Source organism: Lemur catta, chromosome 1 (assembly GCF_020740605.2).
Source record: "Lemur catta isolate mLemCat1 chromosome 1, mLemCat1.pri, whole genome shotgun sequence".
NCBI lineage: Eukaryota > Metazoa > Chordata > Mammalia > Primates > Lemuridae > Lemur > Lemur catta.
In genome coordinates this window covers 40180691-40252779 of record NC_059128.1, presented here as the reverse complement: position 1 = coordinate 40252779, position 72089 = coordinate 40180691, and the positions used below count along the sequence as shown (strand labels likewise).

The following is a 72089-nucleotide window of genomic DNA, read 5'->3' as shown; positions in this document are numbered from 1 at the left end:
ATTTGCATACCGACTTCTTTTGGTGACTTCTTATCAAAAAGTGCTTTTCCTTTTCTCACATACCACTCACTCAACACGACACTTCTGACACCAGATGTGTGTGGGACTTTTCCCATACACCAAGTAATTCTCCAGCAGACACCAGCAGGGTATCCTATGACTTGATTCAATTCTGAAACCATCCACCTGGAGACAGCCTCAGATCCCACAGGTTAAGGCCTCAGTCCCACAAGACTGCTCCCTATTTCAGATGCCCGTCGCAAGTCCCAGGTTGTGACTTCCAACCAAACAGCTATAAATTAGGGTACGCTTGACCCCTTCCTTGAGTTTGATTAATTTGCTAGAGTGGCTCACAGAACTCAAGCAAACACTTTGCTTACATTTACCCACTTATTTTGAAGGATGTTACCAAGGGCACAGATGAACGCCAGATGGAGGAGGTGCCTAGGGGAGGTGTAGGGGGAAGGAGCTGGGAGCTTCTCTGCTCTCTCTGGGTGCACTGCCCTCCAGGTATCCCCATGTGTTCTGCTATCTGGAGGCTGTCAGAACCCAGTCCTTTTGGGTTTTTATAGAGGCTTCATTGCTTAGGCATAATTGATTATATCATCGGCCACTGGGGGTCAACTCAACCTTCAGCCCCTCTCCCCTTCCCTGAGGTTGGAGGGTGGGGCTGAACCATCCCAACCCTCTAATCCTGCCTTGGTCTTTATTCTGCACCTTCCAATGGGCTGTCAGCCCCCAGTCATCTCATCAGCATACAAAAGACATTCTCATCACTCCGGAGATTCCAAGGGGTTTAGGAGCTCTGTGCCAGGAAACAGAGGAAGACAGGAAACAGAAGAAACAGATATTTCACAATATCACAGTAGCTTACCTGCAACTTGTATAAAATGCCTCTACTACTTCCAAAAACTTTTTCAAAGTGAATGTTTCTTATAATAGAATACTTTTAAGTCAAATGTAAACAGAATTTCTTCTGCTTAGCACATAAGTGCCTAAAAACAATTATTGAATGAATAAATAGAAGAACTTAAATTAGTTTCATACTGGCAATATAGCACTGTCAGTGTTCTGCGTACTGTGAGAAGATAAACACACATGCACACACAAATATTTATTTTTTCCCTTTTCATGTCCACATTATGCCTGCGAGCTATTTACTTTACCCATTTTTACAAATGAGTAAACAAGGTCAAGTAACTTATCCTAAGTCACACAGCTGGTAAGTGGAGGAGCAGGGATAGAAATCCATGTGGATTTGACCACAAAGCCTGAGCTATTTCCATTCTGCCACACTGTCTCCCAGAAATTAACCTGAGCTCTTTCTCCTAACTCTGTGTCCTTGCTAACAGGTTAGCACAACTAGTGGGAATCGACTGGCACTGCCCAGCTGTGATGTGGAACCACACCAGGGCAGAAGTGCTTCCCGTCTTCTATCTCACACCTGCCCCTCTAGTCCTGGGCCCACATTGGCAGGCCTGGAAGGTCCAATTCCAGAGGGCCCAGTACTCAATGGCCAGGCCTGCTCTGTGCTCTCTGCTCCCTGCTTCTGCATGAGAGCACCACATCGCCTAAAATAGCCACTGTGGAGACATGTTCTGAGAAGTGAGGACTGGTCATCTGGGTGGTTATTGGCTAGGTTGATGCTTAAACTATGATAATCATGGAAAGAAACTTAATCCTAAATCTATAGCACTAAGGGGCTCAAACAAATTCACTTACTCATTTATTGATTTCTTTATTCAATGACTGTCTACTGAGTACCTATTCAATGCAAGAAACTGTGCGAGGTGCTCAGGAGAATAGAGATGTATGGAAGCTAAGGAGTGGGAATGGTGGCCCAGGGGAGGGAGGACACTGGGGCATGGAAGTCAGTTGTCTTCCAGTAAAGAACCAGTTGAGCTGTGTGAAGGAGAGGAGGTAGGAGAGGCCTCAAAGACCCTTCATACCTGAGCTGTACCCATGCAGGGCAGGGGTGGTGGCCCTGCCACTTGGAGTAAGGGTAGAAGAGACTCCAAATAGCCCAGAGGCAGGGCAGTGAAGGAGAAGGAACTGCATCCCAGTTTGCCACCATCTTGCCATATGACATTGAATATGTCTGCTCACCCATCTGGTCTTGGGATCTGTGTTCTCAGTGATAATCTACAGTCCTTGTCCTTTCTGTCTGCCAGAAAGCATGGATCTGGGCCTTACTTCTGGACCTGCTGGCTCCTGGCCCAGCCTTTGTGCCTACTCCCCCAGGGCTGTGCCGAGCACGTGGACATGGCTGAATGTTTGCTCTCATGCACAGCAGCCAATGGGGAACAATACACCAGGGCTTGCTCATTCCTTTTCAAGTCATGTCCAGTGAAAAAGCACATGTTCAGAAAAGTTCAAAGTAGTTTCATGGCATACCCGGGAGTGCTTGGGAATGGCTCAAAGAGCTGGGGACTGCTTACCATGTCTGGCTGCCAGCTGCCAGCTGCTAGCTGCCAAGCCTAGGGTTGCACATCTGAGTTGGGTTTCCTGAGCTCGGCTCTAAGCCCATGGGCAGAAGACTGTCTGTGTGCCTAAGAGGAACTGCAGACAAACAATGGATCAGTGTCACAGTGGTTGGCAGGAGGGAGCATGGCCAGCCTCCAAGGCGAGTGCCAACAAGCTGGCACAAATGAGCCTGACCCATAAGCAAGAAAATCTTTGAAAATCTGAGGATTCAGGGATCAGGAAAGGGAACCTTGAATCTTGTCCCAGTTGCAACTTCAATTCAACTCAACAAATAAATTTTGAACCCCTACTACATGTTAGACCTCTTATGGGCACATGGAACACATCAGTAAACAAAACAGACCAAGATTCCTGCCCTTTCAAAGTTGACACTCTATAGGAAGAATAAACAATAAATGACGATCATAATAAATAAAGACATTTTACGGTATAATCAGAAGACAAGTACTTTGGAAACCAAGAAAGAGTCAGGTTAAAAACTATTCAGTAAGGGCATCAGAGTGTGGGGAGAAGTCAGTAGGTTGCAACATTATCCTTTATTCACTTTATTTACTTTTCTTCTGTAACCAATGGATACCCCTAAACAGAACCATTCAGGAAGCTTAAGTACTTAAGTGAGAATAGGAATTTGGGATGGGGCAGGGTACAATGGGCAAACTTATGCAGGACGTGACCAGAACGTTTGAGAAATGTCAAAGAACCAGACCATGGTAGAGGCTTATCTCCAGAAATCTCCCAAATGCCTTACTCAGGCTGAGTCCATCGCTGTCTGCAAAGTGTGGCCCTTATCCACTCACCAAGCTCACCTCTGGAAACCTGGGGGAGTGGAGGGTATGTGTGTGTGTGTGTGTGCGTGTGTGTGTGTGTACGAGAGGTTGAGTGGGGGGAGGTAAACACAATTACTGTGTCAATCAGGGCTGTGGAGACATACTGTCACATTTTCTTCACTCCACTAACTTTTCTGAGTTAGAGAAACCATCTGCAAAGAGTTATCTGTCTTGTGGCCTGCAGGGAACCAAACACGGAACCATCTGAGAAAAGGAAACAAAGGTTTTTAAACTGACAATTGCTAAGGCTGGTATTAAGGACTGAATGTTAGTGTTCCACCAAAATTCATATGTTGAAACACTACCCCTCAATGTGATGGTATTTGGAGGTAGCACCTTTGGGATGTGAGTAAGCTTAGATGAGATTGTGAGGGTGAGGCCCCCATGATGGGATTAGTGTCCTTATAAGAAGGGGAAGAGAGACTAGAGCCCACTTTCTCCCTACCATGTAAGGACACAACAAGAGTACGGCCCCTGCAAGCCTAAGAGGGCCTTTACCAGGAACGGAATCTGCCAGCCTTGATCTTGGACGTCCCAGCATCCGGAACCATGAGGTGTAAATGTCTGTTGTTTGAGCCACTCAGTCTATGGCATTTTGTTACAGCAGCTTGAGCTAAGACAGCTGGTATTGCAAATAAATAGGTAAACATAAACCCCAAATTTGAAAAAGGACCCTCAATTCTAACAGCAAATACGCACTCCAAATCTTAGCTGTGTTGCCTCTGGGGATAACGGTGAGGCCAGGGGGTGGGTGGGCCCTTACTGAATAGATCTTAATGCACAGGAAGCCAGTGTTCGAGGGCCCCAGCCCAGCCTGTCCCTGTGCACCAAGTGTCCCTTCCATGGTTCTGCCTCCTGCATCACTGAACGCAGGTGAACGCAGGTGAATGCAGGTGGTGATGCTGATGCCAGCATGCAGGCTGTGAGGAAGACTGGGCTGCCCCTGAAGAAAAGACAGTTAGGGGTGAAGACTAGGAGGGCATAGAAGTCCCACAGTGGTGAGTGGAGGTAAGAACCAGAGAAATATATTTTGCCACTGTTAATCTGATGATGCCTGAGGAAAACATCAGTGATCAAATGTGGGAAGTGTTAAAAGAAAGGGGTCAAGAGCAGATATTTCCCAAACCGAAAGAAAGAGTAGAAACAACCCATAAGGCAAAGCAGAAGAGTCTCCTCGTGTTGGTCAGCTGCACGCACAAGAGGATGCTCTGGCCTGGAGCAATGGGGCCTGTGCATGTGCGTGTGAGCAGCGAGAGTGACAAAGGGCTGGGCTGCCAGGGAGCAAGAAATCAGGAGTTCAGCAAAGCCAGAGGCCTTTCCGCCACGGCTCTGCTTCCTGAGAAAGGGAAGTCAGCAGGAAACAGGTGGAGGCGAGAATGCTTCTAACCCGAACCAGACCCAGTCTTGCCCTGTAAAGAGCCGGGGGCCCCCTCCTAAACCTGACTGTAGCAACGAGGCAAGGAATTTAAGCAATGGGAAGGATGGAATCATCAACCAGGCCTTGGGGCTTGTCTGATTGAGTGGTTTGTTCTAAACACCTGTTTGACTTTATTTTGATTAATAAAAAAAGAGCAAATTCCTAGTCATGAGTGTCCAGGGACTCAAACAGCAAGTCCTATTCTCTGTCTCAGGGATTCTAAATGGCATGTCATCATTCTGAGGAGGACAAAACAATGGGTTAGGTTTGGGCCCCCGCTGCCTCAGCAGGGGTGGGAGAACCCTGGCTAGAGTGGCAGGCAGCTGTTTATGTTATACACGGTGGTGTGTGTTTGCTGTGGCACAGAGCAGAGAACACAGGCAGTGGAGTCTACTCAACCTGGCTGCAAATCGCGATGCTGCCATTTTCTTGTGTTTTTCACACCGATTATTGTCTTCTTGTTGGAAATATTTCAAATAATACTGAAGAGTATAAAGTTAAAAATGAAAGTCCCCTAAGTTCTTCCTGCACATCTGTTCCCAAGGGGGAAACACTGTTAAGATTTGATGTCTATCAACCCTTTTCCATGGCATTACCAATAGTCACGGCTCCAGCTGTCAATACGGACTATGTAGATGCATATAGTTTTGAGCTCTCTATACACAAATGGAATTTACTATACATACTGCCCGAAACTCTCTTTTGCTTGCTACAGTGATAATTACACCCATGTCCACACATGTAGATATTGTCCTTTAAAAGCTACATTGTGTTCCATCTTGAGTATAGCTCAGAACATACTTCATAAACTCTCTACTAATGGCTATTTTCAGTATTTCCATATTTTCTTTTTGCTATTAAACACCATGCTGCAAAAAACCTTATATATCTATATATGTGCATACTTGTTGACTATTTCTGCAAGATACATTCCTGGAAGTGGAATTGCTGTGTTGATAAGTATGAACACTTATAGGGATGATTATATTGCCAAATTTCTCTAAAAGAAAGTTGGACCAACTCATATTCCCACCAATAAAGAATGAATAGCTTTTCCCAACACCTTCATTGGTATTTTTGTTGCCATTATTTATAGTATGTGGTGGATGCTTAGCTCAGCACTTAACATGCTTGTTAGACACAAGCACTCAGTGCGTTCTCTTTGCTGTTGTCACAGGAACTTCCTGTAACACCAGCTCACCAGAGCATAGCTTCGGATCCACAGCAACCCAGAACATTCTGCCTCAATGGTGACCATTATGTGCAATCAAAGCCCAAAGCCACATTTGTTCACATGACAGCTGCCATTGCATAATTCCACACCATAATTTTATGCCAGGGAAAGTGTGGGCAATATATTTTTCTTCCTTATCTACTTTCAAGCCTGATAACTATCATGGAAATTTTTTTATTTTCTGGCTTGGCTCCAGGTGTGGTCAACATTGCCAAGATTCTTTACTAGACTTAGCACTCATAGTTATTTTTTTTCTTGGCCAAGATTGAGGGCAAATGATCAGAGGCAAGAGTTTGCTAACTCAGATCTCTCTCTCATCCGTCAAGGACGGGGTAAGGATTGAAAGAAAGGGTGAATGTCTCTCCACCCCCGTCCCCAGTGATTAAAAGGAGGCTAAAGGGACCCCTCTCACCTCCAAAAGATAAAGTGGAGCCCAATGCACCTCCCCCATCTCCTCTTTAACTTATCTGTGATGTATTGGGTTTACAACTGAAATTTAATTTTTTGAAAATGTTCCAATGCTTTACTTTTTTGTTTTTTTAATGATTGGTGGCAAACAGAACAGAAGCCTGGCTCCAGCTTCACTCTCTGATTCAGCTCTAGCCCTATCTTAGGCCGGAGATATTGGAAGCTTCCACCCCCAGGCCTGTGGACTCTGGACATGTCTTCAGTCTCTACAGTAACTGGCCGTCACCCTCCCCTCCAGCCTTGCCATGCTGCCCTCGGGTTTTCCCGTGTGGAACCCTGCTGGCCTGCTCAGGGGTGTCTGGGGACCTCCCTTCCTGCCCAGAGCCCCACTTCTTTGTGCAGCCTTGCCCTTCCCTCCCAGCTGTCACTGGTGGCATATTTAAGTCCCACCATGGCAGTCAAGGGTAACACTGACCCTCCTCTTCGGGTCCTAGTCTGTGTCTCCCTCAGCAATGTGGGTCTGCTGCCCCCACCCCCATCCCCACCCCACCTCTCTAGCCTGACTGATGGTTAGAGACTTGTGTCCGCCTTCTTTCAGACATGACAACTAAGTGTTTTTACTAGGAAATGGAGGGAACCACAAAGGCAGAGACATGAATGAGCTTCCAGAGTACTCATTGCAGATCCTGACTTTAATCCAGCCCAAATTTGGCTGGCATAGCTTAAATGGTATTTATAGCTAGTCTCTGGATTCCTTCCCCCACCTCAGCCTTGACTCAAACGCAAGAAGCACAAATTCAGGGAGGGCCTGATAGTATATGCATGTCAAGAAATCTGGGGTGCTATGGTGGGTCACCAATAATCGCATTAAGAGTCCCAAGTTGATGTGAAGGTTTTTTATGGGTTGGTTGGTTGGTTTGTTTTCAAACATTCAAGACCCTTTTGTGGAACAGACCATTTAATTTGTTAAATCTGTGAAGTCAAAATTGTCTTTTTTTTTTCCTTAGATCTTTGTGTTCTGCTTATGGTGATGGACAGGGAGATGTCAGTGACAACCCCACATTTTATGGCTTGTGTAGTGTGACAAAAGGCGGCACCATTCCCTGAGGAAAGGAACTGAAAGAGGACAGGTGTGAGGAGGAAAAGTGAAGAGCTTTCTTTCGGACGTGTAGAGTTTGAGGTGACGGCAGGATATCCCTGTGGGAGAAGAGGTCCAGGTTGGTGGTAAAATATACAAAGTTTAATAAAATAGGTGTTACAGGTACTATGGGAGGAAATCTTAGACACCATGTGTGCGCAGTGTACAGAGAGGGGATTTTCATCTTTTATAATAACATTACCTTATAATGGTATGATGCTTTCCAGTTTATCAAGTCCTTTCAGACCTATTATGTAATTTGAGCACCATGACACCTCACTGAGAATTACTATCCATATTTTACAATTGAGAAAACTGATGCTCCAGTCCTCAAGTTTGCAAGAACATGACTGCGTACCCTTCACTCTGCACATCACCCATTCTTTCTTTCCTCTAATTCACTGTCATATCCAAATGGGTGCAAAAATTAAACCTATATAGGAATAAATGTATTACAATGCTGTTTAACAAAGTCCTATCCAAAGAATGCCCGGGTTACAAAATAGTGTGTTTGCCTTTGTGTGTGAAAGTGATGAGGTCTCTTAATGTTGGGTGGCTGCTCTGTGCTAGGAAGACTTTTCCCCCAGGGACAGCATTATACCACACAGAGACAGTATGGGGCAGACACTGCTTAGGCTTATTTCTCCCAAATTTTTCCAACAGTTTGCATTATTTTTTTCTACTGTCTGAGTTTCACAAGCTCTGAAATTCCTCGTTCTCACCCTGTGCTGTATTTTCTGGTCCAGCCAAACCCAAGAAATGTCATATGATCATGTAAAAGCTTTGCATGAGTATAAGGATGTGGGGTGGGGGTGTGTGTCTTTATTTGTTAAAAAATCTTTGCCAATCTGCAAGAACCTGAAGTCTCAAGTGATACTGACTCCAAAAAATATTTTTTGTAAGGAGGAGTTTCTATTTATAATGTCTCACAAGGAAGAAAAGAAGTATAGAAACCAATAAGAAACCAGTCTCTTCCCCTTGTCTAGAAGCAAAGAAATCATGACCACAGCTGATGTGCTACATCCTCTGGTCGATAATCTCCTCTGTAACCCCTTATCTTAGAAGTCAGGATGCTGCTGCTTAGACAGGTGAACTGACTTACCTATGGTCACAGAACTTGTTAACAACAGTGTTCTAGTAGTTTCACGACTCATGAGTCAGCCCACCTTGTCACATGAGCTACTAGACAGAAGCAGAATATTATGTGGCAACTTGGAGGTTGTTTTGCCATTATACTGTCTTCAGAGAAGCCTCATTTACATTGTCCATATGTGTTAGAATCTATATAGTTTTGTTACTGTTTCCTTTAAGACATCTAGAGGCGATATCATAACATCCCTCCTGGGACTCATGTTTGTATTTAACTTTCCTTAAACCCAGGAAAGGCCTTCTATCTAAGCAACTGGCAATATTCCTTTTCACTCTTCAGGTAAAGGAAAACTGTCTTTTGGAATTTAACCTAAGAGCTGGTAAAGTACATGTTAATGTAAAATATCTGTATTAGTCAGGGTTCTCCAAGGAAGCAGAACCAATGGTAGATATAGATAGATACATAGATACATAGATATGTAGATATACAGATACATAGATAAGAGGAGATTTATTAGGAGAATTGGCTCATGTGACTACTGAGGCTGAGAAGTCCACAGTAGGCCACCTGTAAGCTGGAGAACCAGGAACCCTGCAGTGTGGCTAAGTCTGGAGGCCGTAGCACCAGGAAAGCTGATGGTGTAACTCTCAGTCTGAGGCTGGGGGCCTGAGAACCTAGGGGACTGCTGGTGCAAGTTCCAGAGTCCAAAAGCCAAAGAACCTGGAGTTCTGATGTCCAAGGGCAGGACAAGAAAGGCATGCCAGCTCTAGGAGAGGGCAAGTACGCCTTTCCTCTGCCTTTGTGTTCTATCCCGGCCCCCAGCTGATGAGACGGTGCCTGCCCACATTGCGTGAGGGCGGATCTTCCCCACTCAGCCACTAATTCAAATGCCAGTCTCCTTCAGAAACATCCTCACAGACACACTCAGAAGTAATGCTTTACCAGCTATTTGGGTATCCTTCGATCCAGTCAAATGCACACTTAAAATTAACTATCACAGTACCTAGGTTGTATTTTTCCTATGTAATTGTTATATCCATAACCATTCATAATTTAGTCAGTGTTTTTAAAGTTGACTAGAAAACAAGTTGTACATTTTTCTATCTATGTCTTTGTCTACGTCTACATCTGAGTCTATATCCACATCCATTTCTGCCTGTATAGTATGTGCAATGGTCTCTAGAAGAATATTCTGACATGTTAACAGCTACTGTTGGTTACGTGTGGGATCATGGGTAATTTTATTGTTTTCTTTTTAGAGCTGTGTTTCAGAAGGAGTTTCCTATATTTCATACTTTTTCTACAATGTGATAGTATTAGCAATATAATAAAAAAGATTTTTAAAAATCTATTTTCCAATCTGTCAGTCCAGTATATGACATAAATTTCAGGCCCACCTGAGAGATTGTGGGAGCAATGGTAATCATGTGCTCAATAACCTTGTTTAGCTAAGGAAGTGAGTAAAAACTAGCAAATGCGATTAAAAACAGGTGTAAAATGATGCAGCATTGACCTAGTTACCTGTGTTCTGAAGCAGTGAGATGAAGAGGAAGTTGCTGGGAGGCTTTCTGAGGGGCGTCAGTTCTCAGTGGTAGGCTGATGCGACGGCAGGAGGAGAAAGAGGCTGTAAGGGGGTTCGTGGTGAGACCCGGCGCAATGTGGACGCAGGACAGCAAACTGGCTAGCTTTGTGGAGTAGCGGCTGAGTCGAGAATATGTCACTGAACATATGTATACATGTTTATTCCTGAGAAAGGCATCCACATGGATGTTGGGTCACAAATACAAGTATTACAGATTACTGTCCTGTGATTTCTGTGGTTGCACACGGTTGACAAAGGCTGCCATTAATTTGGAGTCCTAATGGACTAATGGGGTATTGCTTGCCTGAAAAAGGTGTATTTACTTTCTTTTCTCTGTATGAAAAACTCACTAGTGAAAATTGCCTATGAAAACGGACATCAAATCTGATGACAGAGGACACTGCTTTCCTGGGACCTGCTGTGAGACTCATTTCACCAGGGGCACCACGTGGTGGCCAATGTATGAGGTGGAGGAAGCTGGGGATATTGCCAAGTTCTTGTGCTTTTATCAAAGTTCTCATATTCATAACAGAACATCAGGTGCCAGGGACGTTGCCAACGTTCTCATGATATTTGATCAAGAAGGAACTGGATTCTCTCACCCCTACCAAGCACCAAAATTCCATTGACCTTGCCCAAATCAGCATAGGAAAGTTCTACCTTACTTTGGAAATGTATGGAGAAGTGTATTATTGAGCACTGGTTCCAGACTTCCCTCTAGATTCCACTGTTTCTCATGGAACTTAAGAACTACCCTTTAGTATGTGAGTTCTAAACAAAACAAAACAACAGAGAACAACATCAACAACACGTAGGTGCTATACCAACAACACTGCAAAGTAGTTGTAAGATAGGTACAAAATACTTAGCGGAGTCAGCATAAACCAATTTAGTCAGAGTCTGCATGTATGGAGAAAAAACCCCAAAATTACTGGAAATCTACATGAAAATATTTATAAAATTGATCTGATGGTGGTGAACTACAAGAGACTGGTTAAATGTCAATATTTTCACAGAAAAGTCTATTTAAAATACATAAAATATATGTTTAATATATTCATATCTATTAAGTGTTAATATGTTATATATCTCACAGATAAACATAACGCTTCAATGGGCATAATCAGAACAAACAGAAAAAAAGAATTATAAAAACTGTATGTGTTCACTGAAAATGTAACTTGTACCTTCTTATACTTCTGCAGCCATAATTAACAAAAAATATGAATAAATAGTGACTCCCCAAATTAAAATATGTCTGTGCTCACTTTGGAAAAACACCACGTGTATTTTCATAAACCTTTTATTGCACTTAACAAATACTTATTCTGAAAGATTGCTTCCAGCTTCCAATATGATAAAGTAAGATTTTTATCTAATAGCCAGACTCTCTGACAGATAACAACTATAATGTCTGAACAAAATACCAAAAGAAAAAAGAAAAAGGCTGTTTGAGGGCTGGGCTCTATGAAAAGCAGAAAGCAAAAGGCGTCAGAACAGAGTCAGAATGTGGACTGCCAAAGAAAGACCAGAGCCAATTGTCCCCTCAGGGCAGTCATGGTGTGGGCAGGAGGGGTTAAAACTTAATGGAAAGCCTGTGTCTCTCTGGTGAGAAGATTTAGGGGAAAGGACCTAGGACAGCTAGGATCACTGGAGAGTGATGTGGGAACCCCAGAAAGGAGAAAACCAGAGAAGAGAAGGTCAAATTCTGTGTATAAACTGCCCAAGACTCCGGCTGACTGTTGAATCACACTAGTTAGGCGAGTTTTGCATTTTGAGTCTAACCAAGTTAATTGCCTTCTGAAGAAAAAATGACACTCTTTGGAGGAAGATCAAAGAATTGAGAATCTCCACAACATAATACTGATATGTCAAAGACATAATCCAAAATTACTTGACTTAGCAAGAGCCAGGAAAACATGACCCATTCCTAAGGGAAAGGACAATCAATAGGCGTCAGCTCTAAGACAACGCAGACATTGGAACTGTCAGAAAAGAACATTAAAGCATCTGTTATAACTGTGCTCAATCAGGTAAAAGAAAATAGGCTTTATTTATTTATTTTCCTCTCACATAGTTACTTTTTTTGTGGTGAAAGTACCTAAAATCTATTCTCTTATTAAACTTGCAGTATGTAGTACAAGGAGATTAACTAGAGTCCTCATGCTGCACGTTAGCTCTCTAGGCTTATTTATCCTACATGACCAAAACTTTCTACCCTTTGACCTCCATCTTCCCATCGCCTGACCCCACCCCTCCCCCACCGACTGTCCCTGGTAGCCACCTATCTATTCTGCTTCTATGAGCTTAAGCTTTTTTTTATTTTTAAAAGTCCACATATAAGTGAGATCATGCAGCATTTTTCTTTCTCTGTTTCACTTATTTCACTTTGCGTATATAGAAAAAACAATCCCAAAGCAATCTTGAGAAAGAAAAACAAAGTTGGAGGTATCACACTTTCTGATTTATATTTCAAATAATAGTAATGAAAACAGTATGATAACACTCTTTGGAGAATGATAAAAGAATTGAGAATCTCAACAACATAGTATTGATATGTTGAAAATATACTCACCAGAGTATAAAAATGGACATATAGACCAATGATACAGAATGGAGGGCACAGAAATAACCCTACACATATACATGGTCAGCTGGTCTTTGGCTAGGCTACCAAGGAAACACAAAGGGGAAAGAATAATTTCTTTGACAAAAGGTGTTGTAAAAGCTGGATATCCATATTCTAAAGAATGAAATTGGACTCCTATCTTATACCATACCGAAAAATCAACTCAAAATGATTTAAAGACCTAAACATAAGACCTGAAAGCCCTGAAACCATAAAACTCCTAGAAGGAAGCATAGGGGAAAAGCTCCTTGGTATTGGCCTTGGCAAGGATTTTTTTTTGATATCTCACCAAAAGCACAGGTAACAAAAGTAAAAATAAACAAGTGGGACTCCATCAGACTAAATATGCTTTTAATAAATGAAAAATGTGCAAAACGTGCATAACCCAGGAGGTGCAATGATGGTGTGTCAGGCGTGTTACTGCCATCTGTCATGGGTGTCTGAGTGAGAAAGAGATGGGAACTACTGTGACAGACAGTAGGGAAATGCTGACTGTTCTTTTCATTGATTGGTTGTTTTGTTTTTAGGAGGAGATCATAACATTCAGGACTGTGATTTGTTAAAAATTATTAAAAGATCTATAGACAATTGACAATAGTATTGTTATTACATAAAGCACCACAAAGTTGATGAGAAACACAGCAAAATATCAAAGGACAAATGGACAGAAGACATGGACATAAAATTCCTAAAAGAATATTGTGGTAGGTAAATAAATGTATGCAAAAGGCCAGTCTTACTATTATTCAAGGAAATACAAGCTGAAATAGTGATGTCACGTCTTGCTAATTAAATTGGCAAAACTTTGATGATAATATTCAGTTCTAACTGAGAGGTTAGGAAAATTGTTTATTCACATGTTATATACAAAGCTATATAAAACAGTTCAAATGCTTTGGAAAGTACTTAATGATATATGCCAAGAGTTATAAAAGTATTCATATCATTAAGCCTAGTAACATCAATTTTTGATTTTAGGAAATAATCTTTTTTTTTTTTTTTTTTTTTTAGGAAATAATCTTAAACATTAAAGAGCCACATGAGTGAAGTTGTTCATCACCAAGTAACATAATGGCAAAAAAAATTTTTTAAAGTAATGCTGAGAAAAACATCTAATAATAGAGAAATTGTTAGGTAAATTTGGGTACGCTTATGGGATGAAAAATCATGCAGTTATTAAAATCTTATGGCCATGGAGAGACTATAGAGCAAAACTGATATGGAGTGAACTAAGCCATTAAAAACAGTATATGTATATTATAATAACAACTTTCTAAAAATACATTTGAAAAGTAAACCAAAATAAGATAGTAATTGTATAATGGAGATGGGGTAATGAGTGATTTTTCACCTGTAGTTTTGAATCATTGTGTTTAAAAGTATAATTTTTAAAGCAGTTTAGGCAAGGGTTTATAAGGCCTGGGATCAGAGCAGGAGTAATGAGAAAAGCATGGATTGGAAGGAGAAGAGCAAATGGATGGCGTTTGGCACTTTGATTACCTGTGGGCTGCAAGAGAGGAAGGTGTCAAAGACAGGATTCACAAAACATAGAGTTAAAGAATGGGATTCAAGTCCCAGGTTCATTGCTCAGACAAGTGCCGTAGCTGGGCACATTGGTGGTCTCTAATGGACCATGTTTCCCTTTCACTTGAACCTGGTCTACACTCATGATTTGCTTCAAGCAATAGAATGCAGTGGGTGGGATACTGTGCTAGTTCTGGACTTAAGCCCTGAGAAAGCATTTGCTCTTTGAGGAGCGCTGAGCTGCCATGCAAGAAATCCAATTGCCATGCTGGACAGCCCATATGGGGAGGGAGAGGCCCTGCAACTACATGGACAGAGAGACTCAGCTATCCCAGCATCCCAGCTGAGCCCAGCCTTTTAGCTGTCCCCCACCAGGTGCCAGACAGGGGACAGAGCTATCTAAGACATTCTAGCCCCAGTCACCACCTGAGGCAGCGTCATGAGAAATCCCAAGTGAGGCCGGCACAGGGACTATCCATCTGAGCCCCAGTCCTCCCACACAATCATCTGAAATAATAAATTGGTTGTTTGATGTGGGGTTTTTAAAAATGCAGCACTAGATGACTGAAACCCCAAGTTAATTAAGGAACTGACCCTATCCTCAACTTCCTCACCTGCAAAACCAAGTAATAATTATATTGTCTTGATAATAGAATCACCATGATGGTCAAATAAGACAATGTGTTCAACGTTTCTGAAAATTTTCCACCAAAGCATCTCTGGTGGCAGAGGAGAGTGAATAGCGTACGCTGGGGCTCTGGGGGATGTGGCTTAAAGCATCCTGCTAAATATATGCTATTTCTTGGAAGGTTTTTGTTTAACATTATAGCCAGTTTTGCATTCTCTATAAAGTGTCCCTGTTGTTATTTTTTAATGTATTTTCTCCAGTTAAATGCATCCTGGTTATCCTGTGCCTTCACATCCTCCTACAGCATTGTGGGGAAGCCTCAGGGGTATGAAAACCCAGTCTGAAAGATGTAGGTGCATGTAATCTATAAATGTGCAACAAAGGGGAATCATTGGTAAGAGGAGCCAGACAAGGAGTGGTCAAGAGAGGCAGAGGAGATCCAGAAAATTACCAGGTCTTAGAAACTGAGGGAGGGTTGTTTAATAAACAAATTGTTGCAAAGAGGCCATTGGATTTGGAGACTGGTAAGTCACTGATGTTCAAAGCAATGATTTCTTTGGTGAGGAGGCAGGAGTCAGGGGTGGAATAAAAGTGGGCAGGGTGGTGGGCTCTTTGATGATGTAGGGAGGGTAACTGATAAGTGGATAGAACTTCAGGAAGAAGTGGGGATATAGAGAAGGATTTTTTTGTTAAGCTTTGTTTTAGAACAGAAGAATGCTGTACATGTTTTTTTTAATTTCAAAATATTAAGGAGGTAAACAGGTTTCTGTTACATGGATAGCTTTTATAATGCTTAAGTTGGGGCTCTTAGTGTTCCCATCACCAGAACAATGTTCATTGTACCCAATAGGTAAATTTTTACCCCTCCCTCCCACACTCTCATCTCTCTTTCTGTTTTCCAATGACCTTTACATCTCTTTGTGCCTATGTATGCCCATCGATTAACTCCCAATTATTAGAGAGTATATGTGGTGTTTGTTTTTCCATTCCTGAAATACTTCACTTAGGACAATGGCCTCTAGTTCCATTCAAATTGCTGCAAATGACAATATTTCATTACTTTTTATGGCTGAGTAGTACTCCATGGTGTGTGTATATATGTATATATCATATTTTATTAATCCACTCATGAATTGATGGGCACTTAGGTTGATTCCACATCTTTGCAATTGTGAATTGTCCTGTGATAAACATTTGAGTGCAAGTGTCTTTTTGATAAAATGATTTCTTTTCCTTTGGGTAGATACCCAGCAGTGGGATTGCTGGGTCAAATGGTATGTCTACATTTATTTCTTTGAGAAATCTCTATACTTTTTTGTTGTACTGTGAAAACTGGATAGTCACATGAAGAAGAATGAAACAGGACCCCTATTTCTTGCCATATACAAAAATTCATTGAAGATGCATAAAATAATTAAATGTAAGGCATGAAACCATAAAAATTCCAGAGGAAAATCTAGTAAAAACTCTTCTAGACATTGGCCTAGGCAAATAATTTATGACTAAGACCACAAAAATAAATATAGCAACAAAAATAAATAAAGGAGACTTAATTAAATTAAAAAGCTTCTGCACAGCAAAGGAAATAATCAACAGAATAAATAGACAACCTATGGAATGGGAGAAAATATTTGCAAACTGTACATCTGATAAATAGTTAATATCCAGAATCTACAAATAAATCATCAAGAAAAAAACAAACAATCCCATTAAAAAGTGGGCAAATGACATGAACATAAGTTTGTCAAAAGAAAATAGACAAATAGCTAACAAACATGAAAAAAAATGCTCAACATCAGTAATTAATTATCAGGAAAATGCAAATTAAAACCACAGTGAGATACTACCTTACCTCTGTAAGAATGGCCATTACTAAAAAGTCAAAAAACAATAAATACTGGCATGAATACAGAGAGAAGGGAATGCTTATGCACTGCTGGTGGAAATAAACATGCCAGAAGATCCCACATTGTGCATTGACTTCCTGCCCCAGAGCCTCAGGCCACCACGGGACATCCTTGTGAGGACATAGGATGGCTTTCCTACACAAAGATAGGAGGGGACCTGTCCAGCCTGGTATCTGCCCACTGCTGGTGCTCTGCTTTATGTGAGCATGACTGGCTGTCTGCAGGATAATATGGCAGAAGCTTCTGTGCATGAGCTAAGGAAACTCCTTGGAGAGAAATTATCCTAAAGAAAGAAGGAGCCAGGCATCCTAAATTGACCCAGTCACAGAGGCTTAACCACTGGAGGAGTGTATTGACTCCAATGTACGTTGGAAAGTGTATTGTCTATTGCTGGATTCTGATACCCACTGGAATCTAAGCAGAGTGAGAATTGTTGGTAGGAACGGAAAGAGCTGTTTTGCTAAAAACTATAAATATTGGGATATCAGAAAGCAAGCTTTAGCAAGAGTTGCTGAAATGGGAGGGGAGAATTCTCCCTCACTTTTTCATAAGCCACCAAACAGCCATGGCATCATGGAGGGTCAGTGTGCTGGTGGCGGTATGGTGGGGTCCCACCTCTGAGCAGAGCATGTGCAGTGCCCAGCAGGAGGGAGCTCATCCGTAAACACACAGCAGACATTTCCTGGGACTTCCAGAAGTGCCTGGGGGTCTCACGCATGAGGCGCCACTGTTACTGTGACCCCAGCTCTACCCACAGGCAGATCTAAGGAAGGTCAGGTCACATGAGGACCCACTGCTTCCATCTGGTGATGGATTCTTCTGCCAAGTAAAGACTAGAGTACCAACCAAGGATCAGAAGTATTACATTGTCCATCATAATTCTTTTCCTCAAACATTTTCTTAATCCTATCCTATTTATTTGTAGGCGTAGTTTGATTAAGTTCCAGCCTGCTTCATATAGCCTTCTTAGTGTGAGCTTGTCTTTTTGACCAAGGAAATTGAATTATAACCACTTGTACTTTTTTCTGATGTCAAGCTGACTATATTCTGATAACCTTAAATGTCCCTTCAGGTATTGTCTTTTTTCTTACAAGTGAGGGTTCCATTACCTGCAGGTCTATGGACATCAGGGAACACGGCTGAGTTACAGTTAGGGATGGTGTGTGGCTCCTTCTGCTTTTAATGGCCATGGACCAAATTGTACAGTCCCTTTATTAGACATTCTTGAAACCCTGTGTGCACAGAAATGGAGTTTTCCCTCTCTCTAGTGGATCCTAAACTTCTTTATTTTTCACAGTGCAGGAGACCATGCACCTCCTGGGGACTTCTCCTGATGCACAGCCAAAATGTAATGTTTGTTCACTCCTTCCTCAAAGAAGAGGACCTGACTAGCTTATGAATACTAGAATGCATGCATTTGATTTCTGGTTTCAATCATTTTTTTGAGATTTATTGTTCCTGGATATGTACCATTAGACAGAAGTGATGGGATCAATAAAACTTGGAATTGTCTAACAAGAGAGGCCAGTTTCTTGCTTATTATATTTGTGAAGCTAAGTCCATTGGGTAGCTCTCCAGTCTATGAAAGCGAGTGAATCAATAGTGCTCTTATGGCCTGGATAATAATATACCTTGGCACTAAGTGAGTGATGTCAACATTAAGACAGGAGGGAGGGAAGGAGGAGGTACTGCCCCTGTGTCTGGAAAGGTCTCATGCCTTTCAGGTTGACACCTAAGAAGAAGCATCAATTCCTTTCCCTGTTCTAACATATTCTCCTCTTGTGCATAAGAAATTATTCAAAGATGGCAGCAAATTTCCCATATAACCTTTACAGCTACTGGTTTGGAATGATTTTTGGCTGCTTGCTGAAAAAAAAATTTTTACAGAGATGAATTGTCAGGACATTGGCTCCTCTTCCCATCAACTTTAGGAACATTCTGTGCTTGATATATGTATGAGCTGCTGAAGAAGTACAACGTGAATGGGTAAATATGGTTTGTTGCCCATCAAAGCTCAAGGCTACACTCACTAGTCATAATGGTTGGTGTCTAGGGCCCCAGCCCCTCAGACTCTGAGAGGTCTCCCTGCAAGGGTAGCACCTTGGATGGCTGTTCTCTGAGACTGTCTTTCCACAGCAAGGTGTAAATGCTTGCTATGGAAGGTAGAGTTGAAGAAGCAGTGTAAGTCCACTTGAAGACCTCCCGAAGGAACTTTTCAGTGGCTCTCACTTCTCTGAGTGAAAATTGTGAGAATTTGGGGCTCTGCTATGTGACTTGTCCTCCTCTCATTCATCCAGGGGTTGTCGCCCATAGGTTCTAAGGGAGCAGTGGAAAGGGGCTCTTTCAAGGTAAAACTTTGAGGTTGTTGCAGATAGTGGGGGAGTGGAGTGGGTATGGTGACCACAGCTACTGAATTCCAAACTGCCTCCTGAAGCCTTTCTCTGGCTCGATAGGCTTCAAATTTAAAGAACATATTGTGTTCTCTGCAGTCGTAGGATTGTGATGAATTCTTAGCTCATGCAGGAAAAGAGTCTATTACTAATGGATCTTTTGTAAAAAGAAATCCTCCAGGGAGAAGTCTTAACTGGCCAGATTTTGGGGTTTAAAAAAAAAAGTCCTGACACTGATCTTGGTTACCAGAGAAACAAGGAATTCTGTCTGGGTTCTTTTCAGTGAGAACTAAAAAGTTTAACCACCCCTATTACTCTCATTTACATGAAAATGTTAAAGTTGAACAAATAAACAGTAATTTCTTTTATTATTATTTATGGAGAAAAATTTTGCCATCAGGAAACATGTTGGCTAATCTGCTTTGGCCAAATTCTCCTTAGAGACAGTGATTAATAGAAGGAACAGGTGGAAAATTAGTATACACACATAGCTATTCAGCAATGGGGGTAAAATGTTAATGTGGTGACCTTTAAATCTTCATTTTTCTTTATTTCTCTGAATGCTAATTAATGGACATGTTCAGCACCAGGAGGAATCTGCATCCAAGTCCATCTCTGGGCTAAGTGGCATTCTGAGAATTTCTGGTGCTTAGTCTCAACGAAGAGCTGACCTGAACTTTCTGAGGCTCCTGTTCCTGCCGCTGCATTGTGGCTTTTCTACTGAGAGCAAGAATTGCCACCGTCCAGCAGCTCATTAGCATGGCTGTACAGCCTCTGCAGTTAGCAAGGTAATTAGTTTCAGAAGTAAGTGCAGAAGCGGGGAGTTTGAGGCACAGCATGTTTATTGAGTGCTGTCCCCTGGATGACAGAACCACTGCTTGCTTATTAAAGAGACCTGAATTATTGGCTGCCCAGAGCTTCAGGACCCTAGGAAGAAGCAATGTAGTAATTGGTGCCTTCCTTGAAGCAAAGGGCAAAGATAAATTTGTAATTCAGACAATAACCTTTAGAGTGATGCCAAGGGATGCTTTCTGGAAAACATTGCTTTCGTGCAGGGAGGGCAATAGACTGAAAGTGCATACTGTGTTTGGGTTGAGAATTCCTACCATTTGGGAGGAAGAAGAAACAGCTCAGAATGAATTAAAAAGAATTGGAGTTGTTAGGGAGGAAAAAGTTTTGGATTAATTTTAATAATGGGAACTTTATATCAGGCATATCCTTTTCATAATGGAATTGCACAGTAGTAAAATTTTAAGCAGAGGTTGGATAGACACTTAACTTCTCTGTCTTCAGTTTTCCTCATCTGTAAAATGGGTATATAATACTACCTACCTTGCAAGGTTATTATGAGGACTAAATGAATTTATATTATAAGACACATAGTGAGCTCCACATAAGTGTTTGCCATTATTATTATTACTTATTTCTAAGTGATGTACTAGAGGGTTTGGGTAGGAGATTGGATACCTCCTCAACTCTTGGGTCCTATGACTCAGTGGTTTAGTGGTAGAAGTATTTTGCACCCCACAGATCTCTTGGGAGAGTTTTTATTTAAGGCACAACTGTTCTTTTGAATCCCAGTAGAAATCTTTAGAACAATGGTTATCTTTATTTCTGTTTTTCTGGACCCACTTAGAGCATTATGTATTTATTTTTTATTTATTTATACCCTACTTTGTTCCTAAAAGATTTTAGGCAACACATTTAAAGTGACTTTGAATATGCTTTGAAACATGTACTGAATTAAACTCTGTGGACTTGGCTTTTGTTGAAGCATGGCTTTAGAAAAAGGATTTGAAACCATCATTAACTACATTGGTAAACTGTGGTGACTAAAGCTAATATTTCCAAAAGCTATTTCTACTACTGGAGACCTACCTCTTGTGATAAGCCAGCCCTCTTCTCTGTTGACTGCCTCCTCTATGCATCTCATTCATCCACTTCCTGCAGTCATCAGGAAATGCCACCAGCACCAGCAGCACTAGAGGCTGGCCCAGAAAGTGGCTCCCAGGCTGGGAGCTTTGTGATGGCTCTCTCCTTCTCAGGTATAGAAGGGGAGAAGGGAGCAATACCGCACACCCTCTCACTCTACCCCTCAGAGCCATTGGCCAGTGTCTCCGCCAACTCCTGCCAGAGATGATACTCTACGTTCATCACAGACCCCACTTTGTGTTTTACTCTGGTCCTTTCCAGATACCTAAGCTTTTTTGTTCCAAAAGAGATTCTAACATTCTCAATCCAATAAAGGGTATCTACAAAAAACCTATAATTAACATCATACTTAATAGTAAAAGACTGAGTACTTTCCCCTCAGGATCAGAAACAAGACAAGAATGTCCACTCTCACAACTTCTATTCAAGATTGTACTGAAGGTTCTAGTTACTGCAGCAAGAAAAAAAAGTTAAAGACAAATAAATTGGAAAGGAAGAAGTAAAATTGTCTTTATTCATAGACAACATAATCCTGCTTACAGGAAATCATTAAAAATCTGCAAAACAACTACTAGAACTAAGAAAAGAGTTTAGGAAGTTTTCAGGATATGAGATTAATATAAAATCAATTGTATTTTTATATGCTTCATGAAAAATCTGAAAATAAAATTAAACAAAATACTTCATTCAAAATATTAATAGCATGAAAAGAAGATATACAAATGGCCAAAAAACATGAAAAATGCTAATCATCAAAGAAATACAAATTAAAACCACAATGAGATACCATCTTAGTCCAATTAGAATGGCCATTATAAAAATTCAAAAAACAGTAGATGTTGGCACAGATGCAGTTAAAAGGGAACACTTATACACTGTTGGTGAGAATGTAAATTAGTATAACTTCTACAGAAATCAGTATGGAGATTTCTCAAAGAAAGAAAAGTAGATCTACTATTCGATCCTGCAGTCCCACTACTGGGTACCTACCTAATGGAAAAGAAATCATTATATCAAAAGGACACCTGCACTTGTATGTTTATTGCAGCATAATTCACGACTGCAAAGATATGGAATCAACCTAAGTGCAAGAGGCAGCATCCTGGAAGCAGAGAAGCAGAGAGCAAACACTTACTAGACATTGAATCTGCTGGTGACTTGATCTTGGACTTCCCAGCCTCCAGGACTGTGAGAAATAAATTTCTATTAATTATAAATTACCCAGTCTAAGGTACTTTGTTATAGCAACACAAACTGACTAAGAAGTCTGTTTATTGTTGTTTTTGTTATTGTTGTTGTATGTATGTGTGTGCTTTAATTTTCTTGGGAGGAAGAGTAGAGAGACAAAAAAAAAAATCAGCAAATTTTTTTTGATATGGTTGAGCCTGTGGGTCAAACCAATCTTGAAGTCCTTCCAATCTTGCACTGCATTAAATTTCTTTATAGTTTAGACAGGTTAGAGTTAGATCTCTTGATGTTTTTTTCACCTTGAGGTTCCTAACTGGTACTCAGAGTCAGCGTGATTTAACTCTAAGTGAAAAAGGACAGTCTTAGAGGGATGATCCCGCACATCTGCATGGTGACTGAATTTATACCTCCTATAATTGTATATAAAAAATGAAATTATAGACTCTATAGGACAGGTGACTCTCCCCAACTTCCACCATCCTTTATCTTTTGCCACTTAATATTGCAACAGGTGCCTAACCAAACTCTCTGGCTCTGGGCTTGTCCTATCCCTTCTAATCCATCCTTCACACAGCTGCCAGTATAGTCTTTAAAATATAAATCTGATCATTTTACACAGGCACAGGCTCACACACGTACCCATGCAGCATCTGCTTAAAATCCTTCTATGGTTCCTGACTGCCAATTGGATTTTATTCAGACTTCTTAGCTTGGCCCATATGGTCCTTAGATCTACCTCAGATTCCCTTTTCAGTTTCATCTCTCAGGACTCTCACCCACAAACGTGATGTTCACAGTAACCTGAACATATGATGTTCTTGCATGTCTTCAAGCCTTTGCATATGCTATTTCCCATGCTTGCAAAGTCTTTCTCTTGCTTTCTATACTGGGTAATTGCTCTTCATCTTTGAAGACTCTCAACTCAAATATCACTTGGTTAAGAAACATTTTTTGATATCTACTAGCAGAACCTCTAGGATATGTATGACTTATTATACAGGTTTGACTTTACAAGATTGTGGGAGATATAATAGTTAGTTGGTTAAACAGCCTGTGGGAGGTTGTGTCTGCCTTCCAAATAGGCAGTTGGTAAGGGAAGATGGGAAAGAAGGACAAATTGGGACCTGAATGGTGCCTAAGAGGATGAATTGGAACCTGTATTGGTCTTTTGCCACCTCCAGACCCTCAACTTTGACGATACAAGTGTCCTACAAGAGATGCTGATGCACTTTCTCATGATGCTTGATATGTACTTGGCCCGGAAGTCAGAGAAGCTGAAGGAGGATCCAGCAGGAGCTGGAGTCAGTGCAGGTCTGGCTGTTGCACTCACCCCCTCTCCCTGCCCCTATGAGCCAACAGGTGAGCAACAGCCTATGTGGGATCCCACAGCACCCTTGCCTTGCTCCAACCCTCCAGTAATAGGAATGTGGTCCTTTCACTTCAACCTTTCAAGTTGGAAGTGGATTCTGAGAAACTTAGATCCAGCTTAGCTGAGCTGACACAGTACAGACCCACTATGCCCCAAAGCTTACTTTTATAAGAGAATACTTCTTTGCAGATATGTTTCCACAATTAGGGAATACATTTTTTTGAGCACAAAACATGTCTCATTTATATTTGTATCTGAAGCAACTAGCATGTAGTCTGTACTTAATGTTCAATAAAACAACTAATTAAAAAAGCCCATATTCTTACAAATAGCAACTTAACATTGAGTAAAAAGCATATTTCATTAACATTATTTCTTATATCTATTTAATGGTTGAAAAGCTGGTGTTTCAGCTGGTTGTTGTACATGTTTGTACAACCATCTGAAAAGCATTCTGGAAAACAATTCTTAACATAAATGCTGGGATTTGGATTTCAGAGGAGAATACACCTACTTCACTGGTGAATTTTGGTGGAGTGCTGCCTCTAAGGATGACAGAATAAAGCACTGCTTTTGGAATGAATTGCAAAGCTTTCCGAAGAGGCGGCAAAGGTTAATTATTTGAAGCATTTGGATCTTGGCAACAAGTAGGGTGAAGCAAACATACTGGCTAGACATATGCTATAGAATATTCAGTAAAGATCTCTGTCTATAGTGGTTTACACAGAAAGCTGAACATATGGCAGGCTTTGTTTGATTTTTCCCCTGGAATCATCTGTCAGGACACGAGCTACCACCTAATTGCATATTCACATTCCACTCTACATTTTCTATTTTTGGTCTGATTTCTCAAAGCCTTCAACCACTCATTTTTTTAAGATTTATTTTTTAAAAATTAATTTTATCTCACCTACAAAAGAGTTGTGGGTGTTTCTGGGAGACACTTTTAAAGAGGGAGGAATATAGACTCCATATCCCAACTCTCAGACTCTATGTCATATCAAGGAAGCACGTATCTTAGAAAGGCAATGGTTTAGCATCCTACTAAAGATAAGGAGGCTTGGAGGCAAGGCTGGGAACTATTAGGATCAAATTTTTATGTTTTCTTAAGCACCTACTATGTGTAAGGCATGTCTCAACAGAGCAATGTTCCTCTGGGTGTAGCCCACTGATAACTCTTAAGGGTGAGGTAAGAACCATTTCAAAATTACAGGTTTTTCCTTTGGATCGTATATGCAAATGATGCAGACTTTTATAGATTTTTGTTTTTACTTACAACTAATGGCCACTGTGTAGTAATTTAGAAAATGAATTATTAAAGCTTACCAAAATTTGATATTCATGAATAAACACATTAGGAGAGCTGACTAAGACATAATAGTTATTCTACTAAAATGATTTAATTATTTGGAAAAGTTCCTAGGGGCATAGAACCCTGTAGATAATGGGAATTCTTGAAACTTTCGAGAAAGGATGAATCCTTTTAAGTACAGAATGAGTTTTGTTTTTGATTGCTGTGGTTTTTCATCGCTGTTCTCCTAGTATAATCAACTTGTATTTATAGCCCTTCTGTTAAAAGCTTAGTGTGTGTGTGTGTGTGTGTGTGTGTGTGTGTGTGTGTGTGTCTGTGTGTGTGTGTGCGCAATACTGCACAGTTAGTCTTTTGGTTTCTGGTTAGTTCTTCTTCAATGCTTGTGATCATCCAGTTCTTTGTCCACTACAGAATGGTACTAGGTAGTGTTAGTGGCTCGCACAGTTTTTTGCTTTGTTTGAGAGGGCCTTGTTCAAATAAAATAGCTGCCTGCTGGTATAGAGAGATGACATGACAGAATAATCAGAGGATGGAAAGCCTGAGACTTGGCACTGTCGGGGGTCAGATTATTTTCATGGTAATCATCTGTGTTGATGCTTTCCCATCTAGTAATTACTTTGAAGACCAATGTTGGTAATAAAATAGTTTTCCCCAATGAGGCAGCATTCAGCATCTGCATTCCTGCTCCGGGGGAAGCAGGGAGCAGACTGGCCTTCAGCATCTTGTCTCACACCAGGAGAGAGAGCTGAATGAATGGTCCAGAGTAATAAATACTGTGTCACGCCTTGCTGCTTAAATATTTTATAACTTTTAAGCTCTATTAAAGGAAGTGATGTCAAGAGTATTTAGTGGAGATAGCTTCTAGCAATGGCTTTTTATTAAGAAAGATGACACCAATCATATAACTGATGATGGAGTGAAGAAAGATATTACCTCGCTGGAGATGGGCCTATTATCCTCAGCCCCTGGAATGGTTGGCTATTTTTAGAAATGGTTGAGCAAAAGAAGGCGGGAGAATTTACAGGCATGACTCAACCAAAATTTTTGTATCTGGTTTTCCTTAGTGGAGAGATACCAATGTAGGAAATCATCTGTGACAAGCACAGCTTTTATTTTAGTAAATGCCAGTCTCTCCCATGTCTGCAGAAGATCTACAATTTGCAGAGAAAAGTGCATTCTATACCCTCTCTCTCCAACTACCTTATGTGCTCGCTGATGGGAAGAATGTATCTTCACATTTCTCGGTTTCCCTTCCGGGATCACGTCCTGTGACTTGCATTCAGTGGGTGCAGGGCTGACTTATCCATTAGCGTAGGAGGCATGCTGGCTGCCCAGGGCCCACAAGATTTTTAAGGGTCCGTGAAAATGTTTCAATTTCTTCTAAAACTGGAAGAAAAAAATGAAATTTCTTTTAGGTTAAAGAAAATGTTTTCATATAAAGTATTAATATATTTATATTCATATCAACTCAGTTGTTAAATGTAATTTAAATCATTTTTTATGGAAGAATGGGCCCACAAAGACAGAACTGCCTGGGGCCCCACAATGTCACAATGCAGGCCGAAAAGGCTTATAGATTGATTGAAAAATAACGTTTGGATGCTTCAGTGTATCTCGTTGAGGACTTGATTCTGTGCCTGCTGGCATACCCTGTAAGAAGGTTCACGTAGCAGGCAAAGAGCGCTGGGTGGTGAGCCAGGAGACTGAGCCTAAGTCTTACCCCGTCACTTCTACTTTTGCAAGAGTGGGCAAGCCAGCTAGGCTGTTGGACTCTATTTCCTCACCCCTAAATAGAAGGGTCTGAATTCAATTTCTAGAATCTTTCTGGTTTAGAAAAGCTCACATTCTAGGTAGCAAGGTGCTGGAGTTTCTTCAGGAAAACTTTTAACCAGATGGTAAAAGTAACATTTATTTGTTACTTCCTGTGCTCATAGTAGGTACACAATTAACAGTTGTTGAATAAAGAACTTTGATGGTCCTGGGCTCCTGCAAAACAGTCTGCTCTCTCAATCTCTGAACACAGGGTAGATACATAACTATCTAGGAAGAGATGTGGAAGGCAGAGAATAGGCTGTGGATCCTCTTGTGGCCCTTTCCAAACCCAGGTTTCCTTCTTGTTGAGAAAACTTGAGCTCTTATAATATTTCCTGGCCAGGTTTAAAGATGTCTGTAAACTGACAGCCTGTTGTTGGATTCAAAACTAAGTTGGCAACAGGATTGGCTGTCCCCCAAGAGCCCCATGCATCCAGCATGGCCTCCTGAGATGCCACCGCCTGAGGTGGGGCTGCCCCCTGCTCAGCACATGCTTCCTCCGCCCACATGGCCCCTGTGCACCTGGGCCCCTGTGAGCCTCCTGCTACTGGGAATTGTGGCCTGGGTGGGGCTGAAGGTCAGCTGACCCCCCCAGCTGCTTTTTCCAGAACTCTAAAAGGAAAACAGACATAGTGAGTGAGAAGAGCTCCTGCTATCCCCAACAGCTCCCTAATCCACTGTTGTTACCCACTGAAGCCATAAAAGATGAGTGATTGCCAACAGAAGCTCAGATACCCTCCCTTTCAGATTCCTGCAAATCAACCTTCTAAAACTCTAGAAATGGGTGTGAGTTTAAAAATTATCTTTCTTATCAATAAAATGGCATTGATGAGTACACAGAAGGTGAAATGGACATAGACCTTGCTCTCTAAGACCATAAACATTCCAAAGGAAAGCATCAGTGAGGAAAGAAAGCTTATAAGAAATATTTCATTAAAATCTCATTGTAATGTTGCCTTAGAAGAAAGTAACAGTATTAAAACTCTGGACCTTCTACAGAAAATATAAGGCCTAGAGACATGACCCCGGTGGGCCCATCCTCAAGGCATGCTGGAACCTCAAAAGGAAGCTGATAGAATGAGAAGAGGGCCCAGAATTGGGGTGATCTTGAGCTAAAGACAGATTTTAGGGCTTTTCTCCCCAAGTCGGGTCGCCCATTTGTTTCAGTAAAATTAAAGTTAAACTCTTTCCAACTGTGAAAACATGATTAGTGTGAGAGAAACCCCAGGCCATTCATTAGTTTAGGTAGCACACACATAGAGAAGAAACCATATTTTCTCCGTTTTAAACAGTGAGGGCAAAGCTGGGGTTCAAAGCTCAGTGCATGAAGTCCCCTCTACTCACCTGGAATAGCGCCTGTGATCTTCCTGCAGTCTGGTTTGTTTTGCATCTGTTTTGACAAGAGCAGATACAGATGAAGCTTGATCCACTGGGGAGGGAGCTGCCTGGTTCCAAATTCTATACCTTGATTGATTACCCAGAGGAGATTCAGACGATGCTGGGAGTAACTCTCTTCCCAACCTCAAGGATGTTTTACGTGGAAAATGAATCACCTTCGTTTTGCAGCGCACACATAGGGAAAGCTCATAAATGCTGTGTCTGCTTTTCTTTCACGGCCAGAATTCCTGTTGTTATTTTGAGCTTTTTAAAAATACCTCTTAATATGGTATAATAAAAACAAATGACTTTATGCTATCATCAGTTGCCAGCTATATATTTTAATTATGTGATTGATCCTGAAAAATATAAAGCCAAATTGGATATTAATGACAAGAAACTGAACCCTTTTATCCTGCGATGCAGGCATTTTCAAATTTCTCTTCATCTCTGAGCTTTCGCATCTTTAAACGTTCAATTTTACACATTTTGCTGTTTCTTTTAAGTCCTGATTGGATAGGTGGCATTCTGACTTCTGTGGTTGCATTCAGTCAATATTTTTTTCTGTTTTCTGCTTCATTATCTCCCATTCTCTTAAGCGTTTTTAGACAATGGGCAGTTTAGTTTGTTACCAGTGATTTCTGTTAGACTCTGATCAAAGTAGGGGCCTTTGTTTATTGTTTGTCCTACACAGATTTGCAGAGATGACAAAGTAATAGGAAGCGAGGCACATGATATGATGGGAAATGAAAACAGACCACGGAATGAAATATTACAGCCTTAATAACAACAACAGGCACACTGGAAATTTGTATTATAAATGAGAATGCCAATTGGAGAGATCAGAACAAATTTGAAATATATATTGTCTTCTTGTTGTTAGTGTGTGTCTGATTCTCCACTCCTCCTTGATCTTTAATGAGTGCTAACGGTGGGAATGGGAAGGAGACGGGATTTTTAGATGAAGGGCCAGATATTATACCGGGCACTTCACTTACTGTAGTTTCATCTATTCTTATGAATATCTTGAAAGTCAGGTATTTTTATTACCATTTTCCAGATAAAGAAATGGAGGTTCAGAGATATTAGGTAACTTATCTACAGTGACACAATTAGGACGTGAAAAAACTATTTAGTGGAGTCACTTTATGCAGAAACCTACCTTCTTTCCCCTACCACACTTTGCTGCTTTCGGGAGAGAAAACGTCTTGCAAAACATGTATTATTCATTCAGTAATGAACTGTTATATCAATATGATTATACTTTATTATAATATATTGTATATTTTATATGGTAGATTAAATATATTATATAAATAACAATTATTTTATCGTTTATTGTTATGTAATCATTATTTATCACTAAGTGTCAATGTAGGGGTCAGGGGTCAATCAGGCATGAGTCCTATCACTAATGAAACGTCGACAGTTATAGGAGCAACATGACACACAAACAGATAACTGCACCCTAAGCACATGCCCTGGGCGCTGAGAGTATGGGAAAGCATCAACCCTGGAAGGGCAGGGAAAGCTAGAGGGAGAAGGCCACGTGTGAGATGGGCTTTGCAATGTGGGTTGGATTTGAACCTGTGGAAATGAGAGAGAGGGCATTCTAGGCAAGGAGAATGGCTTGAGAAAGAGAAAACTACACTTTGGATACCCACTAGGTGCCAGGAATTTTACATATGTTATCTCATTGGATTCTTATAAGAACCCTATTGGGGAGTATTGTGGTTTGTCCTGTAAGTACCGTCTTAGACTGAAAACCTTCAAGCTGACTCCTGGCTTCATTCTGTCCGTCTCCTGCCAGCACCCTCACACCCCGCGTGTCTGTCTCAGTAAGTGACATCACTCTCCATTCTGTTGCCCACTCCTGGTTCCTGCTGTGACTCTTGACTCCTCTCCTCTGGCCCTCAGCGTCATCTGGCCCTGGGGACTCCACCCACTTTCCTGGAGTCTGGCTGTCACTGCCTTGGTCCAGGCCACGCCACCTCTCGGGCACTACTGCAACCACCCTCCACTACCTGGCCTTGCTTCTTCTGGTCTTGTCCTCCCACCCCACCCACATCCAATCGTCCTCCACACTGCAGCCAGAGGGCTCCGTGTAGGATGCAGATTGGATCCCATTCGTCCTCTGGTTAAAGTCCTGTGGTAGCTCTTCATTTCTTGTCAAATAAAGTCCAAATTCTGGAACAAAGCTCAAAAAGCCTTCATGATCCAACCTCTGCTTCCTTCCCAGCCTCATCTTGGACCACTCTCCATGCCTTTCCAGCCTTGGTCCCTGGGAGGTCCTCTGTACCTCCCTGTGCCTGCCCCACTCGCCTGACTAGCACCAAGTCCAGCCACTAGCCACCACCCCCCAACTCTGACCCAAAGGATGGGCCCCAGAACAGCAAGAACCAGATCTCTTTGTTCACCAATAAATATTTTTTAATTTATTAGATTGATTTTTTTAAAAAAACTAAGACTCAGTTTCAGTTCCTTTCTCAAGTTGAAACAGCTGGTTAACGGTAGAGTTGAGGATCTGAATAAATCTGTGTCCAAATCAAATGTTTTGCTCACAACATCATGGTGTCTCTCTTACATGGGTAAGTGGGAGGCACTCAGTAATTCATTACTGGATCATGGGACGCACATGCGCCCTAGGTTAGGGAATCAGGACTTTATTCTGCAGACAGTGGGGAATCATGGATGGTTTTGGATACAGAAATGACAAGAGCAGAGGAATCAGATTTCCTCATGCCTTCCAGAAGTGAAAGTGAGGGCAGAGGAATACAAGAAGAATTTGGGGCTTTTTGCCATGACCTTCATTTATAAAATAATACCACCCACCTCGTATGACTTTTGTGAAGATGAAAATAAATAATGCATATAGAAATGCTGTGTGGTCACCTACCTCTTTGTAAATATCATTATTTTTTTCCTCTTAATGTTTGTTAAAGGGGCTGTAGAGGTTTGTAGCTACTTCTAGAAGACTCTGAACAGACACTTTGAGGAGCCACTCTCTGGAGGTGGTGCTGAGAATGTAAATGAAGCTTTCAAGCTACTAGCAGGTCATGGATCTTGAGAAGCCAGACAGGAGCAGCTGGAAATTTCCGAGGTGTTGAACTGGGGCAGGGGACAGGCCAGGCAGGAGGTACTGTTGATGGGAGATCCTCCACTAGGAGGGAGTTTTGTATGTGGTCGTGAGAGACAGCTTGGGACTTAGGTCATCCAAAGAAGGCCTGTTGAAGTGACTGTTTTTATGTTATTCTCTTTGGACCCACTGTTTAGGAGAGGCCATAGTAGAATGCGCAGAATGGAAGTTACTCTGGAAGCCCTGCTGGTCTGGATTTCCAACTGGTATTAAGAACTACATGCAAACTTAGAGAAACCATCTTTCAGGAACAGAACATTAATTTGCCCCTCTTGCCTTCCCAGCACAATTAATGCATTCTGCAAATACCTAGTGAATTAATCGACTGGAACCCGCTAAACTGGCTTCCCTGTGACCCAGCTGTGGACTGTAGGTCTTCCTGGCACAATATGAAGCAGGTGAGGTGGAAATGTGCTGAAGTGGAGGTCAAACGTTCTGAGTTCTATTCCCAGCTCTTCTAAGAATAAACTGACATAAATGATGTCTATGACCGACCTGTTTTCCAGATGGCACTTGGGGATTTTTTTCTAGCATCTTGGCAATGAATCTGACTCATCTTTTAGTCTAACAGGTCCTCTCAAGTAGAAGCTGAACATACAATTGTGACCAAAACTCACACAATTTTTTAAAGAATTAAGTTTAAACACATTATCCAGAAGAAAATGTTGTGTATGGGTGCCGCAGTCTAGATTTTCCCAAGTCACCTATGAAAAGACGATATAAATGGAGCTGATTCCAAATGACTTCCATTAGCGAGCACCCCAAACCAACATGGGTTTAAAAATTGAACATCTTTGCAAATACAACTGAGAAAACTGCCCTTTAATTTGGATCTAGTTTAAATTATTTAATGAATCCCTTTTCCCAGTTAATTGGACATTAGGTTTAAGAATGAATAAAAGTGTTCCACGTGCCACACAATAAACAGTGTCTGCGGCAGACAGCAAAACCAGCTGACATTCTTGAAGAGATGGATCAGTGGTCTGGTCTCAACCTCAGGCCTGAGAAAACCATTAACCGAACAACTTGAGTTTTTTATTTTTAATTTGATACACTGTGTTTAATGCAAAATGTATGGGTATTTCGTGAGGCGGTTTGCTTAATTGTGGTGAATGGCTATAATCCCAGTGGGTTTATCTTGCAGGCTTGTGGGGCTGCTGTTATTTCCTGGTGGGTGTCTAAGGGAGGAGGCAGGAGAATGCTGAGAATCTGGGGGACCGAAGCCTTATGAAACAGTCCTTTGATTAGATTCGAACAGGCTTCTTTATCCTGTGTACATTATGCTTCGGCGCTCCCCGAGGGAAGCTGTGAGCCGGCCTGTGGGTGAAATGCCAAATCAGTCCTTGCCTGCTTTGCAACAGTTGGGTCATTGCAGGAATCCAGGAAAGAGAATTCAAAAGACCCCTGCGTGGAGCTGATAACATTATGGAATGCCACCTGAGAAAGGGGGAGAACGCAGGCGTTCTGAGTAAACCCACCTCTGGGTGCTCACACGGCACCTCCCACAGTCTCTCCCCTCCTGCAACAAACATTTCTTGAGCACCCACCGTCTGCCCAGCACCTGGCTAAGATAAGGTCCCTTGCCTGGAAAAGCTCGGTTTTGGTAGACATGATTCCCATCCAGATCATTAAGGCACAAATTAAAATTATGATGCTTAACTCAGTGGAGACATGAGGGACAGTGTGACTGAGTTGGGAAACATCAACTTCACTCATTGCAGCAAACACGTATTGCATGCCTGCAACATGCCACGCATGCTCTGTTTTAGGTGCCAACTATAGGCAAAACAAGAGCAGTCTTCGCCCACTTGGAGTTTCCAGTCTGGTGGGCCAGGAAGGGCTTGGAGGGAGGTTATGGGTCTGGATTTTGAGAGATGAGTTGTGTCCTATTATGGGAGAAGACACAGAGACCTGGACATGGAGTGCTGAGATAATCACAAGAAATTCAGAGAGAGAGAGCAAGCGAGAGAAAAGGTAGACAGCAAGAGAAATTTCAGGCAATAGGCAAGAAAAGGAGGGGATTTGAAGCCATCTTTGAAGGCTTTTGTGTGCCATGCCATTGAGTTCGGTTTTTATCTTGCAAGAACTGGAAGCCAATGAAAGATTTAAATGGGGATACTTGAGCACATGCACATTCTAGAACAATTGCTCTTGCAGTTAGAGAGGAGGGGGAGTCTAATATAAGGCTGCTATAGCCAGTAGAGGAGAGTGTGCAAAAAGACCGCATTTAACCACTTGAATTGCCCCAGAAGGGTCAAGAAGGGTAATGACTGAAAACAGGCCACTGGATTTGGCAAGGATGCCGGGGGGACCTTGTCCAGAACAGTGCTCTGGTAGCAAGTGGATGGCCCTGGTTTAAAGAGTCATTTTCAGGGCAGCACAGCGGAGGCTTGAATTGTCCAGAGCAGAGTAGCTTTTTGTGGTGGTTCTCCAGGCCGGCAAGTGTGGTTTGCTTTGTAAGGAAGAAAACCCAAGGAGTTCCTCCTACGATTAGTGACTGTGATGCCCTTGACAACTGTCATGTGATGTGGGTGTGAGGTTTGTCCTTTAACTGTTAGGACCCAAGAAGCCCCTATGGCAGCCTTTATTCAACTCAGGATCCCTTTCCCCAATTTGGGCTGCCAGCAGTCTTGAGTTCGAGGGGAGTATCCTGATGTTAGAGTTTTCAGAACATTGTTTACAAAAAGGAAGCATTACAATCACTCCTGTGTCCCGGGTTCCATTTCTCATCTTCCAAAGCCCAGGAACTACCTCCCTGAGTTCTAATGTGCTGGGAGCTCTGAAGGGCTGTAGCAAATCCCTGATAATCCACTGGAAAGTCTATAAAGGTGGGGTCACACCCCAGGGACCCTATCTGCTGACTGCCAGTTCTGTTCCCCTACCCAGTGACAGAACCAACCTGTTTTTATGACATTGTGACCCAGCCAGCTCTTTGTTATAATCATTGTTTCCATTCTTTTCCAAAATAAACATGTTTACAGTCATTTGCAAACAGGGAAATGAAAGTTTTCCATCCCTAGGTACAGTGTGTGTATTTTTGAAAACAAAGAATTTAGCAAAGGAATTTAATCTCATCTCTGGTTACTTTGTAATTTACCTGGTGCTTTAGACCTTAGAAGGTAATTTTTTTTTTCCGTTTAGATTCAGGTAAATTCTCCCCCACCTCCTCCCCACCCCCTTTCTGGCTTTGTTCAGAACTATCAAGCAGAATGGCTTAAGGAGAATAGGACCTTATTGTATCACATTTCAGGAATGAGCAGTGAGGAAACAGGAGCCAAGCCTGGAAATGAAAATGTCCTTGTAAATGACCAAGAGAAGATAGGAATTAAAATACACAGCTGTTATAGTGCCAGAAAATTGTCTGCCCTCTTTGAACAAACTGGTGAGTACTATTTTGCATTTATATCAGGTTTAAAAAAATAATAAATGCCATTCTCCCTGTTCAAATAAAATGTAATTGCATAACTGCTTTGCAGATAGCCCTACCTTTTTGTAGCCATAGAAATGAACAGCTTACTACTCCTAAACAATCCCAGATATCATCTCTATTTAATGTAAACAGGGTTTGTTTAGTCGGGATGATTAGTAATTTTATTTCAGAAAGAAATGACTGATTAAGAGTTATACACATGTCATGATCAAAGCTTCCTTCTTGTTCACTGGGGGTGTCAGAGGTAGCCAAGCTGTTTATGTATCCACTGGGCTAAATTAGTATCATTATCACTTCAGTAAAGCTCAGATATTACTGTGTTCTCTGCTAAAGAAACCAATTACAGTATCTTCTGGACGGTATATTAAATGACACCATTTAATTAAAGCCTAATCTCTCTCTGAATGAACAATATTTTAAATTATTGTACATTATTTCATTCAATTACTGCAAACCTCTGTCCATTTTTAAGTGCAGAGAAAAACCTCATTTGGCACCCCGGCAGCCAGGAAGAATAATTGCCATTTTGTGTTGTATTTGGTGCTGAGTGCCCAGTAACAGTCAATCCAGGACATGCATCAGTTCATGGGCTCTTTTAGTTTTAAAATATTTCAGATTTGTTTCTCAAGCCTCTCGGCAGCAAAGGCCCCTATTCTACGATTGCCAGTGGTTCTCTCCAAGGACTGGGGGATAATGGAGACCTCTAAAAAGAATATGTTTAGACGAATAAAGCCATTAAAGAAATACAATTCCCACGCCAGGAGCCAAGCTATGTAACTAACAGGATAGCAATTCATTTTGAATGAATATCTCATAAGGGAATGCAAGAATTAAAATGAACTTGACAGTGAACTCAAGAGATAACCTGTAATAGAATGAAAAATTCACTTGTTAGAAGGGAAAATGAGCTAAAAAAGAAGTAACTAGTAAAAAAAAAAAAAAGGCAGGGGACACAGATGTGAATGGACTCTCATTCCCTCTGGTCATTCACTTTAGCCGTGGAGAAACGCTGGCACACATTTAGGTAGCACAGAGCAGTAGCCACTAGCCAAATAACAGCATGCTGCTTCTGTAGCTTGTGATGCCAAAGAATATGGTATGTGAATTGAGTGTGTTTATCAGTCTATTGGGTGATTAGTAAGGTCCCAGGGAAGGGAAATAGTGGTGATGCATCCCAGATATTGTAGGAACGTCCCTCAGAACCTAGACTGTGGGTGGGAAGGTTGGAACTCAACCCCAGGACCTAGCACCATGCCTTGTCCAAGGAAATCCTTTGCCAATTCGTTTCCATTTCCGGAAGCCATAGTCTTGATTTCTGAAATTGATGGCCCACAGCTAAATGGATCCATTTCTCTTGGCCAGTCCTTGGTAGGTGTGGCCTACATGAATCCACATTCAGACCTGAGGAGTGGTGGTGGTCAATGTTGGTTGTAAAAGATGAGTGTAGGGTGAGGAGTCTCCATGCATTTGTGCAACTTTGTGGATTTTATTCCCTTTTTGTTACAGTTTTTGAAAACAACTCTTAATTTTATGTCATTTCAATCACCTACAGTTAGGGAACATATGCAATGTCTAAGCCTTATTATTGTGGCTATAAATTGATCCAGTATCAATAGAGGTTAAACGTGTATTTTTTAGAGTCCCTCACTCATTCACTCATTTAGCAAATATCTATAGATTCTTAATGATCGTCAAGATAGGATAGAGACTGTGCCCAAAAAAACTCAAATTCAAATTCCTAGCCCACCTTTGCTAACTGCGTAGGTTGAACATATTATTAAACTTTCCTGAACTGTAAGGTGAGGTTAATAATACATATCTCATGGGATTACTGTGAAAATTAAGAGAATCATTTCAAGGTCTTCCATATAACAGATACTCAGTAAATAGTAAATATATTATGATTATTACTTTACATAAGTAGGTGCCAGTTATCTTAGAAGATTTATAGTTTGGCTTAGAGGCTGTACATGTATAAAGATAGTAATAATGATTTATTAAAAGCAATACTTCATGAACCACAAAAGCTAATGCCAGCTTGTGAGGGACAGTACACCTTAACATCTACACAGCATATACATGTACACAGACGGAATTTTTTAAATTAATGCATATTTGCTGTCAAGGATGCTTCATAATTGGAAATGGCAGTAGGTTTTCTCTCTGCACTGGCAGAGTGTCTAGGATCAGGCCTGAAATTATTAGATGTAATCATCAGGTTGAATTACTTATACAAAGCCAGTTATTCGCCATCTGTCATTTGGAGACGTGCCCTTAGGCCCCACTTGGATGCCAGCCCATTGCTATGAAGCAGGGAGAAATGTCTCTGTCCAAATAAGTTATCTCTCAGTTTTGAATTCTAATGTGAGGGAGGACTACAAATAGATGCTCTGTCTTAATGAAAAAGACGATGGGCATTTGTTGTCCTACTTACGGGCAGAAACAATGGATGGGACATGCATATTGAGGATTTTAAGAAAGAGAGCTGAAGAATAAGATATTTAAAAATTTAAACTAGGATCAAAGATAAATTCTGTAGCAATTTGGCCAGGTGGGAGAAGAAAGTCCTATCTATGTGTTTACTCTGAGGCAGGGGTTAACAGGCCATGGGAAATTCGTGAGGGTTGAAAACTATCCAACAATGTTATGGTGCTTTGTGAAGCATGCTATGCACAAGTCATCTTTACTGTGATCTGGCTGAAATAAAAATATGTGTCAATAGGTAGAGGCCTGGCATTCCCTATGGAGAGATTGAGGCACAGTGGGGCCAGGTAGCTAATGATACAAAATAATTTCCAGTGGTGGAACCCAGAGTGATTGATCAGAAAACTGTATCTTGTTATAGGATGTGTAAGAGAAGGGAGCCTATGGTGCAGCCTCTGTGCCCACAATCAGTGCAGCTTTTATTGTTATTAACTCCAACAATAACAATAACTTAGCTGTGCTAAGTGCTACCAATGAGGAGACAAGCTTATTACACTGTCCTCCCACCTTCCTATCTTTCCCTGCTCTGACTCATCCATACATATTGCTGAGTAATTCTTCCTAAAGCACTGCTTTGATCATATCACTTCCCTGGTTAAAAAGCTTCAATGCCTCCCCAGCTCCTCAGACCTAAGTATAGGCACACCTCGTTTTATTGCACTTCATGGATACTGTGGTTTTGTTTTTTTTTTTTTTTACAAATTGGAGGTTTCTGGTAACCCTGTTTCAAGCAAGTGTATCAGTGCCATTTTTCAAACAGCATATGTTCACTTCATATCTGTGTGTCACATTTTGGTAATTTCTGCAATATCTCAAACTTTTTTTATTATTATATCTGTTATGATGATCTGTGTTCAATGATCTTTGATATTATTGTAACTGTTTTGGGGCACCTTGAACCACACACATACAGCACAATGGACTTTGTACATGTTGGGTATGGTCTGACTGCTCTACTGACGGGCTGGTCCCCATCCCTCTCCCTCCCCGAGACACAACGATATTGAAATACGTCCAGTTAAGAACCCAGAATGGCTAAGTTTTCAAGGGAGAGGAAGAGTCTCATGTCTCTCACTTTAAATCAAAAGCTAGAAACGATTAAGGTTAGTGAGGATGGCATGTTGAAAGCTGAGATAGGCTGAACTCAAGTTCAGAAACATTGGATGATTTTCTCAAGATGACACAACTAGCCAGTAGCAACATAGAGTTGAAACTAAGGTCTCAAAAATCTCAGTCCCTATTATGTCTTCTTAAAAACATAAACAATGGCCTCATAATGATGGTGAACATTTTACTGAGCACCCAGCTGGGCGCTGTGCTAAGTGCTTCACACGTATCGTCACATTTAAGTCTCTGCAAAGCCATGTGAAGTGGGTACTGTTACCATCTTCGTTTTAAAGGAGTTAAGATCCAGGGAGGTTAAAGTCAGTTTATGATAACATAACTAGTAAGGGCCAGAGGTGAGATTCTTCCCTAAGGCAACCTGGTCAAGAACTTTCAAGGAATATTTGAGAGGAGAGAGCTGGGGTTAAGTGGAAGGCAGCTGCCCTGAATATTTGAGAAGAGAGAGCTGACGGTAAGTGGAAGGCAGCTGCCCTGCCCCAGGCCCCCGGGCCCCCTGAGTCCACCTGCAGCTGCAGGGAAGACAGTTTCCAGCACACCCACAGCTCCCCTCCTTAAGCACCTGCAGCTCACTTCTTCTGTGCCCAGGGTTTCTTCTGCACACTCCCCACCCCTCCATGGGTACACTGGAGTGACCTGGATGTGCAGGGGAGCTCATGCCCCTGGGGCAACCCTCCAGTGGGGGATGGGAAAGGTGGGTAATACCCAGTTCTCTGTTTTCCAGTGGGAGCATTCGGAGGTGTGTTCACCAGGGGACTCGAGCTTCAGGTACTCAAGTAACCCCTTCATTAATACACTTGTTACCGGCTTTCTCCCTTCCCTATGTCACGTTCCCTCTGCCTCAATTCTACCCCCAGGGATCACCACCCAAATAAACTACTGTACTTTCACTCAAGTCTTTATCTCAGGACCTCTCATAGGAGGAACCAAAACTGAGACAATAGTTTAGAGGAGACATATTTAAATCATCTACACTGACACTGAATATTCCATTTAGAATGGGAACACTGTAGGAATTCTGCCTTGACTCTTAACAGAAGGTAGAGGGCAAAAATGTTGAAAAAGGATGTTGACAAAGATGAATTTTTTCAATGGTAAGAGGTGCAAGTGAAGTTATAAAAGAAGTCTTTAAAATGCCACTTATAAAACCTCAAGAGCAGCATCTTTGGGCACTTAGATCTGTGTCCAGAGGGCCAGGGGTAGGTGGGTATCCCCTACAGCCTCTGGACGGAGTGGAGGAGGGCTGGGGAGACACAGAGAAGGACCCCTTCTTCGCCCTGTGGTGTGATTTAGCGCTTCCCTCATTTTGCATGCTGAGCTCAGACAGAGATAAGCTGATGTTCCATGTTTCACAATATTTCAAAAGGCTTTGACAATAGAAGGTAATACAAGCACCTCTTTGTATTCTCAAGGAGCTGATGTTTGAAGCCTAATTCTTAAGTGTTGGTTCTAATAAATTTCTCCAAGGAACTGGTTTAGTCGATTTTTATCTTCGCAGGTCAGATACAAGATTTTGTTGATGTCCTAGATGCATTAAAGGCATAATTTCCACCACTTTGGGATCTCCATATCCCATCTTATTCAGTTGATTTTATCTAACGCTTGTTATAACTAAAAATTATGGATACTATACATTTGTTTCATAAGAGAAATAAATACATCAAGGTTAATTTGCTTAGACATTTTTGGAGAAAATATGCTATGTATCTTGAGATATCTTGAACTTTTAATAATATTATACATCCCTCTGTGTGTCCCAATTAGGGTTGAGGGTGTATGCTCTGGAATCCAGAGAAAGACCCCCATCTAGCCCAGCTGGAGTTCTAGGAAAGGGGCTATTCTGGAAGTCTAGGGCATGCTCAAGGCTAATCACACTGTGGACTCTCCTCTGCCCAGTTCATATATAAGGAGCATCAGATTCAGAAAACTATCAAGTGGCTTGCCCAGTCGACTGTGTGTAGATGATCACCAACAGATATTTACTTAATTTTACTGAATCAAACTGGAAAAGAAAGATATCAGGAAAAAGTTTACAATTAATATTAATAGCAATTAAAAGCTTATGAGTGAAGTAGAAGAGGAAGCACTATTCCTCCAACTACTTGAATTTGCTACTTGAGGGCATGTTTGTGTGCGTGTGAGCACGTGGTGGTCTATGTGCACATTCCTGATTCAAGACTGAGTGAATACACGAGTCTCATATCAGCTTACTAGACTCTTGCATGCTTTGAACAATCAACTACCAAGTTTCTGAAATGAGGTTAATTCTCTAAACACTAGGCTTTTGAGTTTGCTAGTATTGGGTCTAAATACTTGTTCTGCCTTAGTGGTTATGTTATCCGGGGCTAGTCACTTTACTTCTCCCAGTTTTTTCAGTTGTGAAATTGAGATACTACTGCCTTAGCCCTATACCTCTAAGAAGCAGAGCCAAGGGGAGGATTAAAGTGCTGAAGCTTTATTTGAGAAACACATACCCAGAGCAGGGTTTGGGAAGAAGGCAAGCGAGACAAGAACAGATGGAAAAACAAAAAAAAGGGATGTCACACACTGGCCTCCACTTTACAAGTTTTTCAACAGGGTATGTGTTAGAGAACTCTTGGAAACCACATCTCGGAGCCATTCATTGAAGGCAGGAAGGAAAGGGACTTATTTGTTCAATCCCCTGCTATCTCACATCTTCTGTCCTTGCAGCTTGACCTTATTGGCAACTAACTGTTCTCCAACTCATGGGTTGCATCCCTAGCCCCTTGGTGACGGCGCAGGAGTTCAGAGCCAATGGCCCGCAGTGTGGCATTTTATCCCCCTCTGGAAGTGGAAGGGAATTCAGAGACGATACGGCTCAGGATGTGGGACCTGAGAGCCAGGTAGACCAGTCAGGGGTGCTGGGCAAGGGCACCACCCAGGGCCCACAGTGGTGTGGCCTGAGAAATGCCTTGGGAAAGAAGCCGGTGTCAAGGGAATTGAGAAACTACACCCAGGTACCGATACACGCAGGTCCCTACTGCTTAGGACTCTGAGACTCGAACTCCTCGTGAAGACTGCAGAGCTTGTGCCTGGCACTGCGGGCAGTGTGTGGACTCTGCAAGGCGACTCGCCTCAGTGATTAGCTTTGCCGCGTGTTAGCCACGTAAACACTGGCAGGTTACTTGCGTTAAACCTCAGGAGCCTCACTGTAAAAGGCAAGATAATAACTGTACTTATGTTATAGAGTTATTGGGACGAATAAATGAGGTAATAAAGTGCTTGGCACAATTGTTAGCCATGATGATGATCATGATGATGATGATGAAGATGACAATAATGAGTCAACTGTGTTTTCAAGCAAAGCAAAAAGTTTCTTCCCCAGATTCCTGGGTTCCTGAAGAAATTCTTCTTTCATGTCAATTATGTATAATTGCTTGTGAGGAAATCATTGGTATCTGGCATTTTCTACTTTTTTTTCTATTTTGCATTCTTGTTGTAGTTGAAGTATATTAAATTTGACTTCAGTTTTTCTCAAAACCTTGGCTGCTGGAAATTTACCCAGTGGCTGAGCATGATGGCAGCAACTGCTGTAAGAATATCACCACAGAGACTATCAGGCAGCAAGATCTCTTAATAAATCTTGAGCCTGGTCTGAAGTTTAATAACTTTGAAGGCAGCCATAGTTGGCCAGCCAACCAAAGACACATCAACTTTATTAACAAGGTTTTGTGGAGTCCTTATCTATTTATGCATCAGTGGGCACCCTAGCAACAGAACCCATCTCAGTGCTGCCCATGAACGTTTTTGGCTTCTGCTTTCTGCAGTACTTTCCGAGTACAGATGGATTTCTGTCCTCAACTACAGGCAAGCTAAGCGATTGTCATCACTCAGGGCTGAAATGTCTTTCCTTATGAAAAAAATAACTTTTTAAATATACTTGACCTTAGACACCTGTGTCTTTTCTTGAGAGAAAACATGAAACAAATCATTTAGAAAAACGTGAGTATGCACCCTAAATTCACCATAGTTGTAGAAACAAATCCCAGCAGTCCAGATGGGATGTCAGTGTGGTCTGCACACCTGTCAAAAGTAAGTCTGACCTGGAGCAGGAGGTGTGGAGACGGTGCAGGAGCCAGGGCGCTTCCAATGAGGACTTACACAAAGCGACTCCCTTAGCCTGTCACTGTCCCCCCCCCCCGCCCCCCCCACATACACCCCAGCCTGTGAGCCCCTCTCACCCAGCACCCACACCCTAATTCAAGACCCAACAACAAAAAAATACAGACCTCTGAGTCCTTCACAAAACTCAGTTATTGACCTGGGCCAAGGAGAGTAATTCTGTATTGAGGGAAATAATTTTCTCAGCAGGTTTACATAGCTACATACCAAGAAGGTACTAGAGATTGGTTACAACTATGGATTTAGACTCACTCAAATATGAGTTTGGATCCTGTTCTGATGCTTACTGTTTTACAACCCTGGGCAGGCTACTGAGTCTCTCTGCTCTTCCGTTTCTCTGTTTCTGAAATAGGGTTGATGATGAAGAAGAAGAAGGTGATGATGGCAATTACCTTTGGTTAAGCACTTATGATGGCCCCCAAACTGTACTAACGGCTTCAGGTACATTCTTTCACTTGTCTTCACAGCAACTCTTTGAGGCATACACTATCACAGCAGATCGTGCTCTGGAAGCAGTAGTTACTAGGTATTAATGTCATGCCGATTACTAGTGTTACTCCAGGAAAAACTCTTTCATTCCCAGCTCAGACATTGCCACTAGGATGGGATTAATATTATTGCCTGCTTTCTTGAGGCACCAAAGCCTTTCCCTTTTTGTTCCAGTGCTAGATATTTCTTTTCTGATGGAAAAGATTTTGCTCCATCGTTCATCCTTCTGAGAGCAGTGCAGTACATGTAATTTTTGTCTTACATTATTTAGGGATATTGACTATTCTACTCCAAGTTTACTTAATGAAAGGATCCAGATCAGGAATTGTTCTATAGAATCAGGCTGCTTTAAAAGACATAAACAAAAATAAAAGTAGCAATAACAAAAATAATCTTGCCAATAATCCTATAAAAGTCCCTTGGACTTAGGTATTGAATTTTCATCGACATTGTTGGGAGATGTTGTAATTCAAACTGTTCTCTCTATACAGCGATTACTTTGTGACATTAGCCGCATTTTGCGGGTGACCTGTGCTGTTGCTGCAGGTGCCTGAGTAGCAGCAGCCCTGATCCAGACAGGCAGGCAGCCTCCGGGAAGGGAAAATCTCTACTGCCAAATACAACGTCATATTCACATCTACCCTTGACCATGATTTATTAATCGTGTTTGGATGGTAGTTTAATTTAACCCAGAATGCATTGCTTATGGGTCCTCAGCAGTTTATCATAGGTGGTGTCATGCATTAACTCCTGAACTCATCCTGCGAACCATCACAGACACACAGAATTACTCATCCTTTCCCCATCTGGCATATTTATTTTAGTTAAAAATTGTAACTTCCTACAACCTCACTATAAGTTGAGAGTTTTAAAAAAAAATCAGGCGCAGTTTCCTGTAGGACTGTGCAATGTGTAGCCATCTTAATTTCCGTAGGGAGCTGAGTAGGAATGTAAGTACCTAACTTCAGGATCGCCACACTGCTTTTGGGATACAGACTAGACAGCAGCATCCACTGGCTCATTGGGAGTGTTGGGGTAGAGGAGGGGCTCACAGGCTCACTTTGGGGAGATTGGGCTTTGTGCTGCCATTTGAAGCTGTCCCCTGCTGAGGACTCTGAGTATAAAGCCCACTCAAGAGCTCATTTCAAGGAGACTCTGGAATCCTCTTTTGTGTGCAGTAAGACTAGGCAGAACCCAGGGAGCTGGGTTGTGTCTGGGATTGCCCAGAGGCAGGGGACTGGCCTGCTTGATTTGACAAAGTTCCTTCTAGTTTAACAAAATCTCTTCTGAGAGACTGTGACACCACCCCTCCTCTCCAAAAGCCAAGCTGATGAAGCGAGATCTGAGGGAAGCCACGGCTGCAGGATGTTCAGCCAGCTCAGCAAAACAGTGATGAGGTGATTCGCAAACTTAGCGCCGAACAGAATTACTGATTGGGCTTGCTAAACATACTGATGTCCTGGGCCCAACCTACAGAGATTTTGATTCAGGATTTTTGTCATGGGGCCTGGATCATTTATTTTTTGTCAACTCTATTGAGGTATAATTTATGTATCCATGTGGTATGTCCATACTCGTATGGACTCAAGTACAAAGTTTGATCAGTTTTGATGAAAGTGTATACGCCTATAACCACCATGACAATCAAGATATAGAACATTTCCATCACCCCAAAAAGTTTCTGGTGTCTTTTGCACTTGATACCCCTGCCCCTTACTCCTAGACCCAAGCATCCGTTGATCTGCTGTCCCTGTATTTAGCACCTTTTCTAGAATTTTATAAGGATGGAATCATGTAGTATATTTTTGTATGTTAGGCTTATTTTTATTGAACTCTCCAGTGGGGCGTGTGGGTAATTGAGGTGGGTTTTCATTAGAGTAACTCTAACCTACTTGCCTAGGAGGAATCAAAGAATGTCACCGAGGTTCTGTTAATCTCTTCCTTTGACAGATGAGGAAACTGCAGCCTCAGAATTATGAAGCAGCTTGCCCAAGGACGCTGTGGTAAATGACAAAAATAAAACAAGGGCTGAAAGCCAGATCTTAGCATTATTTGCATTTTAATTTTTGAGGCAGTTTGCCAGGGAAAGCGTTGAGCTTTGAATATGGATTTGCAATTTATGAGCATGTAGGTGTGGGGTGGGAGGGGCCCAGCATGAGCAGGGAGGCTGGGCAGTGGTGACCTTTTGTTCTCCACGTTCTCTGAATAGGATTCCTTGTTTGCTGGAGCTCTCGGCTCTTGTCTTGCTCCTTCAGTGTATCAGTCATTCCCTTAAAACAGCGACACTCATAGCTGGCAGACAAATGGCTGGGAACTAGGCAACTCCAATTATGTAACTCAGCATGTGAAATCATTTAATCAGAGCTCACAGGACTGAGGGGCAGTATTAAAAAGAAATAGGCACCCTGTCTGGTCCCCAGAATGAACTCTTTTCAGGAGAGAAGAGAGCTTATATTATTTATTGTGGCAGGATGAAGATATACTGTAGTATGTAAATAGCAAAGGCCTAGATGATAAGAACCTGGCAACCAGGGTTCCATTTGAACCCTATTTCTGATTTCTGGGTGATATTTTTTCCAGTTTAACTTTGGAACTATTATTGAATTATTGTGTAACTCCATTTCCCCACCGTAAACTAAAACCACTGTTATTTTTTATCTTTTAAGATCTCATATGATACTGCCATGGAACCTGGCATGATACTGTCCGCATCACCTTGCATTTATCCAAATGGTTGTAGTTACTCAAATACCAAAAGGATCGCATTAAACAGGGGTTTGGGCCACAAGTTTAGGGTTCCTGTGGACTTCATGAAGTCTGGACCCTCTATCAGGTCTTCTACAAGGGTGTGATGAAGATTTTAATATGCACTGTCTCTCACATGTCATTTGTCTAGTGTTAAGGGAGGAAACTGGAGGTGTTTGCCCTGAACAACATGTCACATCCCTCACTGCGTGGACGGCACGACCTGCCGGACAGGAGGCCTAGGGTAAGTGGTGAGTGGGCCACTGCTAATTAAGTGAATTGAGTGGTCAAACAGAATCGCAGAGCCATTGTGTCACTCTTTTGATATTTTTGTCTTTCTAGCTGTCTCTTTTGTTTTAAAATCTCTATTTCTTTTTACTCTTTATTTTTCTTCCAGAAACAACAACAAAAATTTAAAAGACAGGTTTTAAGAACTCTGACGGAGAAAAGCCATTCCCAGTAGAAACTCTACTAAACTGCGACTTGACTTTGGACCTGATACAGCCAAAAAGTAATCTTTTAAAATATTCTAAGCAGGAGCTCGGAAAATAGAACATTTCAAACTTCAGCTCAGAAGAGTATGATTAACTCTGAGCGGATGTGGTGGCTCTAGCCACGTAATTTTAGGCGTTCTAATTGGCAGTTTAAAAATAGCCAAGTCGCAGCCTGTTCCTTTGTTTCGCAGTGACTGTGCATTGTATTCCAGGAGTCTTCAGGTTGCTTGGGCTGGCCTGGGAACGGCTCTTAATCTACTGTCTCCTGGTTCTGCCGAACTGACTGTCCTGAAATACCACAAGAGGAATAAAAATGTGTGTTTTCTTAGGATTACTCCTAGCTTCCGGCTCACAGACATATTCTCCTTCCTTCTCTAATAACTAGGTGCTTAAAGGATGTGCTTCGATGATGATTTTCAATTGAATCTATTTCTGCAGACCTGAAGCTGCCAGCTGAGCTGTGTCATTTGCTTGCCAGGTAATAAGTACTACAGGATGCCGCCAAGAAAAGGAGAACACTGATTTCAAATGACCAATTATTTACCAAATTCTTCCCCATATCTGTGTCAGGCAATGTCCATGAACTGAAACAAATGTTTGCTTCTCTTTGCTACTGTTTCGATTGGCAGCAAGGTAACACATCAATGTGGAAACCCACAGAGGAGCTACATGTTCCCCTTTAGCATTTCTAAGGAGCCCTGAGAGTCCCTCCCATCTGGTCAGGCATAAAGTCGCTTATCTTTACCTAATTTCAGTCTCTGAGTTTTCCTTCTGGGAGACACTTGTTGCTTTGCTGAGGAGGGGCCTGGGGGCACAAAATTGGCTAGAGCTGTGGAGCTGCTCTTAGTAACCCCAGAACTGGTGTCCCAAGCTGAGATTTTGGTGGGGCCCGTGCTGGACACCCACGCGCCTGTGGGACGGACGTGGTTTATCATCCCTGCTTTGAGTTTTATTAACATGGAATCTTGCAGCTTCCCAACCAATGAAGCCACGAAAGCATAAACTATATTAAGTCCATAAATCCCAGACTGCCGTAACCCTGGAATATCAACGGATGCAAGCGTCCGCTCTCTAACCTGCAATAAGTGATAAATTTCCCTGTCCATTTGCAGCTCGGGCCTTCGGGAGGAGAGAGCACTGCTATTCTCAGGGCACCCTTTTCTCTCTCCTCTCTCCCCCACGGGGCTTTGCAACCTCTGCTCTCGTGCATCTTAAATCCTCTTATAATGCACTATTTTTAAAAATGGGAAAACAGGAAAAAAAAAAAACCAGTTGTTTTTGCTGGGCCAGCTGGGAGCAGGAGGTGAAGCCCGCCTGTAGGTTTCTTGTCTTTCATCCTAAGTTCTCAGAAGCACATTAAGAATATTCACTGAGTGTGTGTCCTTGTCCCCACTGCTGGGTGTCCGAGGCTTCTCCTGTGAAGCCAGGGAGGAGAGTAACTATTCACAGGAAAACAGAGGTGAGTCACACTCTTATTTCCCCAAGGGGTCACGGTGAGAAAGGGGAACTCAGGGTCCTGGGCAGAGGCAGAGAGCCTTCCCTCTCCTTTCCTGGACCAGCTCTTCAGCATTTAAGTCATTTGCGGTTGTCAGTGGGACCTGACAATCACCTCCAGAGAAGTGAGATGGTCTTGGCTCTTGGAGAAGCAGTGATGCCTTTTCCCAGTATGAGCCATGGTTGAGAACACACTCAAATGGTTCCATGGGGCGAGGCTGGGTGTGGCAGACAGGGCTTGGGATCATTATTTAAATCACTCAGCAGGGCTGCTGGTCCATCCTTTGATGATATACCCAGGGTGAGGGTCTGAGACACCAGAGGTCTTATGTTCCTGAGGATCAAAAGTGGCCTTGCCCCCTTTTCTGTGGACTCCTGGAATTGAGCCCTGGTTCCCTGCTTCCTTATTGAATTACACAGTGCAGGCTTCCTTATTGAATTGTGCTTTGAAAAGTATCTTCATTACTTTTCTTACGTGATCTCTTTTTACCTCTTGCTAAGGAGGCCTTTTGCATATATGCAGGTGCTGGGTTGTGAGTCAGTTTCCCTTTACTTTTTTTTTTTGTATTTGCATTACTTTTAAAAAATTAATATATTATATTTTTTGGGGGCAGTTTTAAGTTGACAGAAAAATGAGCAGAAAGTACAGAGAGTTCCCATATAGTCCCTCACTCCCCCAGTTTCTTTTATTAGTAACGCCCTTTACTTTTTATTAACATTATGAATAGCAGTACCAGATGAGGAGAACTTTCGTGATGACAAAGGACTTTTACCTCCATTATCTCATCTAGCAGAGAGATGTTCAGGACGCGAGAGGGTTCCATGACTGAGGACCTGCTAATGTAGTTAGTGATGGGGTAAGGGGGGTGGGGACATCCCCAGCATGCCACCCCCACCATTCTCCAGGGCCTGGTGAAGAGAGACCCATTCAAGGAGTGGGCTCTCCAGTGCCCAGAGGGGAAAATAGGACTAATTTCTATGGCCGCTGTAACAAGTTACCACAAACTTGGTGGCACAAAACAGCACAAACTGATTGTCTTACATTTCTGAAGGTCTGAACTCTGACATGTATCTCAGTGGATTAATATCAAGGTGTCCTTGGGGCTGTGTTCCTTTTGGAGGTTCCAGGGAAAATCTGTTTCCTTGCCTTTTCCAGCTTCTAGAGGCTGCCTGCGCTCCTTGGCCCGTGGACCCTTCCTCTGTCTTCACAGCCAGCAGTGACAGGGTGCGTCTTTCTCATATCTCATCACTCTGACTTCTGCCTCCCCCTTTTGCTTATAAGGACTTTTGTAATTAAATTAGGCCCATCTGCATAACCCAGGATTAGCTCCACTTCTCAAGGTCAGCTGATGAGAGATCTTAATTCTACCTGCAATCTTAATTCCCCCTAATTCTGGTCTTTGTGGACCATTATTCTGCCAACTGTATGGGGCATTGTCCTAGAGAAGTGGAGTCTGGGGTCAAAGTCACCAGTGAATCCTCCTCATGAGTTATTAGAAACAGGGCCCAACCTGTTCATTCAGTTCAAATGCCACTTCCTCCAGGAAGCCTTCTGTGTTTGCTGACCAAGACAGAAGATACTAGACATATGTGGCTATTGAGCACTTGAAATATAACTAGTCTAAGCATAAACTACACACCAGATTTCAAAGACTTAGCATGAAAAAGAATAAAATCTCATTAATAATTTTTGAACTATTGATCACACACTGAAATAACCTTTTGATATGTTGAGTTAGATAAAGTAAATGATGAAATTAATTTCACCTGGTTTTTTTTTGTTTGTTTGATTTTTAATTTTTAAATGTGGCTAATAGAAACTCTAAAATTGCATATCTGGCTTGTATCATATTTTTATCAGCCAGTGCTGCTCTATAATAGCTTCAGGCTGAGCCACTTGCTTCTTCTCTTGCTTCCACGGCCCTTTATTCATACCTCTAACACTTACCTTACAACACAATTATCAATCTGCATGCCACTTCCCCACCACATGAGTTCTTAAAGGACGGGGGCTATGTCTTATTACTCACTGTATCCCTAGTTCTAGTATAGTGCCTGAAATCTTATAATACTAATCATTATCATAATTATCATTAACATTTATAAAGGGTTTACTATGTGCCAGGCTCTGTTCCAGGTGCTTCACATATTAATTCATTTCATCCTTACAACACTCTGTAGCTGTATCTATATGAATTTAGGAAGTTTTTTTGACATTTTGTATCTCAGTTTCCTTATCCATAATATGGAGATAATATTATAGTACCTACCTCATAGCTATTCATATATGAGGATTAACTATAATAGTTATTTTACATATATACATATTCACATGTATATACATACACATGCATCCATATACATATATTAATAGTAGTTCTCCCTTATCTACGGTTTTGCTTTCCATGCTTGTTACTTGCAGTACAGTACAATAAGATATTTTGAGAGAGAGAGACCACCTTCATATAACTTTTATCACAGTATATTTTTATAATCATTTTATTTTATTAATAGTTGTTGTTAATCTCTTACTGTGCCTACTTTATAAATTAAACTTTCTCGTAGATCATATCATAGGTATATATTTTTCCTACATACATATATATAGGAAGAAACATAGTGTATATAGGATTCAGTACTATCTGTGGTTTCAGGCATCCACTGGGGATCTTGGAACATATACCCTGTGGACGGGGGCTACTGCATATACATATTACATATACATTATTATATACATTCTATACATATAATATATAAGTATGTGTGAATCTATATAATATTTGTAAAAAGCTTAGAATAGGGCCTAAGCATGATAAAAGTGGTTTTTAAATAAGCAGCACTTTGAGATAGGTATTACTCTTCTCTCCATTTTAAAGATGCCAAAACTGGCACAAAGAGGTCAAACAACTTGCCCAAGTTTACACAGCTTGTAAGTTTTAGAGATAAGATTGGAATTCAGGTCATCTACGTATTTAAGTACTATGTTGTACTACTGCTTAAAAAATACTTGAATGCATGAATGAAAATGCAAATTGATTAAAGAAACCTCCACAATAAAATAATTTACTCAACACTACATTGCTGGTTGGAAGAAAAGTTGGAACTAAAACTCAAATTCCTAAAATTGAAGACAATTTAAGAGTATGGCAGGGTGGTGGTGAGGAGCCTATAGATTATTCACACCTTAATGCGAATCAGTTTAATAAGACTATTATCTTGCTAACATTTCCTGAAATTAGCTGTACTGAGGGTGAGAGTGGGAGCACTGATGGAGAGAGAAAAGGAGAATTTGGGAGTGTGAAGCTGTGTGTGGTTAAAGTAGACCAGGACTGGGTAGCATGGATAGTGAGTGTTTGGCCTGGTGGGGGCATCTGGGGATAGGTTTGACTTTAGGCAAAACTTGAAAGTTAGAAAAGTTTTCTTTTGCTATGGTCAGGCCTACTCAAAGAACAGACTAGAATTGACCATGACTTGGAGATGTGAAGCCCTACCCAGCACGTACTGAGCCACCTGGAAGAATCCAGGGTGCAGATGAAGGAATTGCTGCTCCTATTTCCAGGCCACAAGCATCCCATCGGCTAGGTAGAAGCATCCCACACTCACTTTGCTGTCTCTCACCTGATGAACTGACTCCAGAGAAGAAGCAGGGGTAGGTAGGGGGACCCCCACACCTGCCTAGGGTCTTGTGCATGCAACCCATTGCTGTAGTCTGAATGTGTCCCCCAGGGCAAACAATGTTGGGAAACCTAATCCCCAGTGCAACAGTGTTGGGAGGTAGAGCCTAATGGCGGGTGTTTAGGTCATGAGAGCTCCACCCTCATGAATGAATTAATGTCGATTATAAGAGGGTTTGAGGCTGTGCCTTCTATCTCTTGCTCTTTCTTGCACGTGCGTGGTCTCTTGCCCTTCTGCCTTCCACCATGAGATGATGCAGCAAGAAGGCCTCTCCAGATGCAGGCCCCTTGACGTTGAGCTTCCCGGCCTCCAGAACTGTAAGAATTCACTCTCTGTTCTTTATAGACTACCCAGTCTCAGATACTCTGTTATAGTAACACAAAATGAGCTGAGACACCCACCAGGGGATATACAAAGGATTTAGTGGTAAGATGGCTTTTACTAATCACGTCTCACTGAACATAGTGGTTTTACACTTCAAAATTATTCTGTAGCTCAGACATAGGTAACTGAGCCAAAGTGTATAAGTTGAAAATCATGATTTTAAAAAGAAAAACTCATTTTAGTTCATAACTCCAAAGCAAGAAGTCAATATAGTCAACTCAAGGAGTTCATCAGAGCCACCAGTAAATTGTTCCCTTTTTGGCATATAGCGTTAGGGTCTTCCTCAGATGGGGCTTGGGTCTGTCCCAGAGACGTGCCAACCCTGGCACATCTACACTGGCAATCTCTCTGGTTCCATCTCAGACTATTAAAGAGTCGAGGTCAATCTGCAAGGCACAGCCTGTAAATTTCCAGTTCCCAGCCCAAATGTGCACAAAGTGGTATGTGTATGTCTCCAGCCAGATTTCACTGCCATGGGAGGTGAGTGGATCTAAGGCAGAGGTTGGTCTTTAAAAGGCCTGGAGAAATTTATGGCTCAATTTAAAACCACTTGTAGTTTATCAACACAACGGAAATGAAATCACAAGCTTCAGGGCATGAGCCAGTTTTCTGTGAGAATGAAAGAGGAGCCTGTCCTTCTAGCCAGTCTTTCATGGCAGCAGAATCTTTCCCCAAATCTCATAGATTTTGCAACAGTGCAATGATTAAACAAAATTTAAAAGTGGTGTCAAGGCTGCCTTTCCTATCCTTGGCCAATAGGAGGGTCCAGGAGCCTCTTGGACAGCTCCATGAAGAAATAGAACAGTAGAAATACAGAGCCCAGGGCCCCATGTGGGTTTAGTTTCACATTTGACCATTTACCTGCATGACCTTTGCCAAGGCAGCTATCTGCTCTTCGTGTAACAGATAAAGGAAGTGAAATAGAAGATCCCTCATCAAATGTTCATTAGTTCTCTCTTGGTGTAGAGGAGTCTAATTTGCAAGCTTTGTGAACAAGTACCTTGAACCACATTGGTAGGTTTCTCTATGTATAATGTAGGCTCTGGGAGATAGATGTACCTGACCAGAATTGCACGTTTTCATTTAGATAGTGCTTGTGGCTGCTGGGAACAGACCTGACTACAGTGGCTTAAACACACAGGATTTATTTCTCCCACATATTGAGAAAAGTCTGGAGCTAAATAGATACTGGCCTTAGCTCAACAACACAAAAGATATTAGAGCTGAGGTCTCTGTGATTTGCTTGGGCTTTTGCCTCATTGTCTCAGGATGGCTGCTGGAGCTCCAACCATTGCAATCTGGATTTCAGGCTGCAGAAAGGGTGGAAGGGAAAAAGAATTCTATTGGAAGTCTCCACTGCTATGCACTTTATGGCTTCAGTAACCTGAAGGGGAAGAGGAAGATTGGATAGGAAGTCAGCAGTTTCTTTCTCAATGGACAACCAACAATTCAGTGGCATGGGAAGATATGAATCCATTTGCAAGGTTCATGCAAACTGAACTTGTGTGTGATCTGATCAAACTTTTCTCCATCTATGTGCATTTACTCCTTAGTCCTCTTCTCTCTCTCTCCTCAGATTATTTATCTAAACAGCCCTTTTGCTTAAGGTTGGGAGTTATGTCTTATCTGCTCTCTGATTACCAAAGTCCTTGACTCATACTAGGTTCTAAAAAAGACATTCTTTGAATTGAATTGCTTGATGTATGGGAACTGAATTAGATGCTTGGTAATAGAAATATTTACACAAATACTATATGAAACAATTGCTAATATTCTCAATTGTTTTAGGCTGACAGAAAAATTACCAGGGAGATATATCTTCTTATTATTCTGTAGGACATTGCTTGAATGAGGGAATAAAACCAAAGTTTTCTACTCAGATTTCCATACCCCAAAAGGGTCTCTTATTCTATAAAACTCTCTCTCTCCTTTATTTAAAAGTGAAGGTTACTGTCAGTCAACAATAGCACCTACCACGTACTGTGCAAATCAAGGAGAAGAATCTACTAGTGATTTCTGATCCTGACTGCAAATCGGAATCACCTGGACAGCTGCTGTAAAATACACATTCCCAGGGGTCTGCCCCAGCAATTCGGATCCAGCCAGTCTGGGATGGTGTTCCAGAGTCTGTAATCGTATAAAGCACTCCAGATAATTCCGATGTGCTGCCACATAGAGAAATCCCCGAGGCAGAAGACGTCCCTTCTTTGTACCACTGCCACGACTTCCTTTGGTGGCACTTAGCATCCACTGCTGTAGCTTGCTCACCTGTCTGTAACTCCGCCAAACCCCGAGGGTGAAGGCCATCTTTTCTCTTAGCATTCTCATCTGTAGCCCAATGTCTGAGCACCTGGTGCATAGTAAGTGCTCTGCAATTATTTGTTCCCGTGTTTAAACAAATCAAATCTACGTTTATTCACCTCTACAGACTCCCAAGTGGCACTGAGAACACCAGCACAAACAAGCTACCTACCTAGGAACCTGTCTTAACTTCAAACTCAGGGACAGAATGTTCTATGGAAGTGACCAAAAAGGAGTTTCTAATACACTTGGTGGTGAGTCACCTTGAGAAAATCGAGCACCTTGAACAGAACTTGCTTTTTTACAAAATAACATATTTACAAATAATTGTGATGCCAGTTCCCTCTGGGGGTTGTAAAGTTGATTGAAATAACACATGTGAAGTGCTTGGCACAGTACCAGGAGCAAAAGGATTATTCAATCAATGTTATATGATATTGGTGATAATGACAACTATAATTATAAGAGAAAACTCTGCTTACTAAATGAAACTTAGAACATATAGAAAAGCATAAAGAAGAAACCAAAAATTTAATCTTGTCAGCAGAATCAATAGCCTTGTAACCTGATTTGTTCCAGTATTTTCCCCAGCATCTATATTAATACATATTTTTAAATATATAAAGTATATGTTCAAAGTGTATAGTATATTTTTCCAATATTTCACTTTAACTATATTAAATATTGCAAATATATTTATAAGCACTATAGTATAAATATAATACCTTATACTGCACATAATATAAACAATGTACATAACTAGCACTAAGCATATCCGGCTTTGTATCAAGCAGCCTGGTCCCTTAAGGTGGCTCCTGTGCCTCTTCCTATTTCACCAGTGTCATTTGTCTGAGGTCCCTCAGATGCTGCCCTCTCTTCTCCGTCTGGAGAGTCCTGTCCTCCGCCTTGCTTAGGCCAGCGTGGCGTGGCAAGGCCCGACTGTTCTAACTGTGATAACAATGGGTGTGACCAGGAGGCCTGAACAGTTTGGACCTGGTCGTGGGGCTCTGCTGAGCTCTGGGTCACTTCATGTTGCCAGTGCAGGGAACTCTTTTTCCCTCAAGCTGTGACCATGTTCATTCACGGTCCTCCCTTCTGTGGCCAATCGGAGAGATGACATGTGGCCATCTCTCTTGGTTGCCATGCGTTCAGTCCCATCTCACAATGGGCACTTGGTCTGGAGCTATCCCGGGCATTTGAAAGTGACATTGCTATTTCCTACAATCTAAGACTCGTGAATCATTTCCAGCCAAAGGTAAAAATTTACATTTCAATGATCAGCAAGTTTTAGTACATTTAAGAAATTGGCCAGAGATGCTCAGCCCCCATGCACAGGTTTTGCTAATGAATTTGGCAGAGAGAAATTACATTCCTAGGCTAAGTATTAGAACAAAAAGGACCTGTTTTCCGATGTAATGAATTGCTGAGAAATTATTCAAAATGTGACTTAAAAAGCCTCTTGCCAGCGAGCTCAATTCTCTGAGCCATGAATTAGATAAAGGGCTTTTATAAACCCACAGAGGGAAACCCTCTGAGGATTTATGTGGGTGAGGTGAGAATGTCTGTCCAGTGCTGCTGCCTCCTCCTTAGTGCTTGTGCAGGACGCAGAGGCTCAGGGATCTTGCATACAAATGCCACAGCCCACTGGAGCCGCGGCAAGGTTGGGCGCAGCAGTACTCACACTGCACCCTGGCCCCAGGCTCAGCACTGCAGCTCCCCACAGCAGACACCTGCCCGGGCCCTGTCGGGGAGCTAGAGCTGCAGGGGAGGAGTAGTCAAGAGGACAGGGAAGGCCTCCCTCCCAGCCCCTAAAGAAAGCGTCCTCTTAAACAGACAATATCTTCCTAAGAAAAATCTTCCTAAATACCTTTCTGAAGATATTATCCCTGTGTCCACTCTCTAACACTAATTTGGATAGGAAGACCTGAGCCTCTCATGACACTGAGACTTACAGCTCTTGCGTGTGTAGGGAGGAATGTTTAGAGATAGTTTCATAGAAATGAAGCCCCACATAATAGGAACAGAATTTCTTTCACTAATAGAGCTTTGAGATTGAAGGATGTGGTGACCAACGAAGAAGGTAGCAGGCTGTAATAGAACTTCATGATGTCCTTTAAGCAAGCTTTTCCTACGGACAAGGGCACACAGAGCTATTCAGTGCATTGACACTTTTTCCCCACCTAAATGTTCTCTGGCATAAGGGATACAAACTCTATTCCTTGCCTTGTTTAACCTTGATTACCTATCAGGCTACCTGCTTGCCTGACCCAGGCATAGCTCAGATTTGACTTTGCGTCATGCCCACTGCCCACTCCGGCTGTGTGTGCCCTTGGACTGCCAGCTTGGAGCCCTGGACTGGCTCCCACTAACTACTTGGGCATGAGGACAACCTGGATGTGACATCTGTCAGCCCAGTGATAGCCAAGATAGTCTGGTAATACCTACTTTGTCTGATTCCCAAGAGGTTCCAAAAACTATTTAGCAATCTCATATGACTAGCAGCCATGGAAGCCACAAGGGATTTCCTCTATAATCCTTTACATTCTGTTTGTGAAGGAAATAAGCACATAAGGGGCAAGAGCATTTCGTTAATATTAGAGCCAGAAAGAGACAATGGGTGAGAATGTCGCAGCTCATTGCACCAAGCTGCCCCAGTATAAAAACTAAAAAAATAACCAAAACACCAAAATGCCCTTCCTGGATAGTCAGTGGGCCTGGAGATGTCATCATTCTGGGGGTGAAGCCCGCCATGTTTCTACTTTCAATAACTGTCTTCACAAAGTTCAAGGAAGCACAGACCTAGGCACTCGCATCGCTTCCTGAGAGCTAGAAGGCAGACTGGCATTAACAAGAGTTTTGGTGGATCCTGGAGGTCTGGCCTGGAAGCTGGTTGGCACAGTTGGTTAGGACCCTGCAACAATCTGGTTAAGTGAGCCATGCCAGAAGGTCCAGCCAGCATTCTCCCCATCTGTGGCTATGCTCATCACCCCTAGTTTTCTGTATGGTCACACTGGGACAGATGAGTGTGTGTTTATGTCATTCCTCCTTGGATTCAATATGTCTGTACTGAGTACAACGCCCAACATTGGAGTAGGTGCTTTGAGATATAAAAATAAGTGTAAGTTTATATAAACTAGTTGAGAATTGCTTCAAATTTACCATTTCCTTTTTCCTCTTCATTCTAAGTCTCTCATAGCTGGTATCTTTATCTGTAAAACTCAGCCCCAAGTGTCTCAGCCATTGTGATCCAAGTCAGCAAGGTCTAAGCCGTTATACACCCTCCAGTCATTGGAATCTGGGATTCATCTGGCAACTGCATGCCCTGGATCAAAGCCATGACCAACCACCCAGTCTTCATGACTGCACTATTATTGTCTTTGTTTCTTGATTTGTTCCCAGAGATCTCTTCTGGGTGTGAAGTTTTGCTTTCAATGCTAAACCACTTCTCTGAGGTTTGGAGAGTTCCCCTAGTTTTTGCCAGTACCTGTTCTTGAGGGATGAACACCGATCTCTCTGTAAGCACCATTGCTGAGTGGGGTCCTGTCCCACACTCAGGCCACACATTGACTTGCACACTGTCTGCTGCCTTGCCCTAATGATCACACCAGGGACAGTTGGCTACTGATGCCATAGGTCAAAGCTGAGCACACCATTTACCATTTGGATGACTGGCCAAAGATCCTTCATGGTCCACATTTGGTCTTAACCATGCCCTGGCCTCTTCTCTCTAACTGAGGTCTCTGCGTGAATTGGAGCTGAAATGCCTGAGACACAAAAACTTGTGGAAGACAAACTCTAGCATTCTTTTTATGCTAGCTGTCAGTACCATTCCTTTCCCATTACAGATAGCATCCAGTGTCACAATCTCTCAAAGCACTTCCTAAATCAGGGCTAAATATTTTACTTTCTATGTCATTATTCCCCCAAAGTTTCAAACCCAACTGTCTCATCAGTTTAAATCAAAGAATTTTCAAGTTCCCCATTTCTACATAGCCTCAATCTTCCCAATCATGCACCTCTAGGTTGAAAAGCCAGAAGTTTAGAAAAGAAGTTAGAGGAATGAGAGATCTGTATGAATAATATTATAAATGCTAGCCATAAATTAATTAGCTGTAAAATGTACTTAGCTGAAAAATATAGTAAGATGAAAAGGGTACAACCTAGAAAACATCCAAAGAGTTGAAAGTAACACATTATTTGTCCTTCTGATTTTTAAAGTCATTGAGTTGCCTACAGTAAATGCCTGTTGTCTTTTCTTGCTAAGTATGCTGCCTTCTGGTGATAAGACCCCTCTGCTTTTTTTCATTCTCTTCCCAAGCTCTGCTGATGCAGCACCCCTGGCTACAACGATGGCACGTGGACCAGGCCTTGCTAATCAGAACACTCCATTCCCCTGCCATGGGATTAGTTCAGAGATGAGCTAATGACCTAAGCCTGACAAATCAGGGGTAGCCCATTTTTGGGTAATAATGCTATCATTACAGACTATGGCAAGTTTGCTGAGAACCATTTTGTCCACCATGCATAGAAATCCTGCTACAGTGGAGAAGAGCAGGTCTCAGGATGCAACAGAACATATTTCTGACAACACCATTTGACCTAGCCATGCCTGAAGCTCCATGTCCCATGAACTAATCAGTGGCATGAAAAAATAAATTATGCTTTCATTGAGTTAGCTTGAGTTAAATTTCTCTCCTTTTAAATGAAAGCTATGGACATGCATGGTCACACAGAGTGACATAATAAACATTGGAGACTCAGAATGGGAGGCTGAGAGGAGGGTGAGGGATGAAAATTTGGCTATTGGGCACAATGTACACTATTCAGGTGACAGATACACTAAAAGCCCAGTCTTCACCACTATACGATTCATCCATGTAACAAAAAAACATTTGTACCTCCTAAATTTATTGAAATTTTTTAAAATAGTCAAAAACATTCCTGACAACTATCTGCCTTCTCTTGAGGAATGATGAGGATTTAGCCAGGGACACAGTGAAATTATGGGGGAGACAAGTGGTGGGCGTTCACATATCCAATAAATGGTGAGGACCCTTGTAGTGAGTAACACGCAAACCAAGCTCACAGCATTGAACAGGGTTTGGCTTTCGTAAGTATTTCTTCTCTTTCAGAGGGAGTTTGACATTTGAAAATTCAAGATTTATTTTACCATAGAGGCCCAGATAGTTATGACATGAAAACCACAGTTGTCAAACATGCTGGCTGAAGTCACTGGAAATCACTGCATGATCAGGCAGACTTGAGGGAAACCCAGCTGTTTTTAAAGTTTTGGGAACTAAAGTACCATGAATCAAATGACAAATCTCTCTGCCCTTCCACTTTGTCATGAAAATACTAAGTGCTGAACTTTATCATCACATGAATGCATCATGATACGTAATTTATTCTAGGACTGGGATAATTTGCAGGCACTATCCATTGGCAGCATAGAACAGACAAAGTAAAAGTGATAGTGGCTTGACCAGGGCAGGAGCTTATGCCTGTCTCAATGAAAGTGGTCTGAAAGCAGCCAGACCAGAGCTGCTCTGGGGGCTCCCTAAGTCATCAGAGACCCAGGTCCCTCCCTGGGGCACTGAGATGGATTCTTGAACCCCAGTCGTCTTATCCATGCTTCAGGCAGCTAGATAGATGTAGGGACCAAGAGCTCATCCCTCCCTTGACAGAGACTTCCCAGAAGTCACATGGAACTCTAGGGCTGAAACTTAGTCACACAGTCACAGTCACTTTATGGTCTGGTGAAAGTAGTCTTTCAACTGGGTGGCAATATGAGCAGCTCAGAAGCAGGGGTCATATTACTAAGAAAAAGGGCAGAATGGGTGTTCGGGGGCAACTAGCAGTCTGAGTGTTGAGGAGGTACAACAGGACGGGGGCAGAAATTCAAGGATCCTGAATCTGTCAAGGCTGAAAGGTATCAGTGCTTCCTAAACTTGATATGTCTGGGCTCTCTCTTCTTTGAAAGACTTTGTGTTCCAGCTTTCTCTGCCTTATCTTTCATAAAATTCAAGTCCCCAAAATGCGCACACTAGACATTTCCATTACCCATGGCTTTTTATTCATCATATCAGTTAGGCTGTTCATATGTTTGCTGATAATAGCTGTAAGTCAAGATTTTAATAATAAAGATGAAATATGAATATATTATTTTCTCTCTTACTATGCATATTTTCTAGTTCTTCCCTCTCTGAAAAAATAAAAACAAAACAATCATAGCTCTTAGACTCAATACAATTTTATATAGTTTAAATATTTGGATGATGGCAGAAAGAGGAATAATGCAGTTTGGAGGAGGGAGACTTACAGTTATTTCTCAATCATTTATTGTTTATCAACCTCCCACCACCACCTCCCCACTTCTCTGAAGCCGTCCAAAATCTAAAAGGCACTTTATGGGTATGAGTGTGGTGGGCCGGGGAGTCCCTACATGGAACTGTGCGTGGATTCTACCATGTGGCTGTTTGACTGGCAGACTGATTGGTGAGTAGGTGAGTTGATTGGTGAGATAAAGGATTAAAGAGTTTATAGAGACCTGCAGTCAAGATGTCACAATGCCTTCATACTTTGATGTACTCATGTGCACAACGTGGCAAAAACAGGTTTATTTACATAAACCATATAAAATTGCTGATATTTGACCATTTTGCCAGCAAACTAGCAATTTCATATGATTCAGTCTAATAATGGAGAGAGAGAGAGAGACCGAGTGAGCACCAAAAGGACATAGGCAGGATCAATAACAAGATAAAAGTAACTTAAGACCAGATTTGGAAAAGAATCACAAAGTAATGACAGGGGTCGAAACTACTAGCCTACATGGGCTCTCAGACACACATAGGAGTTTGGCTCTTGTTGGGTAATGAGGACTCAACATGCTCTGTGTAAGATCCTTAAAGCTCACTACTTGAATTAGTGGAGCTGCTCTGATCCTGTTTGGGGCAACGGCTCCTGATAAGCTATACGTGTAGAGAGATAGGAAGCCGCAGACACAGTCTCTCCACCTGGAGCCAGACTAGCCACTGGCTGGCTAGGTAAATCTGCATATCACATCAAGACAGGGAAACTGAACTTTAGTTATATGACCAGACCTGGGAGCTAAATAATGACATCCATCAACTGCTGCACAAGGGAAAATGAGCATAGAGAGAGAAAGAGAAGGAAAAACACTGAAAATTGACCTGTAAACCCAAATTCCAAAACATGTAAAGAAATTTAATGCTAAAAAAGATAGCCAAGTTTTGAATCTTTAACATGAATTTATTTTAGAGGAAACGAATTTTTAAATAAAAGTTTTATAAATACTTTACACCATTAAACAAAACTAAGGATAAATTAAACAAGAATGGGAAAAGAATCAGAAAATTTCAAAATCAAAAAAATAGTCAACAAAATAAATTTAATAGATGCAGTTTACTCTAGATTGGAATGAATGAAGAGACAATAAGCAAATTAATAATTCATCCTCTAGAACATAGCACAGAGAGAAAAAGAGTTTAAAGTTGTGTGAATGAACAATTAAAAAATATGGGATAAACTAAAAGTCTCCAACATATATCTAATAGAAATTCTAGAAAAAGAGATGGGAAAGAATAATAAAGAGTAATTGTTTGAAGAGATAATAACTTTGACTTCCAGTTAAAAATGTATTTACTTCTGCTTCTTGCCAAGATTTTACTAACATGACAGTAAAAAAACAAAAAGGACATAAATCTATAAAGTCATAGGTAGGAGAAAAGAAAAGATACAAAACTTCAGAAGCTGGAAAGTAAATAAATACATTATAGCAGATTTGGCAGATGAAAACTTAAACCTAATCCACAAAGGGAGAAGTCAACAATAACCAATATGACTTATACCTCGAAGCACAAGAATGGTTCAGAAATTGGAGGATTCAGTTCCTCTAAAAGGAGAATTTGTTGAAAGTCTTCATAAGAAGCAGTAAAATACCTAGATCCCCTCTTTCACCAGGCACAGCTAAGTGACCACCCCTCCTCACTCCTGGTAGAGGACAGGAGTTTTGCTTTTTGACGTGAAGAGGTTGTACTGAGGGGCTCTGGAATCAGGGAAAATAGGTACAGATGAAATAGTTCAAGTACAATTCCAAGTACTGAGGAAGATATATTTCTACATAGAAAGGGCCCATCAAATTCCCTCCCAAAAGAAAAAGACCTACATCAATATATGTTATTTTGAAATTTCTCAGTCCTGGAGATTAAGAGGAGATCCTAATATATTTCAAATACTATTTCTAAAAGTTCAAGCACAAAGTAGCAAGAATAAGAAGTTTAAACTGCTGAAAAGCAAATTCTGAGAAAATGATTTCCACTCTAGAAATTTATACCCATACAAACTATCAATCGTGAGGGTGAAATATAGACCTTGCATTTAAGACATGCAAAGTCTCAAAAAAATTATCTTTTGTGCACATTTCCTCAGAAAACTACTTGAGGAGATGCTCCATCAACATCAGAGCATAATCTAAAAAGGAGGAAGGCATAAGATTCAAGAAACAGTGGATTCAGTTAGAAAGGAGAAGAAGGGAATCAAGATGATTAAGGGAGATTCCTAGGTTATAGTTGTGCAGTCAACCTGGGAAGGAACTAGGAGATATCTCTCCAGGAGAGATATCTACAAGAAATAAATAAAACTGATAGATTATCAGACATGTCTGATCATATAAAAAGATGTTTTTACAGTTGGATTAATGCTAGGTACATAAAAATCTAAATGAATAAAAAAATAAGACTATCATATAAGGAAAATGAAATTTTTAAAAGAAAAAACATAATCACAGTACCATGCATGGCTCAGTTCTGAATAATATTTTAATACTTATAGTGTAAATGCTTAGTATGGTCTAACTAAAAATGTAATATAACTATATTGGAAGGAGGGAGATTGCAAAATGTGTATTCGTGGGCAAGGGCTCAAAGGGATAAATTCTTATCCTTCATGTTAGGAAGTCAGTAGATAGAACTAAAACTAAAAAATCAAGGAATAGTAATAGATAGTGTTATTTTCAATAATGTAAGTAAATTCTAGAAGAAACAGCTAAAATATTTAAAAGTGGAAAGAGCCTGCTTCAAAGGAGTAACAAAACCAGTATTGGAGAAAGATGAGGCAGGAATTTGCTGTTTTTCATTGTAAATCTTACAAAAATTTTTTATTTTTAAAATTACGTGCATGTATTTTTTACTTAGATAAAAATTGAATTGAAAAATCAAAGACAATAGCTGAAAATATTTCTTAAGTCCTCAGATGATGAAAACTCGAAGTACTCAATAGGATAAATGAAAATAAATCTATTCCTAGACATGTTATAGCAAAATAGCAGAATGTGAAGGATAAAGAGAAAGCTACCAAAGCGAAGGAATAAAAGTTAGAGTGACAGCAGGTTTCTCTTTAGAAGAAGAAACTTTGGACTCTCAGAAACAATAGGCAGAACACTATGGAGATATGATTTCAAAGTGTTGAGGGTAAAAAACACCATCAACTTATAATTTTACACCTATTAAACTACCATGAAGGAATTAAATTAAGACATTTGTAAATAAATAAAATCTAATGGGATACATCAATCACAGATGCTCAGTAAACGAACCATTAGATAGGCTTCAACAAAAATAAAAGTGAATTTACGGGAACAGAATGGAAAAATTGATGAGTTGCAAATTTCATTAAACATTAGCTATTTATTTTAAAAATTATTAATTTTTTGTGCTTTTAAAATAAGGTAAAAGTAAAACTCAAGGAAAAATAACATGATGGAAGAAGTGTTAATGAGTAGTTAAAACTTATTCAGGTTCTTACAGTAGGAAAAGAGAAACACTAACACAGGTATACATATTAAAAACTCAAGGGTAACCATCAAAAGAATAGGAAGAGTGATGCCTGTATCTTGTTGGAATATAAGTTTGTACAACTTTAAAAAGCAAGTTGGCATGTCTAATAAAGTTGAAGCCGCACAAACTCTATTACCCAGCAATTCCACTTAAACGTAGACCCCACAGAAACACTCAAAACATGTGCAAGAAATGTGTGCAAGAATTGCCACATTGTAATGTGAAGAATTAGAAGCGAATAAATGTCCATCAAAGAAAAATGGTTAAATAAATTGTTAATGGTTAAACAAATTTATTCATTCAATAAAATTTTATACAGCAAGGAAACGAATGTCCTTAACTAGAACCACATGTATAAACTGCATAACTCTAAAAAAATGTGGAGTACAAAAAAATCGACAGAATATGCTCAAAGTAATACAATCATATGCAGTTTGAAAACATACAAAACATTATAGCCCTATGTTGCTTATCTGCAGTAAAAGTATGAAAATTGCTTGAGAAATATAAACATAATTCAGGATAGAGTTTCCCTTTGAGGAGGGAAGAAAGTGAATGGAATTTATGAGAGGTAGTTACGTGACTTGAACTATGTATGTAATTTTTTCTTGTTTTGTTGTTGAACTTGAAGTAGTTGAGAAAAATCTTAAAATTTATTAAACTTGGGTGGTGATAACACACGTGTCCATTTTATTGTTCCTTATGCTTCTCTGTATGTTTAAAATATTTCATAATTTTAATAACTTTTAAGTTTGTTTTTGCTTAGGTGCACCAGGCCCCAACTAAAAATAATATTTAAAAAAGAAAGGGACCCAGGAGCCCAAGAGAAGGAGTAATAAGAAAAAATTATACTGGAGTTAGCATCACACTATTTCATAAAATCAGGAATGCTGCCGTCTTATCCATTGGCATGTTGATACCATGTCTACCATGTAGTTGTGCTTAATAAATATTGATTGAATGAGTAGATTAAATGAAGATATGTTAGGAGTAAGAAAAATAAAACACACAAGGGGTTGGTAGGGGGCGGGAATGCCCATAGACTAGAGCAGTGGCCTTTGAACACTTTTGTTCACATAACACCTAAAATAATTTTAAAAATCTATATAACCATTTGCACATTTTTAGATTGATGCCACAGAAAAATTATCATAGGTTGATAGTTACAAAGGGTGTAATTTCCAGCATATTGTTAACTGCTGACGTTGAAAAAACTTTTACATTGACCTTTTAAAAATATCCAAAGGAAACTAAATACCATAGTAATCTCATATACATTTTCCACTTAAAAAACGGATGTCCTATCATCTCAAAAGATATGTAAAGATAAATGTAAATATGAGAAAAATATACAAGCTCAGTTTTAAAAATTGTAAATTTTACATAATTTCTTTTTCTCCTTTAACTTTCCCCCAAAGTAATTTATCTTAATGTAGTATTTTTGCTTAAAAGTCTTATATATCATTCCATTGTACTTTGCAACAAAAATGCATATGTATATGTATGTGTGTGTGAATTTAAGTTTTTAATTCCCTATGACCAAGTCTTTAAATGGTAAAATTTCTTCTGTATTTGTAATCATTATAAATGTTAGAAATACTAAGTTAATAAAAATAACAAGAATATGTTAGTAAGTTTGATAATTATTAAATATCAAAGTAAATTTTTATTGAAAATTTATCTTTTAATATGAATAGAGAATTTAAAATTTTAACTTATTCATTTGTCAGTACATGCATAAACTTATTGCTAAAATAAGTTAGGGTTCAACAACAATTGTATTTCCATTTTTATTGACATAAACTGAGAAACCAGATTGAGCACAGCACAGCCATTATGTGCAAAGACTCTGGAGCCAGTCTGCCTGCGTTCAAATCCCAACTCTGTCATTGAACTATCTCTGTGACCTTGAACAAGTAGTTAACCTTTCTGAGCTTCCTTTTTCATTTATAAAATAGGGATGATAGTAACACTTACCTTACAGCGTTCTTGTGAGTACTGAATGAGTTACTACATGGAAAGTGCTTAAACCTGTCCCTGGCACATAGTAAGTTTCTGTAAGTATTTAAGCAAAGTGCTAAATAAGTAGATGGAATAGAAAGAGTTGTACTACAGTCTCTCTGATGCGTTCATCCCTCTGATTTATTTGCCAAAAAAAAAAAAAATAGCACAATGATCTATTATCCAAAATTATTTTTAATGATGTATCAGGTGACAACTAGATTAGGTCCTCCTAAGTCTTCTTTGAAAGCTAAGAATTGAAAACCACGTGACTTGAGAAAGGCATTGTTACCCAGTCATTAGAATTGTTTTCTTTCTCAGCACCTGCACCATGTCTCTTAACTTTCTTCTACTTGGTGACCTTAAGGTTTTCATACCCCTGGAGCATCACAGTAAATTTCTACATGGGAATGTGATGGGTCCTTCTTTCTTCCAGTGGCAAAGGCAGATTGTGAAATGGATTATTTGTCTGAAGGCAAGGCCACAAGAAGATCAGTTGCAGGTAAGTGTGCACCTGGAAGTCAAAGATCTTCAGATTGATCTTCATAGAACTACTGTTGACGGCACACCCTTGGGCAGCTTTGTGAACTAGGCCCCCCCCCCACTGCCCCACCCCCACAGTTGGAGCTCTGCTGATGAGATTCTGCCTCTGGGAGTGGCAGCAGCAACATGGGATCCAGTTCAGTCTTCCCCAGTGGAAGCAGCTGGAATAACCTGGTTTCTCAGTGGCCTGGAGAGTTTAGATGCCAACAATTTGGCCTACAGTTGGGACCAGGAGGAGCCAAGACAAGAAGTCACTTTTCCCAGAAGCAGGAAGATGAGCCTACAGAGGGATCCAAAACCAAGAATCATCAAGAGAGCTCCTAAGCTAGGTACTGTCCTTAGCCCTCAATGCTGCCTTTTAAGGAGATTATATTCAGGATTGTTCCTCTCACCTGTATGAAATTAGCTTTGGTTCGTTAGCAAAAACACTGAGATTGGGTTTCTGGTTGCTCTAGGATTGGGGGCTGGGGGAGAGAAGAGTGTCCAAGACCTTGGCTCACAGGGTAGAGCCCCTCTGGCAGTCAGCAAAGTTGGGGAGAGCAGCTGCAGAGCCCGACGTGAAGCTAGCTCTTCTGCTGAGCCACTTTGTGTTTCTGGTGTCACCTCCCAGCTTTGCATAAAGCCAAGAGGGGAAAATTGCCCTGCAGTAGAGGATTCATCACCCTGAACCCAAGGATTGGTGTGAACCAGGGACCTGGCCTTGCCCTCATTCACTCATTGATATCAAATTCTCATATACAAGAACCTGCTTTTTGTAGTGCTTGGAAGTGGGATTTTTAGCTATGTCCTTACGTACATTTTTTTTAAAGATACAAGTGAATTCAGTCAAATAGCCAGTTATTTATTAAAATGATCAGTTATTTTAAAAAGGTCTAGATCACAGCTGGCTTGGAAATGTTTCTTTGCTTTCATGAGATGTGCATGGGAGTGATGGCGCACACACACACACACAGAGCCAGTGGTGGGGACTGCTCTCAGGCTATTAGTTATATTTTGTTCTCCTTTTGTGGGGAGGGAAGGGAAGACATGCACAGAGAATCAAGAAATTTGTTGAAATTCTATGTAGTTGTGAGAGGATTTGCTATGCCCCAAATGCTTTTTTTTTTAATTTTATAAAAGCATCCTGTAATCAAAAGCTAGGATTTAGAGAAGTGATATGACATTTCCATAGAAAGGAAGAATGAAAAAGGGTAAAAGAAAAGATTAAAAGTTATGCTTTCAAAGGACCCCAGGAGATTATTTATAGAAATAGCATCAGGCGATGAGAACTGGCAAAATTATTTTCCAATGTTAGATGATCTGGTTTCATCGAGGGAACTTTCCATCTGATTAGAAATAATTATTGCTGGCATTAAATCCAGTTGGAATCACCCCACACGATTTATCTTCTATTTCATGCTGCTACCATATGCTTGACATTGTGGTGCAGAAACATTCTCTTTCATTCTGATAAATACTACTTTGTAAATATTTAGAGACAGGAGCTCTGGATCACTGAACGGTTCTGACAGGGAACATGTGCAAACGAGCCCGTTATTCATGTTCCTGACAGAGGCTTTCTTTGAGGTGTAGGACCTAAAAGTGTTTGTGAATCTGAGAATTCCTTTCCCAAAAGTCTTGTTCAGAATTAACAGCAAACGGAGGAGCATGGCTGGGTACCATAACATGAGCTGTGCCTTCCAAAAGTGTACACAGACGTTGGAGTGAAACATTTTGCTGTCTGGCTTGTGCTCTGTAAGTTGATAAACTGCTCTATTTATTATATCAGCTTTTCCTGGAACACTTGATTCAAGAAAGAAACCATACCTAATGTGACCTTATTTGGAAATAGGGTTTTCATGAAGGTAATCAAGTTAAAATGAGGCCACTAGGGCAGGCCCTAATCCAATATGGGTGGTGTCCTTTTAAGAGGGGAAATCTGGACATAGACACGCGGAGAGGGAAGCGGGGGTGAAGAGATGAAGACAACTATTCTCAAGAGAGAAGACCGCCATCTACAAGCCAAGGAGAAAGCCCTGGAACAGACCCTCCCCTCATGGCCCTCATAAGGAACCAATGCTGCCAACACCTCGACTTCAGACTTTCAGGCTCCAGCGCTGTGAGACAATAAATTTCTGTTGTTTAAGCCACGTAGTTTGTGGTATTCTGTTACAGCAGCCTTAGAAAACTGATAGAGAAAGACACCATACCCAGCTCTCTTTGGAGATTTCTATTTGGGGAATTTCAGCACCCTAGAAGAGAGGGAACTTTCACTCCACTCTCCAGGAGGAGCTGCCTGGAGGAATCCTTGTGCCATCTCCCTGCCTGTGAGGAGTGGATCATCGGATCGCTGATGTTGGGACACGGGTCACTGATTGTGTGTGCACCAGTCCTGCCCTCTTGGGGACTGTCAGACCTCAAACTCAGCCTCCTCTTTTCTCCACCCCTCCTCCCTTGTGGCGAACCGTCCAATCCAGGCTGTGCGTTCCCTGCACAGGGGCCATGTCCCATCTCCAGGGCTTGACTGGGGCTCCATTCACAGAAAGCAGCAAGAAGTCCTTGGACAGTCTCCCACTCAGTGTCTCTCTGCTCAGCACCTGCAGTGTCAAAGTTAGCAGTTAGGTGTCTGTTGTCTCAAGCCCCTGTGAGAATCCTCTGTTGGCTGGGACTCCAGCACCCTGAATAAACGCCTTTGAGTTTATCTCATTTACATATTAATTTGTGGAGGTCCCTGACTCTTCTGGGGCCATGGTGCTCATCCTGCTTATTTATGTGTAAGAGTACACCCCCATTGGATTTTTAGAGGGATATTAAAAAATAGTAATTGCAATATTCCATTACCATCAGATTCAAGTTGGAATTTTCTGCTCATGCCATTTATGGGTATCTGACATCTCCCCCCAAATGAGGAAATTTGCCACAGTGGCATTTCCTCTGTGAAGCTGATGATGCTTTAAGAAGCCTATAGAAAATCATTCTCTGATATTTCTAGATCATTTACAGTAGACTTTGTTTTTTCTTTTAAGAGATACCTCATCTGACCCATGGAGATTCTGCCCCCATTCTGAAGTCTGCAGCTTTAAATCTAGCAGCTGTCAGGAGCAAGACTGAACATTTTTGGACACCGTATGTAGAAAAACAATTCAAACTGTTTTTCCTCAGCTGTCACACCACAACAATCCACAGAGAAGACTTCCCCGACCAAAGGTCCGGGAGGCTTCCTCACTAATAAATGAGCAACCCATTCTGCAGCGGACACCAGCAGGGTGTCCTCTAATTCAATTCCGGCACTATTTATCTGGAGAGAGTGTCAGATCTCATAGGTTGAGGGCTCAGGCCCCGAGACTGCTCCCTCAATTTCTGATGTCAGGCAGAAGCTCTAGATTAGTTTGCCTGTGATTCTGACCAACTGGCTATAGATCAGGGTTCCCACAACTTCCTCCTTGGGTTTGATTAATTCGCTAGGGTGGCTCACAGAACTCAGGGAAATACTTATGTTTATCAGTTTATTACAAAGAATATTTTAAAGGATACAAATAAACAGCCAGATGAAGAGATATAGGGCAAGGCCTGGAAGGGTCCCAAGTATAGGTGCTTCTGTCCCCATGGAATGAGGAGCACCACCCTCCTGGCACATGGATGAGTTCTTGTTCATCTCCGTGTGTGCCTCCATGTGTTCAGCTGTCCAGAAGGCCTCTGAATCGTGTCTTCTTTGGTTTCATGGAGGCTTCATTAGTAGGCATGGTTGATTAAGTCATTGGCCATTGGTAATCAGGCAATCGTTAGGGTGTGGGGTTGAAAGTCCCAACCCTCTAATCATGCCTCCATCTTTCCCATGACCAGCCCCCAACTTGAAGCAACCCTGGGGCTGCCAGCCATCAGTCAACTCATAGCACCTAAAAAGACATCACTTTGGAGAGTCTAAGGATTTTAGGAGTTGTATGTCAAGAAACAGGGTTGGAAGACCAAATATATATTTCACAATATCACAGACACTAATTTATATCTTACCTGCTTATTGTTAAAAAATCATTTATCTGTTTTGAATATACCTTCCTAAATATTTGCTATGAGTAATTTATCAGGGTGAAAGAGTCTTTCTACTCAGGGACTGGTAGCTCTTTGATACAGAAAAGGAATTGTTCAAAAAATGTCAATTGTCATTACAAAAAGCAAGAGGAAAAAATAGGATAAAAATACAACGCAAGAAAGTAAATTAATTGTTATTAAAATGCCCAGAAAATATGCTTTAAAAAGTTAAAGAGCCTGCTTTCTTTGTTCTCCTGAAACTGTGGACCAGAGCCCAAGCCTTGCTATCAGAAAGAGGGAGCAGGGGGTGATGGACAGAAAGGAGGAGATTAAAAAAAATGAATATTTGCAAAGTTTTGAGGCACAGAGAAAAAGAAGTAGAGGAAATTATGGGTCTGCCTATATTTTCTTCTGATTAAACATGCACAGATAAAATTAAATACCAGGGATTTTCTAAATAGTCACCAATTCCTATAGCTAAATAGTAGTCTTAATGGTATTTTAAAATAGCATTTATATAGAGTATGGGTTTGTGGTTCTTTACCCTTTATCAAATAAAAAATACTTCAAATAGAAAATTTGGGTTTTATAGGCTATGCAGCCAGCTGAAACGGGTTAACACTTCCTTCGTGGAAACAATGGGTGATTTAGAAAAGAGCAGATTCAGCATTTTTCACTAACTGGCAAGAAGGAAAAGTTGTTTAACTTTGAGGAACAAAAAGGACACATGCATGAGGCTGCAGTCCAAAGTTGTTGTTCAAGGGCGTGTGATGCATTTCAGACGCGTGGGGGGCATTTCTGGGTTTGACCAGGAGAAGCCTGGAGGGTTCTGGAGGAGCCCGTGTTCACCTTGATCCCCTTTGCAGAATACAACAAAGAAAGACGTGACCGTGGAGGAGGCGCAGCCACTCCTCCCATCACTGAGGCCAGAAGAGAACATCTCAGGGGAAAGAAGAGTTAATGCACAATGAAAGATTAAACCTGCAGCTCTAGAGTAAATTAATCTGGTAACTTGTGAACAAGTGTTGGAGACTCTGTGAAAACAGACAGGAACAGTGCTTGCTGAGAGCTTCAGGGCCATCTCAAAGATATGTTTATTAACAGGTGCCTTTAGTGCTTTTGAGAAGTTACTTGGTACCTAAGTACCCTGTCTCCTGGGAAGTGTAAGTCCCACCTCTGTGTCTTTGCACTTGCTATTGGAATGTTGTCCTCTCCTCCTTTCTACCTTTCTCAAGTTTATTCAATCTTCAAGAATTCTATTAAATCTCTTTTTTTTTCCATGAAATTTCTTGACATGCCCAGGCAGTGGTGATTTTTCTCATCAATAAGACTTAGTATTTTATTTACATTGCCTATAGCTGGTATGAGTTTTGCTCCACTACAAGACTGGGTTGACCAAAACAAAAAAAATACCGTCACTGAGTCATGACTCTATCCCAATGCTAGGATGCCATCACTTTATTTTTTATATCAAATTTAAAGACTCAGAAGCCCCACTGGACAGGATAAAAACCATCAATCTCAGCTATTATTGG

At 41.2% G+C, this 72089-nt stretch overlaps 2 long non-coding RNA genes across 6 annotated transcripts; both read left to right on the top strand.

Moving 5' to 3' along the window:
• The first annotated feature begins 34644 nt into the window (after nucleotides 1–34644).
• LOC123640384 lies at nucleotides 34645–47040 on the top strand. 4 transcript variants are annotated; one of them, XR_006735969.1, is made up of 6 exons: nucleotides 34645–34766; nucleotides 39145–39188; nucleotides 42916–43004; nucleotides 45949–46041; nucleotides 46195–46308; nucleotides 46677–47040. It is a non-coding gene; the product is annotated as an uncharacterized LOC123640384 (long non-coding RNA). The 4 variants fall into 4 exon arrangements; XR_006735964.1 differs by adding an exon at nucleotides 45003–45055 and having other exon boundaries at nucleotides 46195–47040; XR_006735962.1 differs by having other exon boundaries at nucleotides 46195–47040.
• A 1943-nt stretch (nucleotides 47041–48983) lies between these two features.
• Nucleotides 48984–58878, top strand: LOC123648764. 2 transcript variants are annotated; one of them, XR_006738779.1, is made up of 3 exons: nucleotides 48984–49010; nucleotides 54273–54399; nucleotides 58464–58878. It is a non-coding gene; the product is annotated as an uncharacterized LOC123648764 (long non-coding RNA). The 2 variants fall into 2 exon arrangements; XR_006738776.1 differs by lacking the exon at nucleotides 48984–49010 and adding an exon at nucleotides 51270–51434.
• The last annotated feature ends 13211 nt before the right edge of the window (nucleotides 58879–72089 follow it).